Raw genomic sequence first — 72,089 nt, 5'->3', positions numbered from 1 at the left:
CTGCCCTTTGAGCTGAGGTTTCCTGTGTCTCTTGAACTATTTCTTGACCTTCTACGATAATCGCAGCCCTTCCGTTGGCTGAGCCATCAGTAAAAATGTTAACCACTGGCGGGGCAAAAGGTGAGCTTTTGCATAAATGAGGAAAAATAATAGACACTTCTTTACAAAAATGGAGAAGGGGGTCTTTTGGCAAATGGTAATCAATGTTCCCTGCAAAATTACTGAGTGAGATTGCCCATTGATCTTCCAACTGATATAATTGGTCACATTGTTGTCTAGTATAAGGGACAATGATATTATGGACATCTCTTCCAAATAGAGTCTTACTTCTCTGTCTTCCTAGCCAAATCAATTGTGCAACCAGGTATGGATATGATGGCAAGTTTTTCTTAGGGGTCACAGACAAATGAATCCACTCTAAGGGTGCTTCTTGCCAGAGACAGGCGGTGGGAGAATATATAGTTTTCAGAATAATAAGACTCCAAGATTTATTATAATCTACCTGAGACAACTTTGCATTAGTCAATGCCTGATCTACTTTTGCGAGAGCTTCTTCTGCTTCAGGACTAAGATGTCTGGGGGATTTAGGCTGACTATCACCCCTTAAAATATTAAAGAGGGGCGATAGCTCCTCAGTTGTTAATTTTAAAAATGGCCTTATCCAGTTAATGTCTCCTAGTACCTTTTGAAAATCATTAAGAGTCTTCAAACAGTCTCTTCGAATTTCCAATTTTTGGGAAGTAATAGTTGGGGGATCTATGACTCTACCTAAATAACTAAATGGAGGATTTTCTTGAATCTTGTCAGGAGCAACAGTGAGCCCTGCATCTTGCAGCATTTCAATTAAATCTAATAGAGCTTTTCTTAATAATAGTAAATCAGCCCCTGCTATCAGGATATCATCTATATAATGGATACAATAAATTTGACTATAACATTGTCTAAATTTAAGAAGGGCAGTGTCAACAAATTTCTGACACAAGGTCGGACTGTTTTTCATCCCTTGAGGTAAAACTTTCCATTGGTACCTTTGATAAGGTCTTTGTAAATTAGGAGAGGGTAAACTAAAAGCAAATCGTTTCCTGTCTGCTTGACTTAATGGAATCGTAAAAAAACAGTCTTGAAGGTCAATTACTATTATTGAATATCCTTTTGGTATAGCAACAGGGGAGGGGAGCCCAGGTTGAAGGGCCCCCATATCTTCCATAGTAACATTAACAGCTCTTAAATCCTGTAAAAGTCTCCATTTTCCTGACTTCTTTTTTATTACAAATATAGGAGTATTCCAGGGGCTAGTAGAGGGTTCAATATGTCCTTTTTCTAGCTGTTCTTGGACCAACATTGCAGCTGCATTAAGCTTTTCGGTAGTAAGAGGCCACTGCTCTACCCATACTGGTTGTTCTCCTTTCCAAACTATTGGGTCTGCTGTTAATTGAACAGTGGCCATTATTCTAAAAAAGGATTCCTCTTTTCATGGGTACTCTCCTGACTCTCCGGGACCTTTAAAACTGCTCCCATCTGTTCTAACAGATCTCTTCCCCAAAGAGTAAAAGGCAGTGATGGAATGATATAAGGTTGAAAATGCCCTGTACTATTTCCATCTTGCCATTTCAAAATACTACTGCTTTTCGCTATATTATTGGCCATACCTAACCCTATTAGCGTTGAGCCACTGGTGGTGGTGGGCCAAGCGTTAGGCCAATCTTTTCCAGCTATACAGGAGACATCTGCTCCTGTACCTAGCAGACCTTCAAATGGGACTCCTTCTATAAGAATCTTTCTCATAGGTCGGTTTTGTCTCAATTGGGCCACCCAAGCTACTATATTGGTGGACCCAAAACCTTCTGCTCCCCTCTCTCTCTTTAAGGTAGGGTTAGGCAAAGCAAAATAGGGAAGCAGAAGCAACTGTGCAATTCGTTGCCCTGGATATATTTGCACAGTCTTCCTTGGAGGTCCTATCATGATCATAATTTCTCCTTGGAAGTCACTATCGATGACTCCAGGTAAGACAGAAATCCCAGCTCTGGAGGCAGAACTTCTTCCAATAATAAGACCAGTGGTTCCTTGAGGTAAGGGTCCATAAATCCCAGTAGCAACTAACACTACTTCTGATTCTGGGGTAATGATAACATGTCTATTAGACGGAAGATCTAGTCCTGCGCTCCCCGGGGAGTCTCGGGCCAGGTCATATATGGTGAGTTTGAGTTGGTCTCCTGTGGCTGTCCCCAATTGGGAACGGGGGCTTGGGGGAGCCCCCATACTCCGTTTTTTGGCTGTTCAGTTAATTGGAGCTGTTGCATTTGTTGAGTCACTTGGGGCATATTTGGCAAGGGAGGCTGCCCCTGGTTTCTGTCCTGTCCCTGTGGGGGCAACAACTGCCCGTTCTTATGAAACTTGGAGCGACATTCCTTGGCCCAATGAAATCCTTTCATACACCTAGGGCATACAGCCGTGGGCCGAGGGCCCGTGGGAGGTTGCTGGAGCAAGCCTCCAGTATTGGTTGACTGATTGTTGCGGGGACAATTCTTTTTTATAAGCCCTGGCTGGCCACAGGAATAGCAAGCAGCTCCTAAGGAATTTCCTTTATTTTTCTGTCCCCCAGACCTTATGTCTTGTAAGAATTGGGTATAAGTTCTTCCTTTTAAGGCTGCAGCTATTGCCACCCCTTGAATGTATGCTGGGGAGGCTTCCATGCAAGCTTTCACATAGTCCCCCACCGTTCCTGTCCGCCTAACAGGTCTTAATAGTGCTTGGCAAGTTTGGTTAGCATTCTCAAAAGCCAATTGTTTGAGAACTAGTTCTGCAGCTTCTTTCATGGGAACAGCTTTGGAGACCGCTTCCTCTAATTTTGCTAAAAAATTTTCAAAAGACTCTTCTGGACCCTGCTTAATGTTGCTTAAAAAGGAAGTAGCTAGCTCAGGAGTGGGTAATCTTCTCCAAGCTATAATAGCTAATTTTGATATTTCTTCTAAAGCGGTCCTCGATCAAGATAACTGAGCCTGTGGAGAGTCGTACTCTCCGGTCCCTAATAACATAGACATTGTAAGTCTCTCTGTTGAGGGCTGGGAGAATGCCCTTCTAACACTAGCTTTAGCATTGTCTTCATACTCTGTTCTCCACAGCAAATATTGCCCAGAGTTAAGACATGATTTTGCTGTTTGTTGCCAATCATAAGGGGTCATCCACTCAGCAGCAATGGAATCTACAAGCTGCAAAGTATAAGGGGAAGTAGGACCAAAGTCCTTAACAGCCGTTTTTATTTCCTTTATTAACTTAAACGGCAAAGGTTCCCACTGCGGGGGGTCATGAGGAGTCATTGGAAAAATCACTGGGAAGCAACTCAAGGTCTCACCCTGCCTCCTTGCCTCTCTCATGGCCCCTAGAAACCCGACCTTCTCAGGCAGACGCTTCGCTTGCCGAGACCGAACGGACTTTATTTTTACTTTCACTTTCCGGTCTCGCAGCGCAGCTAATGCCAAGGGGCCGAAATCTTCAGAATGATGTCGAGCAGCTTCTTCTTCTAATTCAGCCTGATAATCAGGTGGCAACTCTTCCTTTTTCTCAGGCTGTTCATCATCTGAGTCAGAGTCAGACTCACTCTCACTGTTTTCATGCTCATCTAGAGCAGGCGGCGGGGCAGAAGGCGCTAGATTTTCACAAGTTGCTATTTTTACCGCCGCACACAAAGGCTGTTTTTTCTCCTGGGTCGCCTGTTTAGCGAGGCACTCAACCTCATGAGTGGGGTCAAAACTATCTTTTTTAAAACATTCCAAAGGGGAAAAGCATCTACTGGAACCTTTTCGGGCCCATGAAGGGTATAATAAGTCTTCATATCTTGGCCAAGTCGCTGCCAAGTCTCTGGATTCACTGATCCCTCCTCCGGGAACCAGGGCGCACATTCTTGAACAAAATGAAAAAAATCTCTAAGCTGTCTTCCTGACACATTTACTCCTCTCTTATGGAGCATATGCTTAGTTATATCAATAAATAAACCTCTTTCTTTGGACTCTGTATGTCCCATGATTACTCACCCTTTACTACCTGGTCTATCTACCAGGGGGTCTGCAGCACCCGGTCGGTGAGGCCTAGCCTACCCGAGAATAATTTAAGGGGTCTTACCTGAGGGTCCCTGTTCGGGCGCCACCTGCCGCGGTCCAGCCGCAGCGGGTCAAGGGGTCCCACAGGTGAGGGTAGGCGTCGGCGCTGGGTAACAGATGACAACACGCCTCAAAGGACAGTGAAGCTCTGTTCCGTTTATTGCAAGTACAAGCAGGCTTTTATATTTTCATTTTAGGTAGTGATTAACATTTGCAGTATAACATGATCGTTTAAGCAGAAAAAATCAATACAAAGGTAATCAGTAAAAGTACAAAAGTTCCCATAGATTTAGTTATAAAGATCAAAGATTATTTTAACTAGGAGAGCCATTAATCAGACAATTAGAAGTATCCTATTGTATGTTAAAGTTTCTCAGAATTTGGCATAGGGCAAAAGGATACGCTAGATTGAGTAGAGAAAATAGGAAATTTATTATAAGGCCCTTGTGATGTCTAACTTAGCTATCTACCCTTTTTTTTTTGCCCAAAATGTTTTTCTGTGTACTATAAATTCTGACTCCCTAGTAACTGTTTAGTTTGTAATAACTAACTAGCTTTTGTTATTTCTTTGCCTGTCTAGTTGATATACATTCTTATTCAAGGTAAAGGAGGGGCTAATCTTATGTTGCAGGGGGCTTTCAAGGGTCCTTCTTTTAAGTTTCTCTAGGAGTTCTTTTATAGACATGTTTTGTACTTTGATTCCCTCTAAGAAAGCAGTGAGATCATCTCCTGATTTCCTAGAGTATTCTATCTTATCTTGGGTGTTTTTCCAATGATCTGTTATTGATTAAGCTTGAATTCTCAGATTGTTCTGGTTGTTTCTTTGTACCTATATTCCCTGACGTTTCTAGTATGATATCATTATTCTGTTCATTGAGCCGGGAAAGGTCTAGGCACACCGTCTGAATCACTGCCAGGGTATTCATAATGATTAAAGCAAAAAGGGTCATGATCCCCAAAGCAAGCACAATCACAATAGGTATTGCAGGGCCTTCCATGCCACGTCCACCAGGTTGGAAACTGCTTCCTTGAAGTCTTACACCCCCTCTCAGGACCTTGTCACGGAGAGAGGGATCCAACAGTGGACGCGGCAGTGGACGTGGCACTCAACACAGCAGGCAACCCAGAGGTTCGCTCACACTATCGGAGGGGAACCAGTTATGGGTGCTTTTATTTCCTTCTTTAATGTTCTATTGGGTTTAGAATGTAGAAAAACCTTTTAAAAGGAGTGAAAGGATAATCACTTCCAAACACCAAATACACTTGCAACGGCTGAAAATTTGGTTTCCTGTCAAAGACATGCCCACGATCCTTGTTCCCCAGGCAACAGACACCATTGCAAACTGCACATGGGTGATGTGGGTGTCCTTTTCATGTACAAGTGTTGCAGTTGAAATCCAGGTGGGCCCTGCTGGGACAATAGGGAGGGACTAGAGTGTTCATCTGTTGCTGGGGAGGGTTTAAAAGGGTGTGGCCAGCTTGGAAAACAGTTTGACAGTTAATTAATATGTTAAAATACACTTACCTATGGTTTTAGATCCAAGGGAATGGAAATACAGGACTCCCCTGTAAATGTTTCTGGCAACATTTTTTAAAAATATATTTTATTGGTTATGCTATTACAGTTGTCCCATTTCCCCCATTCCCTCCCCTCTACATACCTCTCCCATCCACATTCCCCCACTTTAGTTCATGTCCATGTGTCATACTTATAGTTTATCTTCTATATTTCCCCATACTATTCTTACCCTCCCCTTGTCTATTTTCTACCTACCCATCTACGCTACTTATGCTCTATACCTTTTCCCCCCTCTCTCCCCCTCCCACTACCTCCCACCCCACCCAAACCCCCCTGTTGCTAACCCTCCATGTGATCTCCATTTCTGTGGTTCTGTTCCTGTTCTGGTTGCTTGCTTAGTTTGTTTTTGTTCTAGGTGTGGTTGTTAATAATTGTGAGTTTGCTGCCATTTTACTGTACATGCCTTTTATCTTTACTTAGATAAGTCCCTATATCATTTCATATAATGTCCTTGGTGATGATGAACTTGACCTTAACATTGAACTTGACAATGAACTTGACATTGAACTTGAACTTGACATTGACCTTGACATTGAGCTTGAAGTTGACAATGAACTTGAACTTGACATTGAACTTGAACTTGACATTGACCTTGACGTTGAACTGGACATTGAGCTTGAAGTTGACAATGAACTTGACCTTGACCTTAACATTGAACTTGAACTTGACATTGACCTTGATATTGAGCTTGAACTTGACAATGAACTTGAACTTGACAATGAACTTGAACTTGACATTGAACTTGACCTTGAAACTGAACTTGACATTGAACTTGACCTTGAACGTGAACTTGACCTTGGCACTAACGATGGACATGACCTTGACAGTGAACTTGAACGTGAACTTGACCTTGGCACAAATGATTAACTTAACCTTGACAATGAACTTGAACACAAACGTGAGCTTAACCTTGATCATGAACGTGAACTTGACCATGATCGTGAACTTGGTAAAAAGCCTTACTTGACCCTGACCATGAAGGTGAATTTGACCTTGGTAAAGACCCGGACTTGACCTTGATCATGACCGTAAACTTGAACCTGACTATGATGAACTTGACCTTGGTGATGATGAACTTGAACTTGACCTTATCTGGCAGCATTTTCCCATACTGGCTTTAAGCTGGGAAGCATCCAACTGTGGACTGTGAGTGGATAAATCAGATATGGCATTCTTCACTCAAATGCTGGCTCGGGGACAAATAGACCATCAGAGTGAGTGGCAAAATGGTCAGCCTCAAGAACAGTAGGCTGGGAGATAAAGCGAGCACACAGAAGCCTCCTGATGGTTCATCCCGTGAACACACAGAGGGCCTGTCTGGCCAAGTGGTGTCTTCTCACTCCACACTGTGGTGACACACTCCATAACTTGTACACACTCACTAACCCCCCCTTAAACCAAACATGAGGTCAGCCTAACAGAATATAAATTACACTCCAGTAAGGCTTTTTGAAACAATTGGAATGAACGTTTTCCTTTTCTTTCCTAGGCTCTGCACCGGCCAGACTTAGGTTAGCCAGAGTTGACGGTGGCCGGCATTACCACGTTAAAGGGTGCAGATGACAAAGACTCCCTGGCTGCAGTGGGCACTGGTGTTCACAACAGAATAAATGCACGGTGATGGCCTTGTGAGTCGGCAGCATCTCGTGGGCACGTGTACTTTTCAGTGGCTGCAGCTTCCAAACTTCCCAGGGGAAGGAGAGATCAGCACCTTGGACTCTCCTTCCCCTGGGAAGGTTGGAAGGTGACCCCCCCCCCCCGAAGCCACTGCTGTCTGCACTCAGGAAAGGCTGCAGAGCCAAAGCTCAAGCCACAGATGGCAGTGACTGGGGGAAAGCAAGACCCCTGGGACTGCAGAGAAAAGCTGGTTTTCACTGGAGTAGGATGAGGGAGCGCTCGCCTACTGTGACCACATCCCGGTGCCGCCACGGTGTAGACACAGGCAGCCAGAGGCGGCCCTTCATGCCCTCGCTGCTGACCATGGCAGAGGCACTGAACTCGACTTACTGTGAGCCTGGAAACAAGCCTGTCTTTGACTCAGAGGAGCGCGCCCTGCGTGCGTGACACTGGCAAATGGACGTGCCACACAGGCGCCCAGGAGGGTCCACCTCCGGAAGGTGTGGCGGACAGACAGCAGCTCTACATTTCTAGTGGAAGGCGCGTAACCAGCATTGCACTGACAGGCAGAGAGAGCCATTTTCAGTCTTCTGTTCGGCAGATAGCAAAGGTCACTATTCCCTCCGGGAACAGCAGCCTCAGTGCACAAATAAACCACTTCTCTATTTCTTTTCCTGCAAATCTACAACGCAGTTAGCTAATTTAAAATAAATGAAAAAATTCCCAAACCTGTAATAGAAAGGACTCCCACCCCTGGCTGGGTAGTTTAAATGACATTGTGTAGAAGTCATTGCCTTCAAAATGATATTGTACTATTCAACTAGAGAATTTCTATTATTCAGCAGTTGCCCTTTTTATTTCATTGTGCACTAATTAGCTGCATAATTTAATTATGCATAAAGCTCTAATTGATGGCATTCAGGATGTCCAAATGGCTCTATCAGTCAGCAGGGACAAATTGTGATTATTACACGGTTTGGTATGATTTACTCCAAATAAACAAGCATATCTCACACAGTGTGTGTCTTTATTCCTAAAGATAATCGGGATCTGGGAATTATCCCATGAACTTTTATGAAGACTAGGACCTGTGCTGGTCACTCAGGCTCATTAACCTAGCATTTAAACAGGTGTTTACATGTGCTGCCTTCAACCTCTGTCTTCCCGATGCTCCAACTACACTTCACCAAACATTTGAAAACTTAGCAGACTTTGTTTTCTTTCTTTGATCAATATCCACAAAGGGAAGTAAATTTGAGTTTTAGGAAATAGATGAACTCTTTATGCCCATTAGGATATTGCATTCCTTATTCCTTCATTTTTAATTGGTTTTTTTTTATTTTTAGTGCAATTATAGTTGCCCAGAATGTAAAGAGCCAATGTGTTTCGCAAGGCACAGCAGCTCCTACAGGCGACCACATTCAACTCTTGTAGTATTTTTTATATTTACCTCTGGAAGTATAAATATTTTTAATTCCTAATTATTTATTTTCCTCCTGTGACAACATTTATTTTTATTACAGAAGATGGCTGGTACCTCCCTCCCTCTTCCCTCCCCTATCCTACCCTACTCCACAACACATTCCCTTTCTTCTTCTGTTTCCCTTCATTTTAAAAAAGATTTTATTTATTTATTTTTAGAGAGAGGGGAAGGGAGAGAGGGAGAGAAACATCAATGGTTGCCTCTTGTGCACCCCCTACTGGACACCCAAGCATGTGCCCTGACTGGGAATTGAACCGGCAACCCTTTGGTTCATAAGGCTGTGCTCAATCCACTGATCCCCACCAGCCAGGCTTCCTTTCCCTTCTATAACTTCACTTCCACCAACACGAACTGTGTCCTTGCAACAACGCAATGATGATTCACTGCCAAGCCATGCAGCTCACCAGGCCGCCTTCCATGTTCTGATCATCTCCTCTCCACCCTGGACAGACTTAGCACCCTGTTTACGCAGCTTTGTGGTGGGTGATTTCCTTTCACCCTGGCATTCGGGCAGCTTCTCTTTGGATGATAAATGTCACCCGAAAATTTCAGACCCAGTCCCCTTTGAGCTGCCGTCCCACTTGGCCAGCTGCACAGACAGCCCTCGGGTCTCCGGGCCGTGTCCGAGGGCCACCTCCCGCGGTTCCTTGATTGCTTCCCAGGCTCTCCCTGTCCCTGTTCTCTTTCCTCTGGGCTCATTGGCTTGATGGGAGTGTGCACCCCCAGCACAAGCATTCAGGGTCACACTGGGAGAGCTCATTGTCCCAGACTGTCTCTGGTATGTCACCAGACTTACTTACTGCAGCCTTGTGACCGATTTTACCTAGAAATGTTTCTTTTTTCACACTGTGAAGGCACTGGTCCATTTTCTCCTGGCTTTCACTGACATTACTGAGAACCTAGTGCTGTATGTCGATGAAAGATTCAGACCATCAAGAAGATACAACAGTTATAAACATACTCACACCACTCACAAGACCCTCCCATCACTGAAAGTCCCTGTCAAAGACATGAAGAGAAAAAAGACAATTTTACAGTATCAGGTGCCAAAGTCGGTGCCCTATGTTCAACATTCAGAAGGAGCAGGCAGAAGGCCAGCACAGAAACAGGAGGACAGCACTGGAGAACAAGCCCACCTAAGGCCATGCTGGGGACTCTGCACAGGGACACACAGACACACACCTCTCCAGTGCACAGGGGCACCCACCAGGAGGGTTGTCTTGTCAGGCCACAGAACGGTCTCAGTAAACTTAGAAAGACTGAGACCCAAAGCATCTTCTCTAAGCTCAGCAGAATGAACCAGAAGCTAATAATATATACTGTGCTTTTTTTTTTTGTCTCTTGTAGCCACTTTCAAATCAGTATCTATTTTGCATGCTATTAGTACGGCCTCCCCTGCCCCTCTGGATTAACACTTATTGGTTCAATGTCCCTCATTGCACATTCAATCTATCTGCATCTTTGAATCTAAAATGTTTGTCACTTTATTTGAGCCAAACTGAAGGCAACTGCCAGGAAGCAAAACCTCAAGGAGCTGAGAGAATGTTCCAGAGAATGGCAGTTTTGCTCCATAATACACGACAATCAGAAGAGGAGGCATAAGGGGTTCCATGAAGTCCACTGGCAATGGATCAGGGAGGCAGGAGGAAGCAAGCAGGGAAACCTCTGGGATTGGATAAAAGGTAAAATGATAGGCGCATCTTTTGCGCAGTGGGTGCAGGGTAGTGACAGCCCACAATGACTGCGATAACAGTAACAATGAGGGGAGTTGTGCCGCCCCGCCGAGCCTGTGCTTTGAGGGGTCTGGGAAAAGGAAATCTGTCATCCCAGAGGTGTAGTATTGTGGGTGCAAAAACACAACAGAAGGGCTCAGTTAAGGTCAAGATTAACCTTTGTCAGGGAGAGATACCAGCCTAGGACGTGACTGCCCGCCACGACCTGCTTTTAGTTAGAAAATTTTTCATTTCAGACCTTCCCTACGTGATTACTTGTGGTTTCTGCGTCTCAAGGCACATGCAGGCCCCGCTGAGCTGGTCAGTTCAGTGCGTGGCTGCTTTTCGCCCACACGAGGTGACCACTGATCGGTGGGACACTAGTCTAGAGGTGGCCGTAAAGGTGTCATGTGGGCGTAACCAGGTAACCACAAGGGTTACCTTGTCAATGTTTATAAATACTCTGGCACTTGTTAAACCTGTGGTTTCATGTTTTAAATCAGTTTGAAACATTTCTCAGCCCTCACCTTCCTGCTCTTTCTACCTCTCTTCTTTTTGGTCTTTTTAAATAGATTGACTCTGCTCTGCGTTTGTAGATCACAGAATTTGGTACTGAACAGCCAGCTGGTTTTTTCTAAAGCAATAGCACTAGAAAATGCTATAGCATTTCTATAGCTTTTTTTTTTACTTTAAAATTTTTTATTTTAAAAAACAAGCATTTTAGGGGATGCTGGGAAGATGGCGACGGAGTAAGACGGAGCTGATGCTAGCTCCTGTACTCATGGGTGAAAATCCTGGCAGATCTATAGAGAAACAGCACAATAAACCATCGGTTACCCAGCATTTATGAAATTAAAAGACCAGAGATTGTGACCGACGCTGAAACACCAGACAGCGGCAGAGTCAGCTACTGGAGCTGGGACACACGCGCCCCTGTGCTGCCACCAGAGCAACAGGCCTGGGAGCCGGGGAGTCAGGTATGGGAGCTGGACACTCCAAGCCCCTGTGACGGTCCTGGGCAACAGAGGAGTCAGGAACTGGAGCTGGGACATTCTCGGCCCCTGTGCCGATGCCATGGCTACTGGCCTGGGCAACAGAAGAGTCAGTTGCAGGAGCTGGGACACCGGAGGACCCTGTGACGCCACCATAGAGACGGGCCTGGGTGCTGGGGAGCCAGCTACGGGAGCAGGGACGTTCTCAGCCCCTGTGCCGCTGCCCTAGCGACGGGACTGGACACCGGGGAGTCAGGTACGGAAGCCGGGACACTCCAAACCCCTGTGACGGCCCTGGGTGGTAGAGGAGCCAGCTTCGGGAGCTGGGACATTCTTAGCCACTGTGCCACTTCCATAGCCATGGGACTGGACGCCAGGGAGACAGGTATGGAAGCCGGGACGCTCCAAACCCCTGTGACAGCCCTGGGTGGCAGAGGAGCCAGCTACGGGAGCCCGGGACATTCTCAGCCCCTGTGCTGCTCCCATAGCGACGGGTCTGGATGCTGGGGAGTCAGGTACTGGAACTGGGACATTCTAAGCCTCTGTGCCACTGCCATAGAGACAGGACTAGATGCCGGGGATTCAGGTATGAAAGCCGGGACACTCCAAACCCCTGTGACGGCCCTGGGTGGCAGATGAGCCAGCTACGGGAGCCGGGACATTTCCAGCTCTGGTGCCGCTGCCGTAGTAACAGGCCTGGGCGCTTGAGGAGGTGGCTACTAGAGCCAGGACATTCAGCAGTGGTAGGCGACCAACACAGGGACCCGTGCGAGGACCAGCGTGAGAGTAGGTGGAGACGAAGAACATCAAGAAACTTCAAGGAGTCTGTACCACTGAACTTCACAAGGATCATACCACAGAAGTTCACACCATAAAACCAGGGTTTCAGAACAGATCAATTTTAGAAGCAGAGACTAACAAGAAGAGTCTCAAACAATGGGAAGACAAAGAAACAATCCCCAAATGAAAGAAAAAGCAGAAACTTCAGAAGGAATGTTAGATGAAATAGAGGCTGATCAACTATCAGATAGTGAATTCAAAGCACTGGTTATTACGAAGTTCAAAGAGCTCACAGTGAACTACCAGAAACTACAGGGGAACTACAATGATCTCTCTGCAAACTACATCAACATGAAAAAGGAAATGGAAACTATCAGTAAGGGACAAGAGGAAATGAAGAATACAATTTCCGAATTGAAGAACACAGTAGAAAGTTTCAAAAGTAGGATAGATAAAGTGGAGGATAGGATTAGTGAGTTAGAGGACAAGGTAGAAAGCATCTCACGGAAAGAGCAAGAAAATGAAGAGGCTCAGAAAAAATGAAGAGGGATTAAGAGAAATGCAAGACAATGTGAAACATAATAATATCCGAATAATAGGAATACCAGAAGGAGAAGAAGAAGAACAAGGGGTAGAAAACGTATTTGAACGAGTAATGAGAGAAAATTTCCCTAATTTGATAAGAGAAAAAGTCTCATAAATCCAGGAATCACAGAGAGTCCCAATCAAGAGGAACCCAAGGAGGCCCAATTCAAGACACATCATCATCAAAATGGCAAAATTCCAAGACAAAGAGAGAATCTTAAAGGCAGCAAGAGAGAAAAAAGAAATAACATACAAGGGAGCCCCAATAAGGTTAGCTACTGACTTCTCAATGGAAACACTTCAAGCAAGAAGAGAATGGCAAGAAATATTCCAAGTAATGAGAACCAGAGGCCTACAACCAAGGCTACTTTACCCAGCAAGGCTCTCAATCAAGATAGATGGCCAAATAAAGAGCTTCCAAGACAAAAGAAGCCTAAAAGAATACGCCTCCACCAAACCAGCTCTACAAGAAATACTAAAAGGACTGCTTTAAGGGAAGGAAGGATAAGAGGGAGACAGAGAGGAACACAGGTACAAAAATGGCAATGAATAAGTACCTATCAATAATAACCTTAAACGTAAATAGATTAAAAGCTCCAATCAAAAGACACAGAATAGCTCAATGGATAAGAAAGCATGATCCATACATATGCTGCCTACAAGAGACCCACCTCAGGACAAAAGACCATCACAGACTAAAAGTGAAAGGCTGGAAACAAATTTTCCAAGCAAATGGACAAGAAAAAAAAAAGCTGGGGTAGCAATTCTCATAGCGGACAAAATAGAATTCAAAAAAAGAGCCATAAAGAGAGACCCAGAAGGTCACTTCATTATACTCAAGGGAAGAATCCACCAAGAAGACATTAACATTGTAAACATTTATGCACCAAACATAGGGGCACCCAAATATATCAAGAAAATCTTAGAGGACTTCAAGAAAGATATTGACAGCAACACAATTATAGTAGGGGATTTTAACACCCCACTATCAAAAATGGACAGATCTTCCAAACAAATGATCAACAAAGATATTGTGACATTAAACAACACCCTAGATGAAATGGACTTAACTGATATATATAGAGCCCTTCATCCCAAAGAAGCTAAATACACATTCTTTTCAAATGCACATGGAACATTTTCAAAGATAGACCACATGATAGGACACAAAACGAGCCTCAACAAATTCAAGAAAATTGAAATCATACCAAGCATCTTCTCTGACCACAAGGGACTGAAATTGGAAACCAACCCCAAAGAAAAAACCCAAAGCACCCAAAATCATGGAGACTGAATGGTATGCTATTAAACAACGAATGGGTCAAGAATGAAATTAGGGAAGAAATCAAAACGTTTCTGGAAACAAATGAAAATGATCTCACAACAACCCAAAACTTATGGGACACAGCGAAGGCAGTCCTGAGAGGGAAGTTTATAGCAATACAGGCCTACCTAAAGAAGATAGAAACATTTCAAACAAACAACCTAACCCTACGCCTGCAAGAACTCGAGGAACAACAACAAAGACAGCCCAGAGCAAGCAGAAGGAAGGAAATAACCAAGATTAGAGCAGAATTAAATGACATAGAAACTAAAAGCACAATTTTAAGGATCAATGAATCCAGGAGTTGGTCCTTTGAGAAGATAAACAAAATAGACAAGCCTTTAAGTAGGCTCATCAAGAAAAGAAGAGAGAGGACTCAAATAAACACAATCAGAAATGAAAGAGGAGAGATTACAACTGATACCACAGAAATAGAAGGGATAGTAAGAAATTACTATGAAGAACTGTATGCCAAGAAATTTGAAAACCTAGGGGAAATGGACACATTTCTAGAAAAATACAATCTTCCAAAACTCAGTGAAAAAGAAGCAGAAGAAGCAGAAAATCTAAATACACCAATAACAGCAAAAGAAATTGAGGCAGTAATAAAAAAAACTCCCATCACACAAAAGCCCTGGACCAGATGGTTTCACAGGAGAATTCTACAAAGCATTTAAGGAAGAGCTAACCCCTATTCTCCACAGACTATTCCAAAAAATCCAGAAGGATGGAAAACTCCCAAATTCTTTTTATGAAGCCAGCATCATCTTAATTTCAAAACCAGATAGAGACACAACAAAGAAAGAAAACTTCAGGCCAATATCGCTGATGAACATAGATGCTAAAATCCTCAACAATATATTGGCAAATCGCATCTGACAATATATCAAAAAGATCATACATCATGACCAAGTGGGATTCATCCCAGGGATGCAAGGATGGTTCAATATTCACAAATCAGTAAATGTAATACATCACATAAACAAAAGCCAAGACAAAAATCACATGATCATATCAGTAGATGCGGAAAAAGCTTTCGATAAGCTACAACACCCATTTATGATAAAAACACTCAGCAAAGTGGGAATACAGGGAGCATTTCTCAAAATAATAAAGGCCATATATGAGAGACCTACAGCCAATATCATACTCAATGGGAAAAAACTAAAAGCTTTCCACTAAGATCAGGAACAAGACAAGGGTGTCCACTTTCACCACTTCTATTCAATATAGTATTGGAAGTTTTAGCCACAGCGATCAGGCAAGTAAAGGAAATAAAAGGCATCCAAATAGGAAAGGAGGAAGCAAAACTGTCACTGTTTGCAGATGACATGATAGTGTACATGGAAAATCCTATAGACTCTACCCCAAAACTGCTCGAACTAATTAATGAATTTGGCAAAACAGCAGGATACAAAGTCAATATCTGGAAATCAAAGGCATTTTTGTATACCAACAGTGAATCAGCAGAAGCAGGAATCAAGGAAAAAATCCCATTCGATATAGCAAAAAGAAAAATAAGATATCTGGGAATAAACCTAACTAAGGAGGTAAAAGACCTGTATGCAGAAAACTACACAGCCCTGAAGAAAGAAATCAAGGAAGACACAAACAAATGGAAACATATACCTTGTTCATGGATTGGAAGAATTAACATCATCAAAATGTCCATACTACCCAAAGCAATATACAGATTCAATGCAATACCTATTAAAGCACCAATGGCATATTTCACAGACATAGAACAAACACTTCGAAAATTTAAATGGAACCATAAGTGAGCCTGAATAGCAGCTGCTCTTTTGAGAAAGAAGAACAAAGTGGGAGGGATCACAATACCTGATATCAAACTGTATTACAAGGCCACTGTAATCAAAACAGCCTGGTACCGGCATAAAAAACAGGCACATAGACCAATGGAACAGAACAGAGAGCCCAGAAATCAACCCAACTCTCTACAGTCAATTAATATTCGACAAAGGGGGCAGTAACATAAAATGGAGTAAAGATAGCCTCTTCAACAAATGGTGTTGGGAGAACTGGACAGCTATGTGCAAAAAAAATGAAACTTGAGCACAGACTTACACCATACACCGAAATAAATTCAAGGTGGATAAAAGACTTAAATGTGAGCCGTGACACCATTAAAGTCCTAGAGGAGAACATTGGCAAGAAAATCTCACATATTTCACGCAGCAACTTTTTTACTGATATGTCCCCTAGAGCAAGGAATATAAAGGAAAGAATAAACAAATGGGACCTCATCAAAATAAAAAGCTTCTGTGTGGCTAAAGAAAACAGTATTAAATTAGCAAGACAACCAACTGTATGGGAAAACATATTTGCCAATGATACCTCAGACAAAGGTTTAATCTCCAAAATATACAAAGAACTTACATGACTCCACTCTAAGAAGACACCCAACCCAAATTAAAAAATGGGAAAAGGACTTGAACAAACACTTCTCCAAGGAGGACATACAGAACATTCAGGGACACATGAAGAGATGCTCAATGTCGTTAGCTATCAGAGAGATGCAAATTAAAACCACAATGAGATACCACTTTATACCGGTCAGGATGGCTATCATAAACAAAGCAACAAACAACAAATGTTGGAGAGGTTGTGGGGAAAAGGGGTCCTTAGTTCACTGTTGGTGGGATTGCAGACTGGTACAGCCATTATGGAAAACAGTATGGAATTTTCTCAGAAAAATAAAAATTGATCTGCCTTTTGACCCAGCAATTCCACTGCTAGGATTATATCCTAAGAATCCTAAAACATCAATATCAAAGAACCCATGCACCACAATGTTCATAGCAGCACAATTTACAATAGCCAAGAGTTGGAAGCAACCTAGGTGCCCATCAGTAAATGAATGGATCCAAAAATTGTGGTACATATACACAATGGAATTCTATGCTGCAGAGAGAAAGAAGGAGCTACTACCTTTTGCAACAACATGGATGGAACTGGAAAGCATTATGCTGAGTGAAATAGGCCAGGTGCTGAAAGACAAATGCCATATGATCTCACCTTTAACAGGAAGCTAAACAACAAAACAAACAAACAAGCAGAAAAAAAAACAAAAACAAAGACACTGAAATGGAGAACAAGGGGACAGTGACCAGAGGGGAGTAGGAACGGAAGTTAAGGGGAAAAAGGGGGAGGGATTTGGAGAAACAAATAGGAAGGACACAGGGACGAGAACTAAGGGGGGTGGAAATGGGAGGGAGGTGGGGAGCAAGAGGCGGGGGAGGCTGGGATGGGAGAAATAGACAAAAACTGTACTTGAAAAATAACTAAATAAAATTAATTAAAATTTTAAAATAATCAGTTTTAAATAAATATATTTCTTTATTTTTCCAATAGCATAATAAGTGTCTCATGATGTCTATCGCTGTGCCAAAAACTGAGTGGTCCCAGGATTGATACGTTACATATTTTGGAAATAAACTAAGAGCTCAGTTTATGGTTAATTAAAAAAACTGTAAAATAAGTTTATTAAATTTCCCAAACATTGACCTATATTTTTCCTAAAGTTAATTATTATATTGAATATAATGTCAAGTTGTGTCCTCAAGATGTTTTTATGTATTTCTTTTTAAAACATTATTAAATCAAAAAATGAAGGTTTAAAAAAAACAAGCATTTTAGAACAATTTTATATTTACAAAACAAATGAACTGATGGTCCCCCGTTTTCTAACCCTAACACCCAATACCACCCCCCCCACTGGACTCCTACGTTAGGGTGCCATTGTTACCACGAAAGAGCCAACGCCGATAAAACACTTACCTTAAGCATACGGTATACTCAGATTTCCTGCGTTTCCTGCCAGTCCTTTTTGGGCAGCGGGGTCCCGCCCTGGAGGGGACGTCCTGCTGCACTGCCCTCACGGTGTCTCGGATTTCCCTCCTTCGGTGAGCTCCGCTCAGTCGACGCTGTGGGAACTGAGGCTGTCTCAGACATCCCTGGGACTGTGGGCTTGGGGTGTAAAAAGGTGGCAGAGGAAAAGGGCCATTTTTACCAGGTCATACAGGGACTGCACATCACCACATCGTTTCCGCACCGCACTTGGGGTCCTGCTGCCCGCTGCCCCTTCTGGGCAGAGCTGCAGAGGCAACGCTTTGCTGCTAAAGGAAAGGAGTCTCTATTCCCAAGCAGTCCTTTAGCCCGTGGAGTCTAGCTTCAGACGCTTCCTCCAACCAATTAAGGCTAAACTCTGACACCTGAGTTCCCTTAGCTCTTCCAGGTGAGTGGTTATCTTGTTCCTGTAGGGTTATCTTGTTCTGTTTTAGTTTTACAAACTAAAACAACATAATCTACAAAAGCTATGTAATTTTGGAAGAATGGCAGGCTTCGGCCTCAGAGCCTGCTCCCTCTAGAACCCCCAAAGAATAACCCTGCCACCCTCTGCCAGGCCAGCCCGACCCCAGGCTACACCTGGAGCTCCTTCCCATCCAAAATACCGTCCACTGGAAAACGCCGCTGCAGCTCGAGCGTCCGGGCATCCTCGAGAAGAGCCCGGGAGCCGGAGAGGTCCGGAGGGCCAGAGAGAGCCCACCGAGGAGCCCGCGAGCCCGCGCTCCCCCTGCTTCCATTGGCTCTGCAGGCCTCAGCTTCTCAGCCAACCGGGTCCCAGACAGCCCACAGTCGCTGCGCAAACTCCGCCCACCACCTCCAGCTTCTCAGCCAACCGGGTCCCAGACTGCCCACAGTGAGCGAAACCCGCACCATCAGCTTCTCAGCCAACCGGGTCCCAGACCGCCCCGTCACTACGGCAAACTCCGCCCACCTCCACTGCCTACTTCTCCTCACTGTTCTGAGTTAGTATCTTAAACAGCTCTGTCTCACCGGACTGCCGACCTTGAAGGTTGAACTTGACCACCTGTCCAGGTGGTCTTTCTCGGTCTCTCCACCGCCTGACCATTTCCCCAGCCTTCCCCTCGCTGCTCTCCCCAGAAGGGAGTCCCGGTGCACAGCACACGCCCCCGGGGGCTGTACGGCGCCCTGATCCTGAGTGCGGCTGCCCCCCAGGTTATAGGAGATGCTCCCATTTGCGTGTGCACACGCGCCTAGACTCACAGATGTTCACACTGTGCTCTCATCCAACGCTGCCGCTGAAGTCGTTCCAGGTTGGGCCAGGGGAGGCTCGCTCACTTGCTGCTCCCACAGACTCCCACCGAGTATTTTCCACTCGTTCATTTCCATATGGGGGCCACTTCCCTGGGTTCTGGCGCTACTCATGGCTCCAGACCCACGTCATCCCCTGGCCCTGTCATCGACTCAGCCATGAGACCAAGGGTCTGGTTCCTCTTACTGGAAGGTGGTGGTGGAGACCCAGACTTGGGCCCCAAGTGTTTAATTGCGAAAGGGCATCTATCCTTGTAAGCTCTCTCAGGAGGAAGAAATATAGGTGCTGACTTGTGCACAGGCACACGGCCACGAGCACTTATCTACGTGCATAACCACGTGTACCCACAGTGACCCCAATACGAGGCCATAACGACACCTCCAGCTCCAGCTCCTGAGCACGGGGGTCACTCCGGATTGTCCGGCTGGCTTGCCTGTAAATTCCTTCCCCAACAGTGACAAACCTTCAGCCATCTGCTGTCCACTCACTTAACTGCTCCGTTCCCGGACGTCTGAGGAGCAACAGTCGAACTGTTAACCTGTGCGATCTTTGCTAACGGCGTTGTCAACTCGCGTGCCGCTGTTCCTTCCGCCCTGAATCTACCAGGTTTCCCTCGCTCCTCCTTCGCCAGGGTCAGCACCTTCCCCCCTCCTTCTGCGGCGAGGTTGGCTTTTGTACTTGAAACCGTTCCACTTTGTTGTTAAAGCCCGCGTTCCTTCCAGGGATTCCTTGGCCTTCTGGATGACTTTTTTAAAAGATTTTACTTATTTTCAGAGGCAAAGGGAGGAAGAAAGGGAGAGAAACGTCAATGTGTGGTTGCCTCTCACGCGCCCCCTACTGGGGACCTGGCCCGCAGCAACACACCAGGACAGCCTTCTGGATGATTTTTTAAGTTCCATGCACTAACCTTCGCTCTTTGGGCTGGGTTTTGAGGAATGCATAATGTCCCTATCCACCTTTGTGGAATCATACATGGCTCCCAGCCTTTAAAAGCCCATCTTTCAATTATTTGTTTTCTGACCCACTTTCCAAGCCCCAGGCTACCACTGATTATCTCATTATCTCTATAGCTTTCAGTTCCCAGAAGGCCATGGAGTTGGAATCATACAGAATGTACATCTTTGGTCTGGATTGTTTTACTCGGCAATAAGCACAGGAGGTCCCACATCCCCTAATGGCCTGGCCGCTCCCTTCTTATGATCTCTGGGAATACTCTCTTGTGCAAAAGTGCTGCAGATCGTTCGCCGTTCACACAGGGGAGGACGTCTCCCTGCCGTTAGTGTGGCCAGGGTGAGTGAAGCTGATGTGATATGAGTGTGCAAACAGTGTGTGTGAACAGAAGTTCCAGGCATGCCGGGGCACCTGGTTACACACAGTGAGAGTGATTATGTTTGTAAAGCTGAAAATCCGTCTTCCTGCGTGGCCACAGCATTTGGTGTCCCCACCAGCAATGAACGAGAGTTTGCTCCACACCATTGCCAGGGTCGTGGTATGTTCCACGTTTTGCATTATAGCCCCGTTCAGTGAATGTGTGGTCATGTGGGGCGGCTGTGCCACGGTGGTGCTGGTTCTGCTGCTGACTCCCTGGAGGGGAGCCCGGTGGGGCAGAAAGCACCCACCCAGATAGACACCCTGCTGGCTTCATGATGTAGCCCCAGGCTGGGTCTTATTCACAAAACACGTCACTCATACAAATCCAGCACTAATATCGTTGGAGACCCAAAGAACAACAACAAAAAACTGCCCTTAAGAAATAACACAATTAAAGAAACCTAAATTAGACATTTTCAGAGAGCGAGTTCACATTTATTACCCCGCATTGCAAGCCTCTCATTCGGGTGCATTTTGCTGTGATTTTACAGTGTTGCTAGTTTGACTTTGAACTCCACGTGCACAGAGCCACAAAGGGAAGCATCCAAATGGTTTCATCGACTGAAAAGCTCTTGCTAATATACGTATTTGTTTTGTTAGGAATGAAGAATTTAAACTCTCAAAACACACAAAATTTTAGTTTGGGGAGTCTCTCTCTATATATATTTTTTCTATATAGAATATATAGAAATCAATCCTTAGGTGAAGAGTATTTCCAAGGGCGCTGGGGATATACAGGAAGAAAGGAATCTTGAATGAACCCGCAGTTTTAATTACCAAGATGAACTTGCATTTATCACAGACCCAGAGCAAAGGGAGAGTTTGCTACAGCACAGACCTGCGGCTCACCTCCAAAGCGGGACACTTTTCAGGCGGGTCAGACGCAGGCTGCGAGGCGTTTGATGGACGTCACCCCACTTATTGATCCCCTGCTGCCCTGAGGCTGCCTTGGCGCCCTGGCACAGCGCCTGCCTGCGTGGACTCGGCAACGCGGAGCCATACAAAGGGGAAATGGGGGAGACCCTGCGCACCCCACAGGGTGCCCTGAAATCCAGTGTGCCCGCTGGATTATAGCTTCGATGTCGGTTTTCTTTGTTTTCACCTGTTTGCTTCTGATTGAACTTACGTCCTCAGGTGTGCGGTGAGGGCCTAGCTAAGGAGTCCCTCCTGTGGCTGGAGCCTCGTCACCCCGCCCCCCCACACACACCCCTGCCTGGTCTGCTGCAGAACTGAGGGCGCCGCTTCAGCTGTTCTCTGTGGGCAGAGTCCTTCTCTGCCTTCCCCACCCAGGACCGTCTGGACTGGGGGCAGAACTGTGCGGATCCGCAGGGTGGGGCCCCTCATCTTTCAAAACTCCCAAACCCAGTCTTGCCGACTTGTCTCTGTTGAGATAATTTGTTCATCGGGAACAGCACTTTCAGGGGCTGCCACCGCACGTTCTTCTGGAAGGCATCGTTCAAGTTTAAAAGCCGCTGCTTCGAAGGCGGAGTCCTGGGCCCAGCAGAGACCCCCCTGGAAAGAAGGGCCATTGCTCTCATCTGGTTCTGGTCCTGGTTCTGGTTCTGCTTCAACACGGGAGCTGGTTCTGCCAGCAAACGCCGGGTTTCCTGGTCGTCCCTTGGGCCAGCCCAGACAGACATCCGGTCACATCCCAAGTTCAGCCTTTGGTCTAGTCCCAGGCCCCGCTCGCCTCGCACCAAGTGGGAGTCCTGGGCTTCACGTCTCCCCCGCGTTCAAACCCCGTTGTCTGTGCCACAGGCGGTGGTGGCATCTTTTCTAGCTCAGTCACCAGACGGGATTGTAAGCCTCAGTGGGAGGGAGTCTGTGGTGTACACCAGGTCTCCCCGTGCTCGCTCTTCTTCCCGGCGCTCCGAGGTTCCTCCTGGCATCCTTCCTTTCGTGTTCAGAGAGCCTGCCTTAGTCTTGCTCCGCGGGTATGTATTGGCAACACGTTGCTTTTCTGCTGTCTGGTAGCGAGCCGGTTCTCACTGCACTCCCGAGGATACTGTAGCAAGGCGTAGAGTTTTCTACACCTTGCGGCTGAAGCTTTCTGCAGCGGGAGCCCCCTGCCGGTGGCCCGGAACCACAAGCTCTCTCTCCGGAGGGGAACGGCCCTTCCCTGAGGCTCAGACCTCACCTCCCCGTCCCCAAGGTGTGACGAACAAAAACTGCACCTGCGCGTCATGATCTTTAAGATGCGATGGAGAAGATCCTGCCGAGCAGAATGCCAAAGAGGGACACAGCGACCACCCCCAAAACTTCATCTATGATATGTTTACTCGTTAAAAAAATAAAAGTCCTAACTCTAACAACTATGACAAACTTACTGAGACAAATGCTTATTGTTCCATGCTTATCACACTGCATTGCCACCATGTTTTAATGTGTTTTTGTACACTTTTGCTAAACTTCAGGAACATAAACATTCTGAGAGTAAAATGACCCGGACACCAATGGATATTTTTCTTTTAAGTTTTACTATAAGTAAAATTGTAAAGCTTAAATTAGTTTAAATTATATATTGCTATTTCTGTGTGACAAGTAAAATTATACTCTCCCCTTTAAAAATATGTGTGTGTGGGTGTGTACATGCATCAAAGCTCCCCATGTACCCCAAGAAGCTGAAATTCCTATTTCTGTATTGTGCCATAATTTTCTTTACAGGCTGAGAAAGTAAGTCCACGGCAATGATTACAATTATAGTGGATTATGTTTTACAATATCTACGTCCTTATGGAGATAACTTCAAAAGCATAAACATCAAAGAAAACGATAGTTTAAAAAATCACAATAGAATGCCATAGAAAAATTAACCAAAGCAAATGAATAGTTTTGGAAATGTCTAATTAGGCAAATACCTAAAATATAAACTAGTTAATAGTCCAGAACATGCTTAATTGTCTATTTCAGTTTAAGGGCAATTAGCCATGGATAATTTAACAACAGTTGTAACCATATGTAAAGTTTCAAATTAGTCATAGAAGATACACTGTCAATCCATTTGTGATTTTTTTCTGAATTTAATACTGGTATAAAAGAAATAATACAGCTCAATTTTCTAAGTGCATCTTTATGGAACCTTATTGAGTTTGTTGGGGTGACGTTGGTTAATAAAGTTGTACAGGTTTCAGGTGTACAATTCTGTAGCACGTCATCTGTAACACTGTACTGTATGTGAACCCCAAAGTCAAGTTTCCTACTGTCACCACTGAGCTGCCCCGAACACTCCCCCACCTCCCCCACCCCCTCCCTGTGGTAAAATCACCATGTTGCTCTCCAAGTCTGCGAGTTTTTTTCCTTGCTCAGACCCTTCACCCTTTCCGCCCAGCCCCCCAGGCCCCCTCCCGTCTGACAGCCGTCAGCCGGCTCTCTCCATCCCGGCCTCTGTTTCTACTTGGTTTGTTAGTTCAGCTCGTCCATCAGAGCGAACACATAAGTGGAATCGTGCGGTGTTTGTCTCCCTCTGACTGGCTTATTTCACTCAGCATAACGACATTTTCTCATTCCAATCCATGGTTTGTCTATCTGTTAGGCATGCCAAATCCAATGAAAATGGAAATCTTTTTACAGTACAGGCCAACCCCACCCGGCCCCTATCAGCGAGATATGTAGATATTTGATATCTTCCCCATGAATTTTTAATACTCTCAACTCCATGTCATCTGGCTTCTCTGCAGAGAGAAGTAATATACGCATGCAAATCGCTGCTCTTCATTCTGTATTCAGGAGGGAGGCAAGGGGGTGGGTTGTGAGGAGTGCATTGAACTTCACCTTAACTGTGATTGGCACGGGTGGCCTTTTCATGCGATGGGTTTCCAAAGCGTTATAATAGAATAAAATGGAATCCATATTAATGAGCATCGCTGTATTTTGAAAAATTATGCAACAAAATAAGTCGTATCTGAAAGGAAAGTGGGCTGCTGTCTAACCCAGGAGGAATCAAGTATTGTGGTAGCAGAAAATTTAAATAAAGTTAAGTCTTCCAAACGTGACAGGAGAGCCTGGTAACTGCCATTCGCATACACACACACACAGGCACAAGCGAGTGTGTGTGAAGGTGTTCAACACACAGACTTTCTTCTGGGGGAGGAGGGGTGGATGCTGTTTCCTTGTTGCAGGAAAATGAAGGGGCCAGACACCAAGGGTTTCTGGAGTACGAGGTTTATTTTAACGTGCACGGGCCCAGAAGAGTCAGTGTTCAAATTCTGAGCCCTGAACAAAGGATTCTTGGGGTTCTTATAGTTTACAGGGTCCTCTTGTCTATGTAGCAAAGCAGGATACAGAAGCGGAATGTGGAAGTCAGTTCTAGCTATGGGGCAGAAGCAGAGGACAAAGGCCAAACTCGAAGGTCAGTTTTTAACAGCAGGGGTGTTAATCTCAGTCCTAGCTAACACACTGTTGTTTACTATCCTATCTGTTGTTTGTTTACCAGACAGTCCTATCACTCTTCCTAGGGCGCCTGGGGCCTGGGCAAATAAAGGTTAAACAGAGGTTTCTCAAAGTTTTTTATATCATTTTCTCTTTTTATGCTAAACAGCACTAGTTGCTTGTTTAAGCATAATACATTTCTGTAGGAATAAATAAGTCTTCCTCTTTTCCTGGATTTAGAGCATTAATGAGGTTTCTTTCCTCATTAATTTTTTTTCTTTTGTGATCTATTATCAGGGAGGGGTTCTGAGGCCTTTTTTTTCTTTTGGACTATTATATACTTCTTTGTAGAACTACTTATATAGTTCTAACAAAGCAATTAAAGATTTAGAATAAAAAGAATACAGATGGTGTAAAGACCAGGTATTTCTCTTGTTATTACTTATATTCTAGTTTGATTATTGCAAAAGAGCAATCAGAAATTAAGTTTTTTAATTTAAAATACTTTTATGTCTTTGCTCTCTATTTGCACTGTCCTATCTCCAGGTACTGTAAATCAGGAAAGAGTACACATCCGTGCGTCAGGCCGCCGGCACCATCAGCTGTATCAGGCAGGATCTCTAGCCAATCCAGAGCCATGCGGCCTTCCCTCATGGTCCTTTGGCAAGAGTTCTTTTGCACCAAGTTCTAGTGAAAGTCCCTCCTGCTCCCTAGGCCACGTGGCCAAAGGGGGAATCCCAAAGCCGAGTGGGCCTCCTCTACCCAAGCTGCAGGGGTCCTCACTTTGCCCTAAACCGAGTGGCTCTCTCCTTTACCGGGGTACTTATCCCCTCATGTCCTGGAGTTGATTTTTTTTAAACTGTTATACAGGCCTTTCCCTTCAGGGGCTCTGCTCTTAGTTACATCCTGGGTAAGTGACTTTATTCTCTTAGTTTTAAGCCTGGCCATACTATTTAACATATTTATAAAATTAGCTAAAGGCCACAGATATGTCAAATAATCACTCCAGAGGTCAGCCACAAAACCATCATTATGCAAAATAGCTCTCAATGGCTTTGCTCTACTCGTCCTTTCCCCTCAGGGGGTGAGAACATCTCAATACCTCCCAGAAACCCTGAACTTCGCACTTCATCCCAAATCCTTTCTGGGGGCCCCCCCTTGGATGCACCCTGTATCAATATTCCTCTTTCAGATTTATACTCACTTTATAATCATATAAAGGAAAATGGACGAAGGTCTTATCTTGTAACTGCTTCCGGCTGGAAATGGACGCTGTCCCACCTACCCCTGGGTCAGGGGTGCCCTGAAAGGGGGGTGCAGCGTGGAGGGAGTCCTTCCTGTAAGGGGAAGGACCTTACAGGGTCCTGGTCAGTGGCTGTCACCAGGAAGTCGCAGGCTTGGCATCCAAAGGCTGGCATTACTGGACTGTTGGCATACTGGTCAGGTTGTATTCTGGAGGTGACAGATTAAGCAAGAAATTGGAAGTTTAATTAAATCATAATTATTAATTGACAAAGGTAGGGACTTCAGTAAAGAATGGCTTATCTAGTGGAAGGTGTACAAGGCATGCTATACTTATCTAAGACTCTTGTGGCTTACTATACTTCACTCGGGCTGAGGGGAATACATTAAGATTTCTCTCCTTTCAGATTTCTGAGCCCTTTCTGTCCAAGGTATCAAGACAGAAAAGGGAAAATTAGTTTTAAAGTGAAGCCTACAGACTGTCCCAATCTTTTATTAACTTAACTACTTAGTTCAACGAAACTGTTGATTCTCAGGAGGGCGATGACAAAGATGGGCTCCTTAAGGGAGGCTTATATTGCTACTAATTACTCATAGGCATAGGCAGGTCATAGGCAAAGCCCTATGAAAATAGAAGAATATACATGTTAATTAATACAATAATCTTCAAACCGGTCTCTGCACCTGTGAGGCTGTCTTTTGGGAAGACATTCTATCGTAAGGTCCTTTGCACTTGTAGTACATCTTCAGTAACATCACAAACCTGGTTTTAACTTTCAAATGAAAGCAAACTTTCAAGACAGTTAGCTGCGCCATTCTGATGTCTAATACTGAGCATTGTGATTTTTTCTGAACTATAATTTTTTTCTTCAAGATCATTTTCACTGTTATTATAGGGACTCTTTTGGGTCCCACTTTTGACTTTTGACTGTTTGTCTGCATAAACACACTAAGAGCAGCCTGGATCACTTATGATCCTTAAGTCTGCTTTGCTGGAACACACACAGGGAACCCTTAGATTGACTTCTCAGTCCGCCCCTCAGGGCACAGAAGCAGAGCCACACACCTGCCATCAGCTTCACCTGTACCAATTGTTTCACTCAAATCCTTGAGCTTCTTTTGTGCGTTCAGGTTCTTTTTAACTCTTTCAGGAAAGCAACCTCCGTTCCTTCCCTGGAAAGACTGGCACAAATCGCACAACTAACCAGAGTACCAGGCTTTTCTTGTGGGCTTTTGCTAGCTTCACAGGTCAATCCCAGTTCCTCTGAGCTTTCTGGTAACGACCAGAACCTATACATGCCTCTTTCAGGTGTGACATTCCAGTCAAAGTCCTAGTTAACAAGTCACTATTAATGACTGGTCTTATTGGATTTATGCGAAGAAACCTTATGTCATCACTCACTCCTTCAGAGTGCTAAATTCTGGAGGGTTCGGGGAGGGAGAAAACACAAAGCTTGAAGGAAAATCTTTTTCTTCTGATACCCACTGAGATTGCATCTCCATGCCTTATACCTTCTATTACTAACCCCACATAATTTCTTTCTAAAACTTTTACATCTCTACTTATTTTTATAACTTCTCACAGACTTTCTGCAATATTCACAAACCTTCTATAGCCTTTTTACCTATCTATATAATTTACTTTTAATCTCTTCTCTTTTCTTACACTGGGAAGGACTCTACTTAAACTCAGTATCTGGCAGCTAAAAGTCCCTAGTGCTATAGGCATCTCCTATAGGTATCTTCTACTAAAAGTCCCTAGATTTGCAGGGACATTTTTCACCTTTCTGAAGCTTAGACCTTGCAAACATCTTGTAAATCAGATGGTCAGCCTTGGACCTCAGTTTATGACTTTCAAAACTAGAGCTATTCCTATCAGAACCAGTTACACAGAGAACCTGACTGCTGCAGTGTCCACACAGCAGCAGCATACAGCTCATAATCAGAAAAGGAGCCTTAGCCACTTCTAAGATGGTGACGCCCATGAATGCTCTGTCCTCCAGGTGGTTCACTCACATGGCTCATCTATTTTACCTAAAATAGCAGTACCCTGACTCTGGTTCTGCCTACCTGCAAAGGTCCTAGGACTCCGGTTTAAGGAATCCCGGAAGACCCCAAGGCCCCTTCTACCTGTGGGTGTAGAGGCACCACAAAGCCACCCTCCACCCATTGGGGTGGTTTACTGAGGCTGCAGTCACCAGCAGAGGCGGGGCAGAGGTCCTGCCGGACTCTGAAGGTGGGGGCCCTGCAGCTCCGTTTTCGGGAGTCAAGGAAGACTGGCTTAGTCTCCCTCCCTGTGAACGACTCCAGATCTCTGGCCAGTCCCCTCCCTCCCCACCCTCAGGGGAGTGGGAGAGTCTCTGAAGCCCTGTGGCAGTCTGGTCTGGGTCCAAGCCAGCTAGGCTGAGGGCTGTAGGCGCCCGTAACCCTGGCTTTTGTCACCTGCCAGTGGGCTCCTTCTTTTTCCTTTCAGAGTAGACATAGAGCAAAATCCGAAACACAGTTTCAAAACAACACATAGGTAGGGGCACTCTCTTGCACCAGTGGGTTCACTGGTGCCTTGCAGAGGCATGCTGCTTTGTCTCTGGCTGAAGCACACAGCAGACCCAATTAGTCCTTCCTGGGCAGCAAAGATTAAACAGTACATAACGTTTCAAAGAGGTCTGTGGGAGTGTCTGTCAGGAAGAGAGTTGCAGAAACCCTGGGAAACACACCCATCCCCCCTCGGACCCTTATCATATCAGTGAAAGCACTCCTAGCAGAGCAGATTTCACAGGTTTATCAGCAAGTCTCTGTGATGCTAGATTTTCCCCAGGAGCTGCACTTCTCCCAGAGTACATGGGGACTCAGGGCTTTGTCAAAGCTGGGAAGAGCGAGAGTCCATTGCTCTTTGTTGTAGCCCTCCCGAGTCCCCCCATGAAGGCCTCCCAGGCGATTAAGCCTGGCCCAGGCTGCCCCCCCTCCCCTGCGGTGAGGGGTCCCACCCACCACCGACTTCCGACCAAGCTCTGGGGGCAGGGAGAGGAACTCGAGGCAGCGCCTGCGCCTGCAACCAGGGACAAGCCCCGTCTCTTGCTGCCGGCATTGCAGAGGTTGTCTCTCGCCCTTAGCCCCAAGGGGTAGAGGTACAATTCCTAAAATCAGGCAGAGAGGTCAGCAATATCTCTCTATTCTTGTTTATAAAATTAAATCAAAATAGGCCTATGAAATCTGCTATTTGCTATTCTCGAATGCAATTACAAGAAACAACTTCTATATACATTATAGAGTACAAACAGGAATTAAAATAAGGCATTCCTGGGTTGTTATAACTCAAACTCTTAAATTCAGTCAGTTGAAAAATGATATAAACACATGGGATAGACAAAAGTAACAGGTCTGGTTACATTTCTAAGAATTAGCACAGACATTACAAAGTTACTTTGAAGATATGCAGCAAGGGCTAGTATCTCAACTCAGGGTGAGACAGTTCAGCATGAATAATCCGAAAAAAAAAACTCCTGCTTGGTTAAGCATTAAATGTCCTGCAGCATTAATTTCGTCCCTCCAGGGGTGTTGGTTGGAATTCCACACAGCTTGGGGAAATCTGGACCAGGAGAATTTAATGTGTGGAGATCCATCACCCGTTGGGGAAGCCTTTTCTGTGATATGGCTTCACTCTCATCGCCTGTAGTTCTAAAGGTCTTTCTGAAAAGCAAACAGCATACCCTTTTCTCCAAGTTAAGAGTTAAAATGGCCAACAAAATTAAACTTGGGGGAAAGGCTCAAGACTCTTTTAAAAGTATGATGAACCCGTTTTACAATTGCCAGACCAGTTGGATTGTAAGGTCTTTATTGGCAAATATCTTAGAACTAAAAATTCCTCACACCGCAAGACGCGGCCCTAGGAAACCAGCTTCAATGTTACCAGCCCCGCCCGCTCACCGAAACCTTACCTGTTGCTAGGAAACAGCTAGTGCAGTGCAGCTGCTCCGGTCAGCTGTTCTAAATCTCTTTGGTGGTAGCGGGGCGGTGAAGTCCGCCCGGGGGTCCTGACGCCGCCTCTTTACTCTCACCTCTGTGACCCTACTTCTCCCTCCCTCGCGGGGGTATTGGAACCCCGTGCCGCAGCGGGTCACCACCGGGGACACGCATTTGCCGGGCGCGCCTGGGCGCGACGCGGCACAGGGGGGTCCACAGTGCAGCGCGCGAAGTGGAGGGCACTTGCGGAGAAGACCGAGGCCTCGCGCCAGCGGGGAAACCTCCTCCCGCTCTAGGCCGGTCAGCGCGACCAGCCGGGGCGCACTGCGGACAGTCTGCCCTGCCCCCAGCGCCGGGCCCCTGGCTCCCGCCCGCCGACACTGTCTCCGGGGCTGGGGAGGGGAAGCGGTCTCACCGGGAGGGGCGGCCGGCCCTTTGGCAATCTCGATTGTCCAGGCTCTTGACCTGAAGAGATAGCCCCCGTCCCGGCCCGCCGGCCACCTGGGTGCCGATGGGGGGGAAAGGGGAGGGTGTCACGCAGCCCTTGCCGGGTGCGCACACCCAATCAAAGAAATTCTTTTCTGAGTTTCGGGTTTACTTATACAGCTGAGAGGGCTCCGAGCGCTGGATATGAGCTCACCCGCCCAGCCCCGGACACACAAAGGACAGGGGCACATTCACTCACACTTTCACTCTCAGGCACTCTGAATTTAAACAATCCCTCTCACCTAATTCCTGGTGGCTGGGCTAGAACCAGCCGAATTCTCCGGCTGTTCGGACTTGAACCAGTCAGCCCCCGGTGGTCGGACTCTGTATGAATCCGACCCAGAGCCCTACCCCAGTGAGGGCCAGGCGGTTGGGCTCAGCATGAACCCAACCCAGATTTCTGATTTGAGGTGATCAGCCTCTGTCCGGTCTCGGGTCAGGTCGCCGGGGCACTTACCGATTTGGCGCCCCTGGTCTCAGGTCAGGTCGTAGTCCAAAACCCTCACTTCCCGTCTAGAGTGCAGGCTGGTGGTCGTGAGTTCCAATCAGACGGGGCCTGAGAAATCTCAGGGCACGTGCAGCCCCGTTTCTCTGGTTGGAACTCCGGCCACGGCTCGCTTATCCAACTGGCGGCAAATGGGCCCGAATTTGTGAAAGGTCGCTTCCCGGCCAATGCACCAAATGTTGCAGGAAAATGAAGGGACCAGGCACCGAGGGTTTCTGGAGGACTAGGTTTATTTAACGTGCACGGGCCCAGAGGAGTCATCTCCAAATTCTGAGCCCCGAACAAAGGATTCTTGGGGTTTTTATAGTTTACAGGGTCTTCTTGTCTATGTAGCAAAGCGGGATACAGAAGCGGAATGCGGAAGTTAGTTCTAGCTATGGGGCAGAAGCAGAGGACAAAGGCCAAATTCGAAGGTCAGTTTTTAACAGCAGGGGTGTTAATCTCAGTCCTAGCTAATGCACTGTTGTTTACTTATCCTAGACAGCCCCATCATTCTCCCTAGGGCGCCTGGGGCCTGGGCAAATAAACGTTAAACAGAGGTTTTTCAAAGGTTCTCATATCAATTTCTGTTGGGCAACTCCCACAACTTTCAGATGCAACAGTACAGGAAGAGGGTCAACAAGCTCTTATGAGGACAGGAGTCTCACTGTCTGAAGCTGAGGTGATTGGGCTGAAGCTCTCTTCCTAAAACAAATTGTGGCAACTAAACCTCTTAGGAAGAACCGAGATGACAATCCTAAAGAATTTCTCAGTCTTCCCTTTCTGAACAGCCAGTTTAACATCAACGTGCCAAGTGCAAAATGCTGGCCCTCTCATGACCGCCCCTGATACTTTACACAGAAGTTGTATATCCACCACCTACATTAGTACAGTGTTCTATATTTCACTGGCATAATCATTCAGTTTTGAGAATCAGTTACTTTAAATTGTTAAATCTTACTTAAGTAAATGGTGACATGCATGTACTCCCCAAATTCACCCCATATTAAATACCCGACTGCTTGCTTATGTGGTGGGTAAACAACCTTTTCTGGAACCTCAAGAATCTTTGGGCTGCTCTAATAATTCAACAAGTATGACACAGATTAGCAACTAAAAATTGCCAACTGTCAGACACACACAGCCAGGAAACCTCACTCAGAGGACAGAGTCATAAATCCCACACAGACAAGAGCATAAATGAGGCAGTGATGATGTGAGGTGCCGTGGTCATTTTCTATGATAAAGATTTATCCTTAGATCTGTGGGAATATATTTGAAATGTAATAAAAGGGGTTGGAACAACTGAATGAGAAAAATGTTGGGCCCCCTACATTATATCCTCCACCAAAATCAATTCTTTAATTGATTTCAATAGCCACTCATAACTAACATAAAACACTCAGAGCCATCTAAAACATACCAAGAGAAATAGAAAGAATTTAAAAATATACTATAGAGACATGAACCAAATGAAAAAAATACAACATACAGTAGACATGAAGGCAAAAAAATGAACCACTACTACAAATAAAGACGAGTACTTCTTATCAGTAAGTTCAATGTACCAGTTACTTCCAAATTTTTATTCACTTACTAACATAAGCTCAAAAATATATGCATGGAAAAATATACAAATTAACAATCATAATAGGAGAATTATCCAACCTCTATCATTCAACTACTGTTTCAGAATCAATAAAACCCACAAAACATAGTACAAATATTTTTAAAATAACATGAGAAAAAATGGCATTCAGTGTGCATAAGTATTCACTACAACTCAAAACTGCAAATTACAGATGCTTTCCAAGCTGCCTGGGGTTTTTTTTTAAACTGACCATATTGTGATATAAAGCAAGTTCCAACAAATTTTAAAAAGACTGAAATTTATATATATTTATATATTTATATATATTTATGTATTTATATGTGTATATGTATATATAATGTATATGCACATATATGTGTATCTATAAACATGTATATGTTTATTCCTCTCACTGCCATTAATCAAGAAATCAGTAACAACACATAAATAGAAAATATTTTTATTTACAAATTATACAGCCTAAAAAACCACCCAAAAATAAACCACAATTGGAGTTAGAAAATTATTTGCATGGAATGATTGTAAAAACACTTCTTACCAAGGACAGATCACTGAGGTTCCAAACATGATCACAGCTTCCAGCTCAGTGGTTTTCCACCTCAGGTGGACTTTTCCCCCAAGGGGACATTTGGCACATTGTATGGAGACCTTTCAGATTGTTCTTGGGGTGGGGTTAATGTGGGAGTTACTGGCATGAACAGAACAGAGGGAAGGATTACTAATAAGCACCTACAATGTGGAGAAAAATCCCCCCAGGAGAAAATATGATCCATAGCAATGAGAAACCCTACTCTCTATGGAGCAGGATGGAGAGTCCATTAGAATATAAACAGCATGTGACTTTGCACCCTAGATCTGAAATCACACCTCTCTCTGGACAGGCAACCTGGAGGCTGACAGCTAAAGAACAACAACAGAAAATAAATTAAAATGTCAGCCATCTTGCAGAGACTGGGGAGGAATGTGTTTGGCTAAGAAGACACTCGGGAAATCTCGGAAGCCAAGGAAGATCTGACGCTTTAAGAAACTGAACCACAGTGTGATAAACCACAGCACTGAGGGTCAATGTCCCTTTTCACTGCCCAGAAATCGCTCTGCAATTGTTTCTTAAAATTACTTAGAATCTACAATCGTACTCTATTACATTCCAGAACTCACCATCAAACGTTCTTCTTTTCGAAAATGTGGATATTGGCATATTGTGAGTTCCTCAGATAACCTACAAGGGGCACAATTTTATTTACAAAATACTTCTGATTTCTAGAACACCACTGCTCCAGGCCCTGAACTCATTTACAATGCTAAGAAGCATGTTACTATTTTATCTAATTATTAATGAACTTATAACTAGCACATTTTTAACTCTTCATATCCTCATGTTTTATTCCAAGCTCTATTTTTCCTGCCTTATACAGCTAAACTAATGTAATTTTATTATTGCACCATATCTTATTTATCTTGACAACTCATGAATATCAACCTAAAGGTATCATAAATAGTACAACTTAGTAAATTGTGTGGTAAATAACATGCAGAAATAAATATCTTTTATATATACAAAGAATAATTTAAAGACATAATCAAAGAACCAAGGGTGAACCTCTGAGTCCGATGTCTGGTCCACATGATGTGCTCATAAAAAGTGGTTCCAGGGAACTGGTCACTGAAATTGGGACCTCAGACTTGTACCTCAAAACAGTCTTTAAAAAAAATCAACAGTTGATTGATTTATTTTTTGATTTATCTGTTGATATTCCACTATAATCAACCACTTTTCCTGCTGTCCTGTACTAAGATGTTATTCCCAAATGTCCCACGAGATAGCAGCAGAGGCGCACATTTGAGACGTATCAGTTGCTCAGCCACATAGTTCGTTTGATTTTTATGTATAAAATAATAGCGTTTTATTTTTTAACCTCTTGGGTAAAAATTCATTTTAAATAGATGTTACTTTCTTTATTGTTTAAGGAAGCTGCAACAAACAAAGCACATTACAAATGTGCTTTTCACACCTGGATCTTCTAAAAATCAGAGTCTATTACACTATAAAGCTAGTTCCAACAAATGACACATAAAACACATTTATTGCTTCCTTTCCCTAATGTGAAAACCAGTCACAAGGTAACTGGGCATTCCTTACATTTAGACATTTTAAAATACTGACACTTCTACCAGCCCCACTTACAGCAAGGTTCAACCAGCATCGCAGCCTCAAAATTCTATACAGTATGTTTTTGCCCTCATAGCACTTAAGCTAGCATTCACTGAGAATGGATGACTAGAAAGTTCTGTGGTGTGGGACTTCTGAAATAAACTCCTACAGAACCTCTGAAATAAACTGCCATTGGAATTACAAAGTAACTGGACCTGAGTGCTGGTAAAGATGCTCCGTAACGAAACTTGAGAAAGAAATCTTCACCTTTGAGTGCACAGCTTAGAAACAGAAGCTGAAAACCCACATGTTCGGCACCCGTACCAGGAACCTAAAATAGTAGACGAAGTCCAGGGAAAGGGAAGAAACGAACCCTCAGACGTGTTCCAAAGGGCAGGTACAGACAATGATGGCGCTGGTATTTTACTTTGCTGTTTTGTATTTCTTGTAGTAGCATTATATATAAATTTTACCTTCACAATGTTTTAGGAAGCTACAACAGACAAAGCGAATTACAAATGACTTTCAAGCACAATTAGCACTTGTGAAAACCTGCCTCTATTATGCTACAAAGCCACTTCCAAGAAACGTCCCATAAAACACGCTTATTCCTCCGTTGGCCATTACTCTGGAGACTAGTCACAAGGTAACTGTATAGTCCTGACATTTAGATGTTTTCCAATGCACTTGTAAATACCACTGGAATCAACCACTTTTCCTGCTGACCTAAACTAATATGTCCTTCCCCAAAACGGCCACGAGATGGCAGCAAAGACAGACACTTGGAACACATACTGTACTATGGGCTTGGCCACAAGGTTCCTTCAGGTTTTCCAGTAAGATGCAATGACAGGCTCATTTTTTCGTTTTTCTCAACAATGTGACTGGACAACAATTTCATAGTTTACTTCCATTGTCCTCTGCTATCATTCGGCCCACTTCACCATTCCATCTGCCCACAACATTGTTCTCTTTTGGAGCACAGAACTCTTCCAGGTGCCTTTTGCAGTCTTCCACAGACTGAAAATTTTTCTCCACTAAAAGAATTTAGAAAAGGCGGCAGAAATACCTGGCATTCCAAGGATATAACATCTTATGTGTACTGAGGATGAATCAGGACTGCCGTGCCAGGCTGGAACCGTTTTCCCCTGGTCACCAAAGAGAAACATACTCTCTTGCCTTTTCCTGATGGATGATTGCTTACACATCTTCTGCTGACAAATTCAGGACTGTGTCCCTGGGGCAGTGACTTCCATTGGTCCAATGGGGAGCAGTACTTTGGAAGTAACCGCCTGGTCTCTGGCAAGGAGTTCCTAGTACAAGACTCCCTAGTGATCCCACCATATCCACAGCATCACCTTCTTTGGGTGCAGACCACAGGTGGGAGTGGCTGCTGGTGGTTCCCTTCATGTGCCCACCATCTCTCCCGTTCCATGTTAATGTCAAATATCAATGATTCATCCCCCTGTCCACAATGCCTTGGAAACACAACATTTTTCTTATGTATCAGCAGACAATCTGATGTGGAAATGTGGTCAGGCAGGGATCCCACCTCCTCCCCCCTTTACTTCTGTGAACCCAAACATCAAAGCGATGAATGTAACCACACTGGTGGAAATGATTTTCAATGCTTGCTTAGGATTTTTTTTAGTATGTCACCTGTCTCCTTGGCATAATGTGGTCTCTCCTTGATGAACACATGGACTGGATGACTATCTACTGTGACTGGTCCATCCAACACGTGGGGAACCCTCAGACCAGAAATCTCCAATGAGAAACTTCTCAAACCACTTCTGACACATTCAAGCCATCACACCACCTTCTCCTAAACAGCGGAAATCTGGTAATCCATTTAACTGGCATTTAACCCTCTTAATATGCCACAGTGTAATGTACTGAAAATATTACTTCTATTCATCCATCTTCAATATGAAAATGGGCACACACTCAACAGTTCTAATGAGCTCTTTTTTTCTTTTTTGAGCTCTTTTTTAAATACACGCTGATAGTACATCTGTCATGATACAGTTTAACCAAAGGGTTTCAAATGAAGTTACAGACAAGTACGTGAACCAGAGCCACATGATGGGAGAATGAAGGTGGGGGTGGTGAGGGACTGAACTGACTTTTTAGCCAACCCAGGATAAAGCAGGCTTCAACAAGCATTGCAGCGTGGACATCATACACAGTGTGTCTTTTGTTCTCATAGCACTGAAGCTAGAATTCACTGAAAGTGGGTCTACAGGAAGTTCTGTTGTTTGGTATTCATGAAACAGACACCTAAATAATCTCCAAAATGAACCACCCTTTGATATACAAAATAACTTTAACTGAAATATGCTTAACACACTACATGCCAAAACTTGAGAAATTTTCACCCAGAAATACACGTTAGACACAGAAACTGGAAATGTTCCAGTTTTGTACCCATATGAGGAAACTAAAAGAGTCAAAAACATCAAGAAAAAAAGAGAAAAGGAGCCCCAAGGCATGTCCTTAAGGCCATATACACAAAATGATGACACTTCTATTTTATTTATATATTTTATTTTATATTTACGCCATGGTAGAGAATACTGAAATAACATTACTTTTCTCATTGTTTAAGGAAGCTGCAACAGACAAAGCAAATTACAAAAGATTTTCAAGCGTGCCTGTAACTTGTCAAGCCTGCTGCTGGTACACCACAAAGCCGATTCCAAGAAACATCACATGAAACGCGTTCATCACTTCCTTTGCTCTTAACCTGCAAGTCAGTCACAAGGCAATTGGACAGTGCTGATATTTAGACATTTTCTAATGATTTTGTAAATACCACTGCCATCAAAAACCATTGATATTCCACTGGAATCAACCACTTTTCTGGCTGATCTTAACTGAGGTGTCATTCTCAAAAATGACAAGCAGATGGCAGCAGAGACCAACAGTTGGAAACACACTGTTACCATTGGCTTCACAAAAAGGTTCCTTTGCTTTTTATGATTACAATGAACCTAAAATAGTAAAGTCAGTCTAGGCAAAGCTGAGGAAACGAGCCCATCAACATGTCTCTAGGGGCACATACATAAAATGAGAGTGTTTGTGTTTTACTTTACTTTCTTTTAACTTTTGGTGGAGAATTTCAAATAAATTTTACCTCTGTGTTATTTAAGAAAGCTGCAACAAAGCAAATTACAATTTTCAAGCACACCTGGAAATTGTGGAAACCTGACTCTATCACACTACACAACTAGATCCAAGAAATGTCACATAAAACACACTAATTGCTCTCCTGGCCATTAATCTGGAAACCAGTGACAAGGTAAATGGACAGCCCCGACATTTAGATGTTTTCAAATGCACTGGTAAAAACCCCTGCCATCAAAAGTCCTTGATACTCTACTGGAATCGACCACTGTTACTGCTGACATGTACTGAGGCGTCATTCTCCAAAATGGCCACCAGATGGCAGCAGAGACCGACACCTGGAACACATCAAACTACTGGCTTGGCAGAAAGGTTAGCTCACTTTTTACCATCAGCTGCCATGACAGGAAGGTTTTTCATTTTCCCCCAACAACGTGACTGAACGACGACTGGACAATGTACTCACCGCTTTGTTCCACTGCTCTTTGCCACTTTTCAGGCAACTTCACCATTCCATCGTCCCACAACATTGTTCTTTTTCAGAGCAGAGAACTCTTCCAGGTGCCTTCTGCAGTCTTCCAGGGAATGGAAATTTCTCTCCATTAAGACAAGTTTAGAAAGACTGAACTAAATGGCCTTGCACCTTCTGCGTCTTCTGCTGACAAATTCTGAACGCTTTCCCACAGGCGGCTTTCAGTTGCTCTGATGGGAGTAACCAGCTGGGTTTCTGCAAGGAGCTCCCACTGCAGGACACCCTCGGGAATCCACCACATACACAACATCACCTCCTTTGGATGAAGACCAGCCTTTGGAGGAGCTGCTGGTGGTGGTTCCTTTCTTTCCCTCAACTCTCCCATTCCACATTATTCTACCATATCAATATTTCATCCCCCCTCAAAATTTGTCTTAGAAGCAGAATATTTTCCTTTGGTTTCAGTGGAGAACTGCTTGTGGAAATGCAGTCAAAAGGGGCCCCCCAGTGCCCCCATTTAACAGCTGTGGAATCCAATGTCAAACCTTGGATGTCAAAATTAACATCACCTTGCTGGTGCAAATAATTCTTCACACTCGATTTTGACCCTCCTACTATGTCCCCTGTCTCCTCCGTGCCATAACGTGGCGTGTCCTCAATGAACGTCTCCCCTTCATGGCTTTCCACTGCACCTGGTCTACCGATTTGCACAACTTGACTCAAGAAATCTCTGGCATGAAACTTTGCATTCCACTTCTGACATGTTCCATCACTGCAATGTCTCCGCATACACCACAAAACTTTTGTTGCCTTGCAGTTGCGCTTGTACCTTTCTTGAAGGAACAAAGCCAAAGGGGCCAAAAATGTTGCCTGTGTTCATGCATCTTCAGTGGGAAAAGGGCCACACACACATTCACCACTTGTGATGAGGTTTTTTATCTTCCAAGAACTTTAAGACACAGGGAGTAAGGTAAGAGGGTCAACAAGCTCTTGCTAGGAGTATTACTGTCTAGAGCTGTGCTGAAGCTCTCTTCCTAAACCCAGTTTTGGCAACTAAATCTCTCAGCAATAAATGACATAACAATCTTCAGTAATTTCCCAGTCTTCCCTTTCCTAACAGCCAGTTTAAAATAAAAGACCAAATGCAAAATGTTGGTCCTCTTCATTACGAGCTCTGAAACTTTACATAGAAGTTTTGTATCAACAAACTAAATTAGTACATTGCTCCACATTTTATTCAGGTAATCATTCAGTTGAGAAGCTTCAGTTAAGTTATACTCTTAAGTAAATGGTTACATTGTTTGCCCAATGCTTGTGATGGAGACCTTCCTCCCCTCAAGTTGTGGGGGACTTCCGCCAAGATGGAGGTGTAGGTGGAAGCACTGTGCCTCCTCCCACAACCAAGTTTAAAAACAACAAAGTTTTAGCAACAACAACACAGCCAAAACCACAGAAAATTGAACTTCATGGAAGTCTGACAACAACGAACCCTTCAGCCAAACTGGTAAGAGGGGCAGAGCCAGCAGCAGAGCAGGGTTGGGCAGGAAAGATCCACCCGACCGACCCGGGCGCGCGACCCAGGTGCGCAGGCAGCCTTAGGCGGATCCCAGGTGTAGACAAGTGGGCAGACTCACTGAAGGCTGACCACGGTCACACATTTGCACACAGATAAACTGGTGAAGAAGGGAGTGCTGAGACAGACTGTGCAGGCCCCAGTGGCAGGAAACAGCAGAGGGGACTGCCATTGTCCCTCTCTGACCCCGCCCCCACCTACAGTGTCACAAACCAGCGACGTGGGTGGCCTCTCTCTGACCCACCCCCACATACAGGGTCACAAACCAGCCACCTGGGTGGTCCCACCCTGGTGAAAAACTAAGGTTCCACTCCTCATACCTAACAGGCATGAACAGATCAAAACATGGCTCAAGAAGAACTTAGAGCCCCAGAGCCCATAAATATAAGCAATGAAGAAATAGCTAAACTTTCAGATGCAAAGTTCAAAACACTGGTGATCAGGATCCTCACAGAACTGGTTGATTTTAGTCACAAATTAGAGGAACATATGAAGGCTAAACTGATTAAAATAAATGGAAATGCACAGGAAACTAATAGTAATGGAAAGGAAACTGGGACTCAAATCAAAGGAGTGGACCAGAAAGAGAAAAAAAATGACCACACAGAAAAGAATGTAGAGACAAGAATTCAAAAAAATGGGGAGAGGCTTAGGAACTTCCAGGACATCTTTAAACGTTCCAACATCAGAATTATAGGAGTGCCAGAAGGGGAAGAGGAACAGCCACAGGTGGAAAACTTGTTTGAACAAATAATAAAGGAGAATTTCCCCAATCTGGCAAAGGAAATAGACTTCCAGGAAATCCAGGAAGCTCAGAGAGTCCCAAAGAAGTTGGACCCAAGAAGAAACACACCAAGGCACATCATCATTACATTAGCCAAGATTAAAATGAAGGAGAGAATCCTAGAAGCAGCAAGAGATAAGGGGACAGTCACCTACAAAGGAGTCCCCATCAGACTGTCAGCTGATTTCTCAAAAGATACCTTACAGGCAAGAAGGGGCTGGAAAGAGGTATTCCAAGTCATGAAATCCAAAGACCTACAACCAAGATTGCTCTATCCAGCAAAACTTTCATTTAGAATGGAAGGACAGATAAAGTGCTTCTTAGATAAGATCAAATTCAAGGAGTTCATCATCACCAAGCCCTTATTATATGAAATGTTAAAGGGACTTACCTAAGAAAAAGAAGATAAAAAAGACGAACAGTGAAAGGACAGCAAACTCACAGTTATTAACAACCACACCTAAAACAAAAGTAAACTAAGAGGACAGCTAGATCAGGAGCTGAACCATAGAAATGAAGATCACATGGAGGGTTAGCAACAAGGGAGTGGAAGGAGAAGAAGGGGGAGAAGGTACAGAAAATAAATAGCATAGATGGTAGGTAGAAAATTGATAGGGGAGGGCAAGAATAGTAGGGGAAATGTAGAATCTAAAGAACTTGAGACACATGGTCATAAACTAAAGGGGGGGAATGGTGGGGGAGGGGGGGTGCAGGGTGGAGGGGAATGAAGGGGAGAATAGAACAACTGTAATGGCATAATCAATAAAATATTTTTTAATTAAAAAAAAAGAATCTGTGGGCTGGTCTGATAATCCAACAGGTATGACACAGATTAGCAAATGAAACCATCAAATTTGAGATGTGCATAGGCATGGGAACCTCACTCACATGAAATAGTAAGGAACCCCCACATGCAGAAGAGCATAAAATATATAATGTAAACGTGCACACACAAAATGTACTGAGGCTGTGATGGTATGCGGTGCCAAGGAGCTTCAAAGTGACCTTGCAAAATGATAGCAGCATATGCTATCAAAAAGGTGCTATTCTCAAGATGTCCACAAGGTGGCGACAAAAGATCATCTCCTGCTGGCCTCACCTCAGATGCTATTCCAAAGAATCACACTAGATGGCGATGTGCAGCACAGTGTGAAAAAGGGTCCCACCCCCAGAGAGCAGGGGTCCTGCCAAGTCAGCCCTGGGTCCTCTGACTGCTGGGAAAAGTATTTTCACCTAAGAGAGGATGGAGCCACATAACATGAACGGATCTACCAGAGAGATAGGTCGGTCACCTCTGCGCCTTATAAGCAAGGGGAGGGGACCCACCTGAGACCTGGGGGTCCAAGAGTCTTGTGACCTCAGGTCTGCGCCACTTGAGTGTAAAGAGGACCACACAGTGGAGTGTAAAGAGACAGGAGTGTCCTGTTACTGCACACCTGTGTCCTGTGAGGGTTGAGAAAGGTCTGTGAAATGTAAGTGTCCTGACCCTTCACCTTTGAGCCTGGTGACTGTGGGGAGGGGTCTGACTTGAGACAGCAGGGGGTCCTGTCACTTTAGCTCTGTGTCCTGGGAGCCTGAACACAGCCCCCCTAGGAGAGTACAGGGCTCTGCCATCCCCGCCCTGTGATTGAGAGGTGCACAAAGGCTCTGGGTCCATGACCTTGGGGAACATCCCTGCCTGTGAGTGTGATGGGTCCAGTCCCATCACCTGTGTCCTGTGGGTGTGGCAACAGGGGCTTCTCGGAGAAAGCTGTGGGTCCTGTCACTTCAGCCCTGGGTCCGGGAATTGCAGGAAGAAGCCCCACCGGGGGGAGGAAGCTGTGGTTTCGAGTCAGCACTGGGTGCTGAGCAGGAGGAGAGGCCCCACCTGAGAGGACACCTGGTCTTCTGACATCAGCCAGGGTCCCAGAGAATGTGTGGATGTTCAACATGGGATAGTCTGGGGTGCTGTCTCATCCCCTTGGGGTCTCGTGAATGTGGGGCGGGCCCCTCACTGAGAAACTTGGGGGCCCTGCCATCTGAACTCTGGGTCCTGGGAGTGTGGGAAGGGGTCTCTCCCTCCCAGGAGTGGGGTCCTGTCACAGTGAAGAGGGACCCGACCTGGGAAAGACAGGCGTCCTGCCTGACAGCCCGCTGGCTCTGTCCCCTGTGTGTCTGGAAAACTGTCCCATCAGGGAGAAGACCAGTTCCTGTCACCTCGGCTCTGGGGCCCCTGATTGTGGGGAAAGGTCCCTCCCAGAGAGTGTGATCCTGTCACATCAGCTCTGGGGGCAGGGACGCTGGGGTCCGGTCACACTGGAGACAGGAGAGGGCAGAAGAAGGCAGCCAACGCTGTGGTCCCAATTATTCAGCAGTGCAAGTCACGGACCAACACCAAACCCGAGGACTCCGGGACCCAGTAACTCCTGGCAAGAAAGGTCCCAACTTCAGCAACGGGGTTGGGCGGGAGCTACTACCCTCTGACACCTTCTGCCTGTTTCCTCGAGTCCATATGCCACCCGCCTAGTTTTGTTGCAACAGCAAAGTTCTCTTTCATTTTGAGGGAGAACTGCTCACAGTGGGTACAGCAAAGAAGACCCTCACTGTCAACCACTTCACTTAGGGGACCAGAATTGTCCCCAAACTCTACCTCGGCCCTTCCCCTGGCCGAGCACACAGTGAGAACCAGACCCCCACTGGGGCGGCGTCCGCTGGGACAGGGACGTTTGTCTCACCAGGGGCATTTCTGACATATAAACGCCGACTCTCCCTACTGGCACCTAAACAAGCAGAATGTCTGGGGAGAAAGACGCGCGTGTAACGACCCTGCTGCCGGAGGCCGCCCGTGTGCACAGGTCCCTGGCTCAGGGGTCCGGAGCGTCCGCGTCCGCACGTGGGGTCCAACGACCCTCCCCCTGTTCGCGCACCGTGGAAGAAAGGAGTAGAGCTTCACCCCTTTACCACGCTCCCCGGACTCCGATTCTCCCGGGTTTTCGTCTTTCACAACCAGGAAAGAGAGGGGGGAGCTAAGCGGGTTTGGAGAGCGCATCCACGTGAACCCTTAGCCGGCTCCAGCTCCGGAACCCCCGGACCCGCGCTGCACCTCGCCCGCCCATGAGAGGCCTCGGGCGGGCGCACAGCGCTGTTCCCGGTGAGACCATTCCCCTGCGCTCTCTCTTCCCGCCCACGGGGGAGAGGACCCCCAAATCTGTACCAGTGCGCAGCCCACTGTCCGGTTTCCCGCCCCATCGCCCTTCTCCCAAACCGTCCTGCGGTCCCTCACGGTCTCCGGCACCTCCGCCCACGCGCAGGTCCCCGTCCCCAAACCTCCGTTCTCTCAGTTGCACCCGAATTCTGCACGGACCCTTCCCCGTCCCGCCCCTAGTGTTACCGGTTCCAACCTCCCCCAGCCGGCTCCGGTCCAGCCCCCTTAGTTAGTACCCGCCGCTTCCCAGCAGGGTCCAGTCCTCCTCTCAGACATTCCCCACCCTTCCCTTCTCACCCAGACTTCGCCTCGAGAACCCCGACCGGACCCACCGGGATCGCAGCCCCGCCTGCACCTCCGGGATCCTAACACCCCTCCCCGACCCCTCCGTCCCTCACGGGGCAGCGTTCTGGTCACTCCTCCTCTCAAAGTTCTCGAAGTTCTGGGACCCGCATCACCCTCGCCCCCCTCCGCTCTTCTTCTCGAGACCTTCGTCCCCACAGATTCCCACTTATGCCCCTTTGCCCACGGGGGATCCTCTGCCCAGCACGTCCCCGTCCTGCAGCCGCTGGGAGGGAAGAGAGGGGACGGGCAGGCCGAGGGGGGACAGGCTGGGTCTGAGAAGGGCTCCGGGACCCGCGGACCAGCGGGAACATCAGGTCCGCAGGGAGGCCCAGCGCAGCGCCAGACAGGTGCGGCCCCACCCGCACGCGGAGGACACGGACCAGAGGGCGGTCTCGGCCCGGGAAGGGAGCGCGTTCACTCGGTAAGTGCCTGTGAAGACGCATTTGCTGGTGTCAGGCCTGGGCACGGGCGTCTCCTACGTAATACAGGACACACCCTGGTGAGAGGGACACACGTGCCTTCGTGGAGCTCACTGTCCCGGCATGAAGCCGAGACCCGGTGGAAGCGTCCAGGCTGAGCCGGCGCCTGCCCAAGCGCAGCAGGCGGAAGGGACCGCACACCTGGGGAGACTGAGTCACGGGGATGAAATGATGCAGACAGCTGAGGATGACAGGTTTCTTGTCATTGCTCACACGTCACTCCTTAATAATTGTTCTGTCAGGTCACTAAAAGTAAATACTCTTGCTTTCTACATTCCGAATTTCACCATCTACAATATCCCTTATCGAAAATGGGCACATTTGCCATATCGTGAGTTCCTCAGATAACCTAGAGGGGGCGCCATTTCACTTACAAAACACTTCTGCTTTCTACAAGACCAGGGCTCCAAACCCTGAACTCACTTAAATTTCATCATTAATGAACACCAACAATATTTTTTCTAGCTCCTCACGTTACCTCATTTCTTCATATTTTCTTTCTTTTTACATGTTCTTTTGCATAACTAAAGTAATACAACTTTATTATTGTATGATAGCTTATTTACCTTGATGAATCATGAAAAGCAATATAATGATTACAAATAATAGAATTTATTACCGTGACAGGGAATAACACAGAGCAATAAATACATATATATGTGTGTGTTATATATATATCTAAGTTAAAGATAGAATCAAAAAGAACCAATGAGTTACAAACCAGATACAAGGCCTGACATTAACCTCAGAAGCATGTGCATGATCTTTGTGAACAAAATGTTAAAACGATGCCCAAAGGTTAAAGACATGTGCCCAACAACTGGAAAGTAACATCGGGAGTATTCTTTGATAAAAAACATAAGGATGTCAATTTCACAAAGTTGCTTATAAATTTATTGTGATACAGTTTAAAATAGCAACATTTTATCTAAAACAAACTCATTTTCAGTACACTCATTAAAATGAGGAATGAAAAGGGATTTCTGGAAAAGCAAATTAATAAATACAACCTAGCCCAACTGAACATAACTATGTATTGTGTTACAAATCTACACTAATCTAAACAGTGGGGTAATGGCCTTTGAATAGACAAATTAATGGAACAGAATACAAAGTCCAATAATAAATGCAAACTCAGATTTGCAGTTATTAATGAAATTTTCTATGACAAAGATCTCTCCTTAGATCTGTGGGAAAATATTTGTAATATAATAAAAGGTATTGCAACAACTAGATAGGAAAAATACTGGGCCCCCTACATTACATCCTCTGCCAAAATCAATTCGTTGATTGGTTTTAATAGCTACTCATAACTAATATGAAACACTGAGCGCTATTTGAAATATGCAAAAAGATCTAAAGTGAAAGAATGGGGAAAATGTAGGGAACTGTTTCCAGTGGCGTGGAAATGTAGCTCAGCACTCATGTGGAAAACCAGTGGGGAGCAAGTGGCATGCAGGACCACGCCCACAGAGAGGTTTTCCCTTGCAGAGTCAGGCCTGCATTGTACCTAGACTGCTATGAGACTTTCTTTTGCTAAAACTCCCTCACCCTGAATTGAGGCACAAGGGCTTACTGTGACTTCCTAAAATCTGAGCTAAACCTCCCAAGTATGGAGTGTGACCAGTTCAACCACTTTTCCCCTCAGTCTGCAACATCCTTCTCTTTGAAGTAATTAGCAGCATTCTTTCCTTTGTTAAAGGGACTCCCCTGCAGTGAACCTGTGCATAGTAAATGAGGACTACCCTCCATGTAATATACCCAGGAAAACAATAAGCTTGTCCAGACACAGGCCTCTGGCCCTCTTGCTCTCTCTCTGTTGGAGAGTGGCCATGCCATCCCTTTTTGTCCACAGGACTTCTGTTTTCCATGTGTATTTGTTAGCTAGCAGCCACAACACACAGAAATGCTGCCCGCCAGGATCTGTGCATTTACTATACACATCAGGAATATATGCTATATTAACATTAACCAAATGAAAATTATATAATGACATAGCAGACTTAAAGACAAAAAAAAACAATACTACACATAAACAGGAGTACTTCGTATCAGAAAGTTCAATGTACCAGTTCCAAATTTTTATTCACTTTATAACATAAACTCAAAATTATATGCATGGAAAAATACACAAATTAACAAGCATAATAGGAGATTGAACCAACCTCTATTATTCAAGTTCTGTTTCAGAACCAGTAAAACCCACAAAAAATAGTAAAAACATTTAAAAAATAACATGAGAAGGAAAAGTCATTCAATGTGCACAAGTACTTCACTACAGCTCAGAACTGCAAATCACAGATGCTTTCCAAGCACCCTGGGAATTTTTTTAAAAACTTACCATATAGGGATGTAAAGTAAGTTCCAACAAATGGCACAAAAAACACGTTTATTGCATCCTTTGCCCTAATTCAGAAACCAGTCACAAGGTAACTGGACAGTCCATACTTTGAGATACTGTACAATGCAATTAAAAATGCCATTGCCATCAACAGTCATTGACATTCCACCAGAGTCAATCATTTTTCTTCTTGACCAGCACTAAGGTGTTATTCTCAAAATAAACAAGAGATGGCAGCACAGAACCGAGCTTGGAGGGTTTTTTGTTTTGGGTTTTTGCTTTGTTTTTTGTTGTTGTTGTTTGTTTGCTTATTTGTTTACATTGACTATTCTACTGTGGAGCAAGTTTCAAAAAAATATATCAAAGGATTGAAATTATATAAAGTATGTTTCTTGCTCTCATTGCAGCTTATCTAGCAATCAGTAATAAAAGATAACTAGAAGGTCCTTATGTTGAAAGATGATAAAACACAATTCTAAGTAACCCACAAATTAAACTACAATTAATTTAAACTGAATGATAATAAAAATTGTACATAAAATACACTGGGAAAAGGTATTAATAAATCCACACATTAGGGAGAAAGCCTGAAAATTCACAAATTTTGTATCATATTACAAACCTGGAATAATAAATTAAATCCAGAGAAAGTGGAAGAATGGAAATATGCAACTAGTGATGTCTGGAAGGGTATATACCTTTTTTATTAAATGATTTTTATTGTTATTCTATTACAGTTTTCTAAAATTTTCCCTTTGCCCTCCTCCATCCATCCCATCTCACACACCCCCACCTTGTTTAGAAGCATATACACTTAATATAATAGCAGCTATTACCTATTTGGGTAGAATTTTCAATTATATTTATTTTTCTATATAATTTAACTAAGCAGCAACAACAAAACAAAGGCCGTCTCGGTTTGGGCTTAAAAAGTATGATGGGAAAACATGGCATAATTTAAAAATAATAACAGTCTAGTCTTTTTTTTTAAGATTTTATTTGTTTATCTTTAGAGGGGAAGGGAAGGAGAGAGGGAGAGAAATATCAATTTGTTCTCTCGTCCAGCTGGGAAATGTGGTGAGTACACGCAGGCTAATGGTCTGATCTTTGTGTTGACAACACCAGAGGCCTTTTTTTGCTCACCCAGCCTTTTCCAATTTTCACTTCTTTATATGCAAATACAGCCCAGCAAAGAGGAAATGAAGGTCTAGACCAGAAGTCATGTAGATGAGCAGAGAAACCCTGAACAGCACAGCAGCAGAGGGAGTTTATTTTGCCCCAGGGCTGCCCCACTTCAGGGCCTCCTCACAGCCCTGATGCTACATAACTAAGAATCAGCATTACTGAGTTGATACACAGTGTGCTGCTTCATAATTCACCTGTAACAATACTGAGCTTCTTAACAACTCTTCTGTACTCATGGTTATTCTGTATTAAAATTCAGGTATTTGCACTAAAGTTTCCTTCTTCACCACGCCCCAACTTTGGGACTCCTCTTGGCATTAATTTGGAGCTAATGACTATAAATTTATAGACATGCACATGGACCTCACACACAAACCCAGAGACCCCAAAGCCACACCTAAAGAGACCCCAGATCTGAGACCCACTGCCAAATAGATTCAAACCAAGGCCACAGACCTCAGAGACAGGACCCAGATCTGTAACCAAGACTCCACAGCCAGACTCCAGAGTGGAAGCTGGACAATGAACCCTAGTTGCCAGATGCCAGACACAAAAATTGAACCACACTAGTCAGAGCTTATAATATTCTTAATAGCATTTCTATAAATGACTTTGGATCCAATACTTAAATATAAAATTGATTATTTTCATAATAGATGGCTTTCATCTCTAAAACCAACAGTAACTGTGTGACACAGTATATTTTGCACTGTGGAAATGATTTGGGAACCACCCTGCCTGGTTTCAGAAGCTGTAAACCCTCTAAGGCTAAGGCTGAGTGAGCAACCTTCAGAACAGAAGCTACTAAGGAGACAAACCTTATCTCCCTGGCAAGGGTGCTGCTTCTGCTCCTTTTACTTTATCCTGCCCGGCCCCAATGCTTGATTCATTAGCCAATGACGGATAAGATTTCCCAAAGTGGGGAATGACCGAAGACAGGCATGATCACAGGGAGGCCTCAGGGAAGGACTTGGGGGGCTATAGCAAAAGGGGGTGATGAACCCTCGCCCCTCAACTTTGACATAGCCTGAGTCATTATGTCTGCAATAAGTCTCTTAATCTCTTGGCTGCCTTACTTTCCCTGCCTGACTTAAGCCTGAAACAACGACTGAGGGCAGTGTAGCCTTGTGCTGGAAAGGGCTGGTTCCCCAGGTGATCAGGCCTAAGAAAGAATGCATAAAATCCTGTGAAACCTGCTTTGCTAAGAATGCTCTCGGTTTTCTGATAAGGGTCCGAGCAGGAAATGAGTTTGTTCCCCAAACTTTTGTAGCCCTTTAGCTAACAGACCCTGAGTCAGAATAAGCCCTAGTAGTTCTTTGTATGCTATCTACTGTTTGATCCTTACTGCCTGACAATGATTAAGGATCTTTACCTGTATTCCTGTGCAAAATGAACTCAATAAAAGTCCATTCAGGGAAAGGTTCCAGGTCCTTCTCCTTTGAGAGATTGGCCACCTTTCCTCCCCAAGCAGATCATGTATTGGTAGACTTATTCTCATCCACAGCAGACGGGAGGTCTCTGTGGGCAAAGGTCCCCCACAAAAATGTTCCTGCTGGAATAGAGTTTTGGATGCAAATGGGACAGTTTGTGTGGCCAAGGTTCTATTCACATAAGAAAGGCACCATGGGCCGCTGGATGGAATGAAGATGTGCAGAATTTTTGTTGAGTCATTTTTAAATGCATACATATATAAACAGATACTTCTCATCCATTCTTTTATCTACAAAAATATTTATAGATAGGTTTCTTTTAAGTAAAGGAGAAAGCAAATGACACAACATTCCAAATGACATGAAGGAAAAGTAAGTTTTCCTCTGCAGGTTGTACAGACCCTAATCCCTGTGACCAGTCCCTGTGTCTACTTTCAACACATGTCTTCTGCCTGTTTTTATTTTTTTAACACAATTTGTTTTGCAGGGTACTTTTTTCACATGGTAACATTATGTCAAAATTATTCTGTTATAATCCATTACAACCACCTTACTAGGTTTTATTTCTTTAATGAAATACTATATATTCTCACCCATTTTAACATTTTATAATATTTGACAGTGTGAGAAAACATAATCTAACAAATTCTCTTCTACTGAAAACTTTAAAATTATGTTATTATATGTGTTGGATACAATATTTTAAACATACATCATTTCATACACAGGGAAGCATAACTGGGGGAATTTTTAGTGTTTTTCTTTTCATTTCATTTATTATTTTGAAAGTGAGAGACAGAGTTGCTCCACTTATGTATTCACTTATTGGTTGCTTCTCATATGCGCCTTGACTGGAGAATGAACTGACCACCTTGGAATATAGGCAGGACACCCCAACCAACTGAGATACCAGGCCAGGGCTACTAGGGGAAATTTTTTAAAAGTGGAATTTCTGGATCAGAGGATATGAGGATATTATTTCTGAATGGCTATTCTCAAAATAATCACTGGGAAGTCTGCATCAAAGGACCCTTCCTGGAGTCTTTCAGAGCAAGGACAGTGCACCTGCTTGCTCATCAGCCTCAGAGATGTCAGGATCCCCATATGGGCCACCACATTATGTTGACCTTAAAAACACAGCAGTCAGTTACTCTACCAGCAGATAAGGGTTTATTCAGAAACAGTAAAAAAACTGCAGTTTAGGACAAGCAAGGGGTAGAAAAAGTCATTGGCAAGATCCATAAGTAAAAGAGAGGAACATTATGTTACATAGAGAAAGGAGGAAGATGGGAGAGATCATTTCAACAGAAAGTGCACGGGAAGAAACCATCAGGGAGACGATGGTTTCTATCTGGCTGAGTTGCTGGGGAGTCGGTTTCTCCTGGGAGCACAGTACCATCTATGTTGGGGCCTGTGACAATTTTTCCTGTAATTGACCCTAGGTGATTTTATGTGACAGCAACCCCACTGACCCTCAACTCCACTTTAGTGAGGTTTCCCTTTATGCAATTTCATAGTAATAATTAATTGGCTTCACGGAAATCAGGTTATTTATAAGTGCTCAAAACGAGCTAAGGACCGGAAACACTCTTCCCACTTTACCTCGTGAAAGCCAGCAGCAGCTAAACTGACCCTGCTCAGTGGACCCCAGTCCTCAAATTTGATGTTATTTTTATGCAAAATACTTGTAGGTTTTTCCAGTATTTCTAAATTTATTTAGTTTTGCTTGGTTTTATCTCGTCTTCCTATTTCTGAAATGTTTTCACACCTGAGTTACTTAAACACACCTACTGTTCATAACGCCAGTTCTTTGAGATGTGAAATTCTCCCAGTGTGTTTCCACAGTGCACTTATGTCATTTGTTGTGTTTAAATATTTGAGCTCTATGGAACTTATTTTGTGTCCATGAATTGCGTGGTCGGAATTTACTGACTTAAGTTTCCACGGAATGCAATGCAGTCTTGACCGCATCCTCACTGCTCACGCAGCTCTCGCTGAAAGTGGGTTTGAAAAGTGAGGGGGGGGGGGGCGGACGGGCCGAGATGTAACCTGGGGATCCCGACCACAGTCTGGTGGAACAAAGACTTTGTCAGGAGACAGGAGGCCCTCGTCCACCCTATGATCCGGCCCGGCTCGGAGTACCCACCTCCTGAGGGAAAGACTCCTCACCAGCTTCGGGACAAGAGCCTTGGAGCTGCTCAGCGTGACCTGCGCTCCGGAGACCCCTGAGTAGCCAATCCCCGCGGGGAGGGGCGGGCCTTCCGCTGGCCAGTCCGGAACCCAGGGGGCTCTGCCCCTCTGCCCCGCCCTTTCAGCTTCTTCCGACCGCCCATTGGCGGGCAGGGTCAAGGGATCTCAGTACTGATTGGCCGCTATCCAGGATAGAGCCTCCCCCCTGCAGGGGAAGCAACTGAGCTCCGAGAGGAGCTCCGCGGTACCGTAGGGTCCCCGGGAGATTGACGGGTAAGCGGAGAGCCCTGTCACGTGGAACTCTTAGCCCGAGACCTCCAAAGTCCAGCTGAGAGACCCCAGATGCCCTCATCCTGAGGGGCCCTAAACCCCGTCAGCATCGAGGGGCCCGCGTGCGCCAACCCGGAGGACCCACATCTCCTGACCCCCAACGCTTAGCCCCCAAACAGCCCGAAAACCCCAGTTCCCCTCGGCTCGGGGCACCCAACCTGCAGCTCGCCCGGAAAGACCGAATCTCCCCAAACTCAGAGACGCTAAATGCTGTCGTCCTGGAAACTAACTCGGTAGTGGGGACCCTGAAGCCCCTCGATGAGACGCCCCAAATCTCAGCCACAGAGGTATCGACCCTCCCCCCAGGGCTCAGTGTCCTCAGCCCGGAAGACGCCCCAGGCCGTCCAGCCCCTCCTCCCGAGTCCCCTCTCCAGGCGCCCCGCCAACCGGGAGAAAGGCGTTCCGTCCTCTCAGCGCCTTCTCCTTCCGCAGGCGCCTCGGGCTCGGGGCTGGGACGCCATGAACCCCGACGGGGGCCCGCAGCACAGCCCCGAGGGAGAAGCGGGGCGGGCGGGGCGGACGGGGCAGATGCCGCAGGTGAGCTGAGGGGCCGGCGGGGAGCGTGGGGACAGGGCTGGGAACAGAGCTCCGCAGACGCCCGGCCCTCGGGGTGACCCTGGCTGTGCGGGTGCAGAGCGCTGGTGGGAGAGACGGGACTCCGAGGGGCAGGGCCGGTGGGAGAAGGCCCAGAGTGCGAGCAGGCCCCCGGGACGCACGCGGAGGAACAGCTGCTGGGGGGGGGGGGAGGGACACGACTCAGACGGGCTCAGTGCTTGTGGCACAGGGACCACCGAGGCCCGCCTGCTCCCTGCACCCCGGGGGCCCCCCCGCGCGCCTTCTCACTCGCATCACCGAGTTAGTGATGTTTCCACTCTCCTCTCCAGGCTGAAGAGGCTTTGGAAGACGCTTCCCTCTGCTTCTCCGCGGAGGAGTGGGCAGAGATGGGAGACCCGGACAAAGGCCGGTACCAGAACCTGGGGAGGAACTTCCACGCGCTCACCAGCCTAGGTAGCTAGTGCGCAGGCGCTGGGCAGGAGGAGTCCAGTGACTCGGACTAAGGCAGCTCCACTGGTCTTCGGCTCCCTCCTGCATGGACACCAGTGGGGGGAATTTGCTCCTTCGTGTCAGAGCAGGGCTGGCGCTGACCGTATGGCGGTCACAGCAACTCCTTGTAGATTCTCCCATCCCATCGTAGCCGGTCACACGGGCTTCCTGGAGCTTGTTCCTCCAAGCTCTGTGCTTTCAGGACAAAGGTTTTGTCTCTCTCCAGGTCTCAGGGCCCCTCGACCAGCTTCCATGTGTCACCGCAGTCAGACCACCGAGCTCCAGGAGGAGGACCCTGAGGACTCGGATGAAGAATGGAATCCAAGGCAGCAAGGTGAGGGGCAGGAGGAACCAGAGGTGCCCTCCTGACACAGACCTGGTTTAGCTCAGTCTGCATCTCAGGAGTTAACCAGGGGACAGGGTTTGTTTGTCCAGCGAACACACAGGGTGCAGAGCAGTGTGTGGTACAGTGAGGGGCTATTCCTATAAACTTTAAACTGTGCAACATAATCATATATATTTATAGGTTCATTAATAACCAGTAATCGTATAAGAACAAAGAAGTGAATAAGAAATAACTAATTCAGAATAGTCATCCCAAGAGAGGCAGGTAAGTCTGGACAGTGAGGAGTAGCCCTACACCTGGCTACCCAATGGCCTGCATGGAGACAGACCGGAAGTGGTGTTAACCATGGCAATTACGGGAGCTTCCGGGAGGGCCAGGGTCAGGAGTGCTTTATCACTGTATCATTTCCTGATGTCGGCCAGGGTGCCATTCTGTCCAGTATTAGGAGTGTTCAGTGGGTGGAGTCAGTCCACTTTCATGGGTCTGGGGTTGAAACACAGCTGAAGCCAAGATGTGATCTTCAACTTGACTGGAATTCTGTTTCTGTGGTCAGCAGACTGTGGATGCCGACCAGAGTCTAATGATTAAGGAAGGGCGTGGATGGCCAGTATGTGCACAGGGGGGAGGATACCACAGAAAGGAGGCGAGGGGTCGGTAGGGCCGTTAGCCTGGACAAGGCCAGTTTGAATGAAGACAACAGAGCAGAGAAAGGGTTATGTTGAAGATATGGAGTTTCTGTGCAGTTACTTTTATTACATTTTTGTCAGGAGGGGCAAATTTATTTTTTAATAAGTGATAATAGATGCTTTATAAACATAGGATGAAGCATAGATGACACTTGTCTATTTTTTTATCATTCTAATGAAATTAGTGGATGGCCCCAATAGAAGCCTAGGCCTTAATGATACCTCAGAAAGCATTTTCCAATCGTCCCGGTATTGTTCTTGCACTACTCATTCAGAATTCTGTGTCCCTAATAAGAATCTCCAGATTTTGGAAATATTTAGCAACTAAAACACTGATTTCTCTTCATCTTTCAGTGAAACCTTCTTGGGTGGCCTTCAGAAGGGAACAGAGTAAACATCAGAAGGTGAGTATTTCCCAAATCCTGTTGACAAGAAAATTTTCCCCATGGATAGAAATGCAGGTAAGAGTAGGGAAATGCAAAAAGTATCCTAGGAACTGCTGCCTTCCTTTCCTGGTCTCTTCAACACATTGTCCGATATTACCATCTTTTTAAAAGATTTTATGTATTGAGGATTTAGAAAGAGGGGAAAGGAGGGAGAAATTGAGGAGAGGAGCATGTGCAAGACATACCTGTATGGGTTGCCACTCACCACCCCCAAGTAGGGAACCTGAACTGCAACCCAGGCGTGCGCCCTGACCGGGAATGGAACTGGTGACCTTTCAGTCTGCAGGCCAGCACTCAATCCACTGAGTCACACCAGCCAGAGCTCATCATCATCTTAATAGTTAACAACTACAACAACAATAGTAACTACCATTTGTTTCATTCTCACAATGTGTCAGACTTTAAGAATTCTATGTGAATAAACTCACTCAAACATTACAACAACCCGATGAGGTACATACTATATAACTGTCACCATATATGATGAGGAAAGTGATCTTTCAGAGATACAGAAATGTTTGACTGTATGTCTAAGACCACAGTATCAGAAGTAGTGCAATCTGATCCATATTTGCTTCTCTAAAACACTTACAAACTCATTAGAACTTTCAGAGTTTTGCCCTCACCACTGTGACCAGTTGGTTGTCATGCTGCAAAGCGAATGATCGTCAGTTTGATTCCGGGTCAGGGCATATGCCTGGGTTGTGGGTCAGTTTCCAGGTTGGGGTGTGTGTGAAAGACAAGTAAATGATCAATGTTTCTCTCTCTCTTTCTGCCTCCCTTCCCCTCTCTCAAGAAAATGAACAAAATCTTTTTTAAAAATTAGAAAAATAAACTTTTATAGTTTCTAAATTTTACATTGGCTTATTCATATGTCATTACATCATTCATGTGACTGGTGGTTTCAACCAAAGTTCTCTGCTATGTTGAAGTGAGATGAGAGATGCACTGTACGATGTGTAGGCAGCTGGTCCAGTGGATGGTCCCAGATGAAGAAGAATGTGAAATGTCCAGGATCACAGCCTCCCACTCTAATCAAAAAAGGCATCCCCCTCCCCTGATGAGCTTCAGGTCTGATGACCGAGAAACAGCAAATAATAAAATGACTTAAGGACTTCATATAGGTTGCACACCCTTCTATCTGGAACTGATTTCAAATGCCCTTTCCTATAGGGTGAAGTAACAGCTTCTTTGTCTGAGTTCCAATGAGGCCACTCTCATCCTATTTAGAATCATTTGTTCAACCAGCCTCCCTCTGTTGTGAGCTCTTTGGGAGGCTGGTCCATACCTGAGACTTCTCAGAGGTCACGGGCCCAGGTCAGGGCCCCTGAGGGCCCCTAAATGTTTGCTGAATGATTTCACAATTACAAATTAAATTAGAAAATGATCAATGAATGCTGAAGGCAATTTCTGTGATATGTGAAATATGGAGAGAGCTGAGGGGTAAATTGATAGCAGGACTATAATTTCACATTCATACTGTATTACACAATTCACAGAACACTTTGGTGAGCATGTTCACCAAAATTGCATGTTCACTGTAACATTGAAAACTAGCATGTTAGAGGTCATGAAACTAAAGACAACTAGCTACCGATACAGCCTTATTCAAAGAGAATTGGGAACCAACTAAGTCCAGACGTTCTTTCTAAGGTATTGCAGATTTTCTCACCGTTTTATTTATTGTCTAGATATGTTTCTACCAACCATTTCTTTATTCTCTAACCAATATCCTTCACTCTCAATACTATACAGACAGTTGAAAGAAAAGAGCCATCAGGCATGAGTTCTAATCTTGGATTCATTGCCCACATTGGCCCTATCCCCTCTAATATTCATACTCCCTAGGTATTTCCAGGGGTTGGAGTATTAAGGACACGCATGTAAAATGTACTATAAGCCTTAAAAAATTAAATAAATGTTATCTTTTAATATGTGATTCTTATATTGAAGGCAACATCCAAGGTGCCATTAAGCAATGAATATAGTTTGAAGGAATTGTCAGGAACAGCAACTTTGATGACTGCAAGTGACTCAGAGGAGGCCCAGAAACCAGTGTCCCCTCCTGGAGAAGCATGTGCCTTTGGAAAGCACACTAGACGAAAATCAGGTAAGAAAAAATAATTTGGAAACTTTAGTTTCTCTAAGTCCTATAAAAGGGCTGATAAGTTGCCCTAGGTATGTGGGGAGGACTTTGGACGGGCCTGGATTTAAGCTGGGCTAAGCTGAGACTAAAGTTACCACTAGACCTTCGGGCAAATGCTATAAATTTTATGAGCTCCTGAATGCTAATGTATTAAGTGAAGATAAGGATACTTTGCTCATATGTTGTTTGAAAACATTAAATTGACTTTAAAACAGGTGACACATGCAAAGTTGTCCAGTAAATCCATCTGTGATAATAGCAACCACACTTTATTGGTGTTGTGTACCCAGGCCTTTACCCAATGCCTAACACAATGTGCACTCAATAAATATTTTATCAGTGATTAAAGGTTGGCAAGTTAAACATGGTAATGAGAAGATCCAGACACTAAAAATGAATCAGTCATCTGTAGTTAGTGTGGAGTCTTCATCTTCTGAACCAGTAGTTAACAGAGTGAAATACCAGAGTATGCAAAATGACAGGTGATCATTTGGTGAGAGGAGATTGTGTGTTATATGATAAAATGGTAACTAACACTCCAGACCCCACCAACCTCGCTCACCTGGCCTTTTCCAACTCAGAACTCAAGAGAAAGGAGATGGACGAGAAGATGTACAGCCTACAAGAAAGAAAGGACTGTGTGTACCAAGAGGTCACTGAGCCCCGGGATGATGACTACCTTTGTAAGTGACCCTCACCAAGAAGTATGTTATGATACAATAATTTCATCTGGTCCTTTGGTCCCCAAAGCATTCCCCTCCTGTAGTGACCTGGAGTACAGGACTGAGTCTCACTGATGTCAGTGCTGGACTCCCTCTGAAGCTCTTTGTGTCCAGGAACATGTGCTATACCTTCCCTAACACCTGTCATTCTCCCCTCCAGATTGTGAGAAGTGTCAGAACTTCTTCATCGACAGCTGTGCTATGCACGGGCCCCCTGCATTTGTAAAGGACAGTGCAGTGGACAAGGGGCATCCCCACCGCTCAGCCCTCACCCTGCCCCCTGGGCTGAGAATTGGGCCATCGGGCATCCCTGAGGCTGGGCTTGGAGTGTGGAATGAGGCAGCTGATTTGCCAGTGGGTCTGCACTTTGGCCCTTATGCAGGACACATCACAGAAGATGAAGAGGCAGCCAAGAGCAGATACTCCTGGCTGGTGAGAACTATTTACCTCTTCCACTGTCCTCTGGCTTCCCACATTCCTTCTGAGGCTTGGAGGGACCTCTCCTCTTATGTGCTAGACATGGAGGGGACGATGTGGTTAGTTCTATGTACTGACTGGACTTCACATGGACACAGAGCTCCTGTTTAAGAACCAGAAGGTAAGTGGGAGTAAAGTGGTGCAGACACAAAGGAGTGGCTCCTCCCTTGTGGGGCTCCTGCTGTGATTGGACAGGTAGACTCGGGTGTGTAGGTGATGAGTAAGAAAAATATGTGGTCGTAGCTGGCCATTGAATCCCAATGCAGGCCAGGAGAGCTTTGGTGACAGTGGAGTAAAATAATTCTTCTATTACCTCCCCACAAAAAAAAAAGTAAAAGGTCTTTAACTTCTCTTCTGAAACACAGATCGCCAGAGGGAGAAACTGCTATGAGTATGTGGATGGGAAGGACAAATCCTGGGCCAACTGGATGAGGTGAGGTCAACAGGTCTCCGGGTGCCAGAGGGGACACTCATCCCCCATGAGCTCCTATATCTGTCCCTCTCATCATGCCTCCCTCAGTGGTCTCCCTCAGTCCTTTTTCCTCTTTTTTCTACATACAGTGTTCTTTCATTGCAGGGGACATTTAGAAAAAGTATAACGTTGTCCTCAAAATATAAAGTTGTCTACTAGACACAATGTGGGCACTGGAAAGGGCGTTGAAGAGCCTGGATTCACCAGGGACACTGGATTACACTTTATCAAATGAACATTAACTAAGCACTTAGTATATTCCAGTTTAGATGAAGGGATACATTACATAAACAGATCACACAACCCATGTCCTTATGGAGGACTTCTCACAGACGGACATAAAACTATTGCTTTTAGAAGCAGTTAACTATAATTTCCAAGAAGTGCACAGTGTCAAGACAGCACAAACCAAGAGTGGCCTAAACCTGTGAGAGCAGCAAACCATCCCAGCCTTGCTTCAAACTAGACCTGGGCTCTGAGGCCTGCAGAGGAATGGTTGTGGGCCCCTTTCCTGAGAGGGGCTCTCTTTTATCACGGTTAACAGAATGTGAATCAACTGCTATTGTTCTCTTTTTTTCTAACAAGACAAAAAGACATTCAGTTCTCTGTAGTCACCTTGGGCAAGCAAGTGAATGGTACCCTAAATAAAGTGTAGGGGGGTTGGAGAAAGGCCTCTCAAATGAAAACAGATGTGGGCTGAGTACTGGATAATTAGCGAGCTAATTTAGAAGCAGAGCCCTAGATCAAGCACCAGGTTCTGTGGTGTGAGACAACTTGATTTAGGCCTTGGAGAAGCCAGAGATCATTGGCTATTATGGCCAATAAGGGTGGAGGTTAAGTCTAGAACTGGGTTTTAGGCAGGATGAACACTGCAAGCAAGACTTGGAGGTAGGCATTCACATGACACGCTGGCAGACGCTCAGACACTGAACAGAAGGTTCCCCGGGAGCACTGGGGGCCGTGGGCAACACCAGAGCCTGAGGGCCTTCAGAATCAGTGAGCACCTGGACATGGACGTAACAGGTAGTGGGAACTCATCACTGTGCTTTTCTTTCCCTTCCTCTGCCTCAATCCCAGGTTTGTGAACTGTGCCCGGGATGATGAAGAGCAGAACCTGGTGGCCTTTCAATACCACGGGCAGATTTTCTACCGAACCTGCCGGGTCGTCAGGCCGGGCCGTGAGCTGCTGGTCTGGTGCGGGGATGAGTATGGCCAGGAGCTGGGCAGCAAGTGGGGCAGCAAGTGGAAGAGAGAGCTCATGGCCGGAAGAGGTGGGCACCACTGTTCTTCAAACCAGAAAGAAAAGAGAGAATTCTCCATAGAAACATTTATGATCCAACTCTTAAGTACAGTAAAATCTACTCTAAAGTCAGTAAAGTTTCAAATCACATGCTTCAGAAATTCACAATTCAGTCATATGTCTTTGACTCCTAGGCAAAATTTTTATATTTCTTATTTTTTAAATATTTCATACACAAAAAATACAACCGCATATTGTGTTGAAAGGCTGAGAGGCAAAAAAGAAAAGTTTTCAAGCACTAACAGTTCTGTCACCAAGGCAGTTTTTCTGACACTTTTCTAGCTGTTTCTTACTTTCTTTCATACTTCTAAATAAAACATTTTTTGTTTATAGGCATTCATTATTTTTAAAAGATTTTTGCCCTGGCTGATGTGGCTCAGTGGACTGAGCACGAGCCTGTGAACCAAAGGGTCACCAGTTTGATGCCCAGTTGGAGCACATGCTTGGGTATCAGGCCAGGTCCCCAGTAGGGGGCATGTGACAGGCAACCACAGACTGATGTTTCTCTTTCTCACCTTCCCTCCCTTCCCCCTTAAAAAAGATTTAAAAAATCTTCTTTAAAAAGATTTTATTTTTACAGAGAGTAGAAAGGAGGGAGAAAAGGAGATCAATGTACAAGGAAACATTACTCAGTTGTCTCTGACACAACCCCAACTGGCCCACAACCCTGCCATGTGCCCTGACTAGGAATCGAACTTGTAACCTTTCAGTTTTGAGACAACGCTGAACCTACCAAGCCACACTTCAGGCAGGGGGGCCCCAGTCATTCATCATTTCAATGAATTGTCATGTGAGATCCTACTCTTCTGTGCATAGCGTCCTGGGACCTGGAAATACAGATTAATAGGATCAGAATCACTGCTCTTGAGCTGACGGGTGAAGGAGGGAAACCCAGGCCCACATGCTTGCGTGTGCATAACACTCCACAGCAGTTAGTGCTTTAGAGAAAACTAATCCAGGACAAGTGCCTGGTGGTCTGTGAGGGGAGGCACGCTATGGCAGGAGGTCCGGGAAGAGCTCCCTCAAGGGAACGTTTACAAAAATACCTGCGGGCAGAAGATCCCAGGCAGAGGGAGCAGCTAGTGCAGGGAGGGAAGGAAAGAGGTGGGGCATGGAATTGGCTGAGGGTCACTTAGGTCTCAGCACAGAGGGTAAGAGTGGAGATCAGACAGATGCTTAGCAGCCCAGAGATGCAGTGCCAATGATCTGAGTTGAGACACGGGATTTCATGAATGAAAGTGCAGTCATCAGCTATAGAGTGGGGTGTTCTCTGTTCCAATCATGCTGTTAATTTTTAGAAAATAAACCCTAGAGATTACTTCATCTCCAAATGAGAGCACATGGTGGATTGGTCAGGGACGAGTCAGGAGTGTAAGAAGTGTGGTTGGAGAAAAATTATGAAATAGAACTCAGTATATTTGAAATGGACTAATACTGAATGAAAGTAGCATAAATATCTGGTGTGAGGCTTGAGGAAGGACTTTTTTTTTAGATTTTATTTCTTTTTAGAGGGAAACATCAATGTGTGGTTGCTTCTCATATGCCCCCTACTGGGGACCTAGCCCACAACCTAGGCACATGCCCTGACTGGGAATCAAACCTGTGACCCCTTGCTTAGCAGGCTGGCACTCAACCCACTGAGCAAGGGCAGAAAGGATGTTTTATTTTACTGTTCTGGAAACCAGAGAGAAGCAATTCCAAGTTGGGGCTGTGGTTTCCCTCTTTAACATGACTTAGAAGGGAAAGGTCATTGCAGTTCCATCCACACAGGGAGTGAAATGACCTCTGATGCTTCTCAAAAATCCCTAGTCTGGGCAGTATTAGACCCTTGATGTGGGCTTTCTGGATTTCTGAGGAAGATGCACTGCATAAAAATAAAAAGGAAAACAGACGGTGAGTGGACACTGGGATACAGGTTGCGTTGTCACCACAGTAAGAAGGACTCACGGGGCAGGTCCTACCAGGAGACTAATCATACAGCCCAGGCATTGTCAACATCTGCCCTGACCAAACCTTTCTCTTTCAGCAGAACCAAAGCCAGAGGTGCACCCATGTCCCTCCTGCTCTCTGGCCTTCTCCAGTCAGAAATTCCTCAGCCAACACGTGAAACTCAATCATCCCTCTCAGATTCTCCTGGGAACATCTGCAAGAAAACAGCTCCAAGCAGAGGAACCCTGTCCAGAGGATCAGAATCAGCAGCACCAACATACTAGTACGCACAGCTGGAATGATAAAGCTGAAGGTCAAGAGGTCAAAGAAATGTCCAAACCTTTGCTTAAAAGGATCAGTCAGGGGAGAATCTCAAGACCCTTTTCCCAACCTTCCAAAGAACAAATGAGGAGCTCTACTCAGCAGGAGACAGTGATGGAGGAGGAGCCCCATAGAGGCCAGAAAGAGAGTCCAGAGGGTGCAGGCAAGTTATTCGTGAAAGTAGGAATGTCAAGAATTATAACAATCAAGTATGGAGGGTGTTGGCAAAGCTTCAGTGATGGGTCACATCTCATCAGACACCACAGGATACACTCAGGGGAGAAGCCCTATGTTTGCAGGGAGTGTGGGCAAGGCTTTACATGGAAGTCACATCTCATCAGACACCAGAGGACACACTCTGGGGAGAAGCCCTATGTTTGCAGGGAGTGTGGGCGAGGCTTTACACGGAAATCATATCTCATCAGACACCAGAGGATACACTCTGGGGAGAAGCCCTATGTTTGCAAGGAGTGCGGGCAAGGCTTTACACAGAAGTCACATCTCATCACACACCAGAGGACACACTCTGGGGAGAAGCCCTATGTTTGCAGGGAGTGTGGGAGAGGTTTTAGACAGAAGTCAGTTCTCAGAGGACACCAGAGGACACACTCTGGAGAGAAGCCCTATGTTTGCGAGGAGTGTGGACGAGGCTTTACGTGCAAGTCAGGTCTCATCAAACACCAGAGGACACACTCAGGGGAGAAGCCCTATGTTTGCAGGGAGTGTGGGAAAGGTTTTACACAGAAGTCAGCTCTCAGAGTACACGAGAGGACACACTCGGGGGAGAAGCCCTATGTTTGCATGGAGTGTGGGAGAGGTTTTACACAGAAGTCAGCTCTCAGAGGACACCAGAGGACACACTCGGGGGAGAAGCCCTATGTTTGCAGGGAGTGTGGGAGAGGTTTTACACAGAAATCAGCTCTCAGAGGACACCAGAGGACACACTCTGGGGAGAAACCCTATGTTTGCAGGGAGTGTAGGAGAGGTTTTACACAGAAGTCAGCTCTCATCAGACATCAGAGGACACACTCAGGGGAGAAGCCCTATGTTTGCAAGGAGTGCGGGCGAGGCTTTACATACAAGTCAACTCTCAGAGGACACCAAAGTACACACTCAGGGGAGAAGCCCTATGTTTGCAGGGAGTGCGGGCGCGGCTTTACATGGAAGTCACATCTTATCATACACAAGAGGACACACTCTGGGGAGAAGCCCTATGTTTGCAGGGAATGCGGGCGAGGCTTTACATGCAGGTCACCTCTCATAAGACACCAGAGGACACACTCGGGAGAAACCCCATGTTTGCGGGTGGACTGAGTGAGTCATTAGCATTAAGTAGCATATCAACAGCCATAGGTAGTCTACGGCCCCTTACTCTCCCCAAGATTGTAATTAGTACAGAAGTAACTGATTAAACAAACCCTCCACTTTCATGACAAGATGAGATGGACAAACGGTTCCAGTGGAATGTCAACACCAATCTCCATGGTTTTTTGACGTCCTATTCCAACAACTTTTGTCTCCATTACAAATATGAAGCCCACATCCCACATTCCCCCATCACTGAAAGCAGAGAGTTTGGAAAGAGCCACGAAGAACTCAGCCACAGAAATTCAACTCCTGCAAGTGTGTAAGTCTGGAGGCAGTCTACTTTGGTTCCTGCCCAGAGAGAGGGATTTGAGGCAGACTCATCAGGGAAGGGAATTCCCTAGATTCCTGGGAAGTGGGGGCTTTTTTCTTAATAGGCTCCCTACCCTCCTCCCTTGGCTTCTCTTGGCTTTTCTAGTTTCCTACAACCTCTGGAGCCTTAGAGGTGATCTGCAGGAAGGGATATATCCTTGTGCAGAGACATGAGCTTGGTTGTGTCTGGGCACCTGTTCTTCCTCTGTCTCCTTGCTACCCCTTCAGGGTCAGCATTTCCTGGTGCACAGCATCCAGATTGCACATCAGTCCATACTTGGTGTGAGTCTCAGCTCTGTCTCCTCCAGCTGTGTGACCTAAGATAAGATTTTCGACTTCTCTCTGCCTGCTTCCTAGTCTGTGCAATGGAAATGGCAACTCCAGCCTTTTGGTTTGACTTTTGAAGTTGAGTCAGCACAGACAGAATCTGGCAAGAGGATAACTGAGATCACAAGTCCTGCTGAAGAGCCCTCTGTGCCCATGCCTTCTGGGTCTTTAGTGCTAGACAAAGGAAGATAAGGACAGGTTAGGAGTCTTTAGCCAAATTCAGAATTTGAGCAGACCCCACTGCTTTCCCCACATAGACTCAGCTGCCCTGAGAAGGAAGCCTGAGGTTGGGGAGGTGCCTCCCCCTGATCACCACCCTCTCACTGAGCCTGTGAACCCTCAGGGCCTCCTGAACATAAGCAGGTGGTGCTGAGAGTGAGCTGTGAAACAAGACCCTCACCCACCCCTTGCTGAGAACTGACACTGAAACAGCATTTGCCTGCACTGGGGTGTTAAGGTAGATGATGAGCCAAGGCAGGGAGGACGAGGAAGATGTGTCACTCACTGACTCAGCAGTCCTGATCCTGGTCCAATACCATTGTCAAATGTTCCAGCATCACAAGAAACACCATGCTAACATGTTGAAATTCTAGGTATTGTTAACACTATCTGGGAAAGAAAGGCTTTCAAACTGTATTCATCCCAAGGCCTAGAAGGTGGAAGGGGGTCTACAGCACTCAAGGTAAGGACTCATAAAACAAATTTGGCTAATTGCCTCTGTCCACTGTTTTATGACAGGGTCCCTAGTGCTTACAGAAAGAGCCCATAGGTAACTGCCTCAACTTTAACTCCTGTCATGTACCTATTTTACAAGATGGCCAAGTGGGGTCTGAATCAAGATAAGGATTCAGCTAACAACCCCACAAACACCTACATTTGGTTTGTCACATCCCCCGTGGAAGCAGGCACCACTTTTACCCATCAATCAATATGTAACCTTCACCCCCATCCCAAATGTATAACTTCTCAGGACAAAGAACTTGGTGCTTTGCCACCCAAGCTCTTGCCTTTCACCCCCGCCTCAGCAAGATTTCTCCTCTTCCATGAGAATGTATCACTAATGAACCCTGTTTGCGTGCTAATACACTTGCTGATATGCAATCCTTTACTGCATTGGCAAGAACTGAGTTTCTCCTGTGACAGGTGCACCCAATCTGCATGTGTCAATTCATGAAGCTCACAGGGCAGCAGCTACTATAATGCACTTTCCTTGTACCTGGTCCCACAGGGCTTTGTACATCGCTGACACCATCTCAAAATTACTACTTATTGTATCTTTGAACTTGTTTGTAAACTCTGATGGAATAGTAGACATGCACAATGTTGGTCATTCCTGGCCACCCGTTCCCAGATAATGTCCACAGTGGCCCAAGAGCCCAAAATTCGCATGGACCCAATGGATGGGAGTCCAGCAAGACTCAGGGTGAGAACAGGGTAAACATCGACTTCTGCATAAGCATGAAGAGGGGTGCTAACAGCTCCTAGAGGTCACACTTTTCTTAGAACCAGAGCCGAGTTCAATACAGAGATGGTCAACAATTAGTGAGGACACCATCATAAGCTCTTCTGCCTGAGGGAGACCTAAGCACGACCCACCCTGTTCCTGCTGGGATGGGTTCACCAAAGAGGGACACCCACCCCCATGACCTGGAACAATGACCTTTCTGTCCTCCCAGTGGCAGGCTTTGTAAAGAGTGTCTGCATAAACTACGTGGACTTCAATAATAAATATCCACTATTATTTTCTTTCATGCTTTTTCAAAGGGAGGTGTGAGTTTTCTTTCCCTTCCCTGTTTCTCCCCCCACCAGCACAGCCCAGAGAGAACACCATAAACTCAATATTCTGTGGCTTTGAGCATGGGCCATGGGAGAGGGACAGGGTCCTGGTGTAATGCTGGCAGCGTGGCTGGCAAATACAGTGGGAAAGGGAACCCGCAGACTGCCAGGTGAGGGTCACCACGACCCACATGAGGACAGGCCCTGGAGCTCTCCAAGAAGGCTTAGCGATTCAAGATGAGTAGACAGGTCTGTTCCCTCTCCCTCCCCTTTCAGCAGCAAACCACATTCCTAGTATAGCTGCCAGCCTCCAAGGTGTCCCCCAAATCCACATGCTGTCACCCTGACCTTGTACAGTCCCTCCTTCACACAACCGAGCTGATCTATGTTGTGAAAAGGGTGTGTGGCTCTCAAAGCTAAGTTGTAAACAGGCCCTTTTGTTTCAGCCTTGCTTGCATAGTTCACACTGTCAAAGACCACCTTGTGCAGGGAGCTGGGTGTTTACACACCCCTCCCTCCCACCTGCCAGGGGCTGGCAGCCTCCATCCTTGTTTTGAGGTGGAGGCTCCAAGGAGTGAATGTAGCCTGACATCTGCTGGGTTCTGCATCTCTTGTTCCTGACAGGCAGCTGAAGTCACTGTCCTTTCCCTGTAACACCTGGTGGGCCTCCGAGGCCACTCCAAGTGCACCTGCTGGCTTCCCAACTCCTTCAGATGACACTGTGATAGACCTGGAATGGGCAGGTGAATAGTTCTTGTGCAAAAGTGAAACCACTTACTGAGGTAACAAGACTGCATGGCTACCTGCCTTCATCACACACTTGACTCTGTGACTACAGTGGCCACTGCAGCTATGGCCAGCCCAACCTGGTTTATGATCTTATTTCTGCCACTCAGGTAAGGGAGCTGCAGGCTGGCTTGGGACCATAGCTGAGCAGGTGAGGGGGTCACAGGACAGAATGGTCAGCCACAAATACTGAACAACTAACTCACTGCCCTCCACAGCTGGGGTCAGGTGGGCCCTTATGAAATTTGCAGATTTGTCTTGACACCCAGACCCTGAGCTGTCTGTCCTTGGTCTGGCCCCAGGTCTGACCCCAGTCCTACTTGCCCCGGACAGTGTCTGACAAGCCTCTGAGAGCTGCCCTTGGGGAGGTATGTCACCCACAGATACTGTCTTCAAAGATCAGATTTTTTAAAAGTTACTTTTAAAAGCTTTTATAAAAATAGTTTTTAAAATAAGAGATAGTTAATCTCATCACTCTGAGAAAACTCCTGTAACATTTTGAAATTTGTGCTTTAATATTTTCTTTTGCAGACTCTCATACTTGATGGGAACATTATTGTTTCTTTCTGATAATATGTAGTTGTTGTTTTTTAAAAAGTGAGTTTGGGAAATACAGAAAATAAAACCACCCATGATTGCATAGTCCAATTCAGGCACACCAATTACCACCGCAAGTTAGAGCTTTCTGTGCACACACGGGGCACGCCTGCACGTATGGTACAAGGCTCCGTCTGACTTCCTCAGCAGCCTCTTTCCCTTTCAAATGCCTTGAACACCTTCCTTCAGTTTCCACAGTTACACTGCGTCCCACACCCCTGGGTCGAGGTTGCACCAACCCCCTTGTTGGACCAGAATGGTGTTTCCGGGGAGAGTCTGTACAGCACACGTCAGCCTAGTTCAGTACAGAAGTGAATGTGCAGTGTGTGCTGTGCATTCAGGGCCCAGCGTCCTGCATTTAAGGGGACAGCACACTCCACCTCCAGGCCTCACAGGATGTCAGCCTCCTCCTCTCAGCCTTCTTCTCCTGAGGAAGGTGTTTCAAAATCGTTGAGGCCATGGTGGGGGCTGGGGCACTGCTTTCTGGGGAGCAGAGGAGATACATGACACTGGCTCAGGTGGGACCACCAGCATTGTCCTCTGTGTCGTAGCCTACTTCTCTTTGGTTTTGCAGCTTTTTGCTCAGGTGATGCCTTCTAATGAGGGCCCCCAAGATGCCTCAGATGCTGCGGTTGGTTATAGAAGGTCAAGATGCAGCAAACCCAAGCCCTTCCCACAGGTCAGCGTGGCGCTGACAGCCTCTGGGCTTACTAGACAGTTAGGTTTGTGCTGTGGGGCCACGTCCACTGCTGTGTCCACTGTTGGGTCCCTCTCTCCGTGACAAGGTCCTGAGAGGGGGTGTAAGACTTCAAGGAAGCAGTTTCCAACTTGGTGGACGTGGCATGGAAGGCCCTGCAATACCTATTGTGATTGTGCTTGCTTTGGGGATCATGACCCTTTTCTGCTTTAATCATTATGAATACCCTTGCAGTGATTCAAATAGTGCGCTTAGACCTTTCCCAGCTCAATGAACAGAATAATGATATCATACTAGAAACGTCAGGGAATATAGGTACAAAGAAACAACCAGAACAATCTGAGAATTCAAGCTTAATCAATAACAGATCATTGGAAAAACACCCAAAATAAGTTAGAAAACTCTAGGAAATCAGGAGATGATCTCACTGCTTTCTTAGAGGGAATCAAAGTACAAAACATGTCTATAAAAGAACTCCTAGAGAAACTTAAAAGAAGTACCCTTGAAAGCCCCCTGCAACATAGGAATAGCCCCTCCTTTACCTTGAATAAGAATATATATCAACTAGACAGGCAAAGAAATAACAAAAGCTAGTTAGTTATTACAAACTAAACAGTTACTAGGGAGTCAGAATTTATAGTACACAGAAAAACATTTTAGGCAAAAAAAGATAGATAGCTAAGTTAGACATCACAAGGGCCTTATAATAAATTTCCTATTTACTCAATCTAGCATATCCTTTTGCCCTATGACAAATTCTGAGAAACTTTAATATACAATAAGACACTTCTACTTGTCTGATTAATAGCTCTCCTGGTTAAAATAATCTTTGTTCTTTATAACTAAATCTATGGGAACTTTCGTACTTTTATTGATTACCTTTGTATTAATTTTTTCTGCTTAAATGATCATGTTATACTGCAAATGTTAATCACTACCTAAAATGAAAATATAAAAGCCTGCTTGTACTTGCAATAAACGGAACAGAGCTTCACTGTCCTTTGAGGCGTGTTGTCATCTGTTACCCAGCGCCGACGCCTACCCTCACCTGTGGGACCCCTTGACCCGCTGCGGCCGGACCGCGGCACTGTGGTCTCTCTCCTGTTGTCCCTTTACGAAGCTCTCTCTGGGCACCAGATGGACATACTGATCTTCCCCGATGCCCACCTTGGTCTCAAGACGCAAGGAGAGACTAGGCTGTCCCTCCCATCTACTTCCCAGAGAATGACTGAGGCCAATCCCCAAAAACGTAGGTCAGAAACGACAAAGGGCAAACTCTGGTCTCACGCAGGGAGCCCCACTGAGGGGAGTGAGACCTCAATGGGATTATTCTCTGCAGGTTCTGATCCTGTGTCATCTTCAGATCAAATCAAACAAGGACGAGAAAGACCGGGTTTCCTCCAGCATCATTGGCCCAGGTGCTGACACGCCTCTTTTCTTTTTCTTTATCCTCAACCAAGGTCATTTCTGTCATTGCATTTAGAGAGAGGGGAGAGGAGAGAGAAAAACATCGATGCAATGATTGGTTGCCTCCCATACACATCCCGACCGGGGATCGAACCCTCTCAACCTTCAAGTTACAAGATGATGCTCCAACCAACTGAGCATCTGGCCATGGCTGACAAACCCTGTTTTGGTGTTTGTTATAAGGAGGGAACGTCAGTGGCTGCAGATCATGACATGCCTGGACAGGGAAAAGTGACCCACGCTGCTCTGAGTGTCTCCTCTGTGGCTTCAGGGGGGGGTCTAGAGCCAGGGGTGACGGCCTCACTTCCTAAACACCTCAGACGGCCCCTCGTCTTGTGAAGTCATTCATGACACACTTGTCAGCCCCTTTCACATTCCAGGGGCTGCACACGAAGGTTCAGAGGGTGGAGGTGGGCAGGGCTGGGTGCAGACCTGAGCGGTGTGTGTCATGGACAAGCTCTGGGCCTCACCGGTGTGAAGGTTACATGGCAGGCCAGCCTCTGAGCTCAGAGTAGACAGCAGCAGCTGAAAAATAAACAAAACCGATAATTCAATTTCAGACTTCTCTAGACTTCTGTGCTAATTTTGTTGCCATTCTCGTTGTTAGCTGTTGGGATAGCAACTCCTCTCCACCATTCCCTGCAGGCACCGCCACGATGCAAGTCACAGCAATGGACACAGCCAACAACACAGCCACAACTCACACCACGGTGCCTCAGCACAGCACGCTCACTATCAACCAGCACACAGGCATCGTCACTGTGCTCACTTCAGGGCCGGACGGATGGGGGGGGCAGGAGGGGCCACTGGGTGATGTGGTTCATGTATATTTGTCCCAGCTGGTGGGCACAGACTGGCCAATCAGAGCAGACACAGGACAATCAGAACAGACTCTTAACTAGAACACACTCCAACCAGTCAGAAGGGGCACCTGCTGCAGACTGGGTCCTGCCGGTGCCCACAGGCTGATTTTGAGCCCTGAGCAGAGTAAGCCCTAAGGAATCACCAGAGCACATCAGAAATGTCCTCCATGAGACTGCCCTGTACGTAGCAGGATGAAACGGCCTCTCGCAAAATTAGACCAAATTCTCTGCTGAAAATAGAAAACACTCTCAGCATTGCCGCCACCATAAGTGTGGAACACAAAACTAAAGGGGTCCCAGAACCCATTGTCTGGTGCTGGGGCTGGAAATACATGGATCAGATCCCAATCCAGGTAAAGTCTCCTCCGGTCGGTTCTGGGAGGGGATGGTCTGAAATCACCAAACTTTGCCTCTTTGTGGAACGGGGGGGCCAAGGCACAAGCTTAGCTGCCTGTCACCTCACAGGACCCGACCCAGAAGCTGGTCGTTTAATGGAGAGGATGGTCCTTCTAGGCGGGTGCCTCAGGGGCACCTCATCTGCTCTCTGGGTGGCGCTGGGTGGACGAGCCCAACCTGCCTCTGATCCCCAGGGTGGAGCACCGCGTGTCTGTCTGCAGAGCGTGCCCGTCCGTGTACAGCCCAAGGGTTCACGGTGACGGCCTCTGAGGTGACAACTCAAGTTCCACAGTGACAGCTGGACTCACACTCACTGACAGCAACAGCCACCCTCGCGTCTCCAGCCTGACCATGCCCAGCAGAAGCCAGCGCACGTCCCATGAACTGTGTATGCTGGTGGCTCGTGTGTAACTGTGCTGGTCCACAGTGTCACCCAGGCCCATGGTCCTCAGACAGGTGGCTCGTTAGAACCCTCTGGGCCTTGCTGGGACACACCGACCAACTCTGTTCCAGGTCAAGGGCAGCCAACTCTGGCCTAGGCAGTGACTCAAACAGGAAGACCAGTGAAGCAGACAGAGTCCATGACAAAATCCAGATGTGGTCGCTCTGGGGTCAGAGAGGGGCTCTGACTCCAACCACAAATTCCCATCACTGTGGTGTCAGGAATGGACACAGGCATCCTTCCTGTGGTCCAGCCACCGTGGTGTGTGGGCCTCCCTGTGGTCCTCGCTTGTCCAGACCGCAGCCGGACAAGCCACGTTCTCAGGGTCTTGGCCGACCAGGAAGAACCATCGGTTCCAGGTTACTGAGCAGCGTGTGCTGCATGTTTTACCTGCCTGGTCTCAAATCTACAAGTTGGAAACAACTTCAGCCACATGCCTGGAAACGTCAGCAAGATGGTTCAAGAGCACGACTGCACTGTGGCTTCGTCACACAGTCCAGGCCCAGAGGCCCGGCTGCCAGGCAGCCCGGCAGCAGCACCAGGCACACAGCTTCACCTGTCCTTCTGCTCTGTCTTCCTGGGCCTGTGTTTTGTCCTCCTGGTAGTGAGGGGCCCCTGCACTTCCAGCATCGCACTCCTCCAGTCCCAGAGACAGGGAGGGAGGGAGGCGGGAGCCAGTTCCTTTTGAACTGGGAGGCTACTACTGCTGGGCTTGTTACAGTTGGGGAGCCCTCCCCTCTCTGGATGAAGCC

At 45.9% G+C, this 72,089-nt stretch overlaps 1 protein-coding gene across 4 annotated transcripts; it reads left to right on the top strand.

The window, feature by feature from the left end:
* Nucleotides 1-52,300: 52,300 nt before the first annotated feature.
* LOC119059529 (histone-lysine N-methyltransferase PRDM9-like) lies at nt 52,301-66,064 on the top strand. Of its 4 annotated transcripts, none has more exons than XM_053668597.1 (11): nt 52,301-52,363; nt 52,853-52,957; nt 53,305-53,428; nt 53,691-53,798; nt 54,851-54,900; nt 56,896-57,052; nt 57,670-57,771; nt 57,971-58,242; nt 58,653-58,720; nt 59,837-60,030; nt 62,086-66,064. In XM_053668597.1, the coding sequence occupies exons 2-11, from the start codon at nt 52,880-52,882 to the stop codon at nt 63,621-63,623; spliced, it is 2,691 nt and encodes an 896-aa protein (XP_053524572.1). In that variant the 5' UTR covers nt 52,301-52,363; nt 52,853-52,879; the 3' UTR covers nt 63,624-66,064. The 4 variants fall into 4 exon arrangements, with proteins under 4 accessions (XP_053524572.1, XP_053524571.1, XP_053524570.1 ...); XM_053668596.1 differs by having other exon boundaries at nt 52,324-52,707; XM_053668595.1 differs by having other exon boundaries at nt 52,324-52,957; nt 62,089-66,064.
* The last annotated feature ends 6,025 nt before the right edge of the window (nt 66,065-72,089 follow it).

This window comes from Artibeus jamaicensis, unplaced genomic scaffold (genome assembly GCF_021234435.1).
Source record: "Artibeus jamaicensis isolate MK-2021 breed Jamaican fruit bat unplaced genomic scaffold, CSHL_Jam_final contig_490, whole genome shotgun sequence".
Taxonomy (NCBI): domain Eukaryota; kingdom Metazoa; phylum Chordata; class Mammalia; order Chiroptera; family Phyllostomidae; genus Artibeus; species Artibeus jamaicensis.
This window is presented reverse-complemented; position numbering and strand designations above follow the sequence as displayed.

Coding starts and splice junctions, on each gene's coding strand:
- LOC119059529 (XM_053668594.1), top strand. CDS start 52,679: ATGAGACGCCCCAAATCTCAGCCACAGAGGTATCGACCCTCCCCCCAG. Junction 57,053..57,669: donor GCACACTAGACGAAAATCAG/GTAAGAAAAAAT, acceptor TTTCCAACTCAG/AACTCAAGAGAAAGGAGATG. Junction 57,772..57,970: donor CCGGGATGATGACTACCTTT/GTAAGTGACCCT, acceptor TCTCCCCTCCAG/ATTGTGAGAAGTGTCAGAAC.